Genomic DNA, 72,089 nt, shown 5'->3' on the forward strand with positions numbered 1-72,089 from the left:
GATACAGTTAAGTGAAGCACCAGTTTAATCAAAATCCAGTTTATTTTAAACATACTGTAGCTGTAATTTGTTACCACCGTAAATGGATACTGTACAGAGAGAGCTAGGACCAGCTGGGTGTAGAGAAGCGCGCGCCGCAGCGCTCCCAGTGTAAAGGAGCATGGGATATTTTAAATCATCACCCAGCTTGAATTTTATCACAATTTTTATGAAACTTATTTAATAGGTATTGCATTGTTCCTGGCCATCCCAATACTATTGCCAACTATTAGAAACCAAATTCTTAAAGTTTGGTAAACAATCATTTATTTTACCCCTTCTCCTTGGCCGCGAAAAACCGAAACCGCGATTAACGAGGTTTGACTGTATGATAATCTGATGGAAAGGCTCTCACCACTGTCATGTCTCTCAACATTCCTAGGTACTCCATCCATCCCTTGGGGATGAGATTCGACTTCTTCCGATTGATTAATCATGCCAATTGGAAGAAAAGGTTCTCGATCATCGAACAACTGCTTCCTCGTGGACAAAATTAGCCAATCGTCAAGATACCGTAGAAGACTAATCCACTTTGAGTGAGCCTAAGCCGAGACTACACTGAACACTCACACTCACACTTAGAAAGCAGTAGACAGTCTGAAACAACTCCCTCAAGGACAAATGGGAAATACTTTTTGTCTGACCGACCGAATGGTCTTTGAAAATACACATCCTTGCGGTCCACAGAAGGCATGAAGTCTTTCTTCCTGATGGCTCCCCATATAATACTCACTGTCTTAATCTTGAATAGAATTTGTTGAACAAATTTGTTCAGAAGAGAGAAAGATGACTGGTCTCCATCCTCTGGTCTACTTCTTCACCAGGAATAGCAAACTGTAGAAACTCGGAGACCCATCATGGACGACTTTTAGCACATTTTTCTCCATCAGCACCTTCACGTCTGTTACAAGCACCGGTGCTTTGGGCAATTTCGGAGGGTAAGTCAGGATAAAAGGAAGGCGGTATCTGTCCCGTATAATGCCAACTGCCCAATTTTCTGCACCATATTGCTGCAAAGATGCTCAATGGCTCAAAAGGCGACCCTGGCTTGTGGCCCCTGGAGGGGATTGCCAACCTCAGTATTCTTTACCCACCTTCCTGCCACGTCCATGTTGGAGGCAAAAAGGAGGGACACTGTCCGGGCCTTTCTTTGCGGTGTGTTGAAAGGGGTTGGAGCAACAGATCCAGACTAGGTGTCACCATTGGACTCTTCAGCACTGACCTGATGAGTTGTATTGATGAAGCCCTTGAAATTGTTAAATTAGAAGGACCAGGCACCTTGAAAGTAACTGTTTGTTGGATAAGGGAGCCATAACCTAACAGGAGCTCAGGTACCACAACACTTTCCCTGAGAGGGTCGAGTTTTGCCACAGCACTGCTCCTCCCTCGAAACCATGTAGAGGAATTACAGTATTTAAAGTCTCATGAGACTCGGCTCAATTGGTCATATTGTGCCTCGGTGACTTCTTTGGTGTGGCAAGTGGCCGGTGTCATGCCTGAATGTTCGGTATCAGGCAAAGAAGAAGGTGTAGGAACAGATGAGGTGATGGGGGAAGGCAAGTGCATGCACCTCGGTTCGCGCTAATCACACTTCACCAACATCAATAATTTCCAGGCTGGTGGCGATATCTTTGCAGCAGGTGAAGAAGGAGGCTCCTCCGCAGTAACAGGCAAGGACTCATCGGGGGACACCACATCACATCGTCATCTCTGTAGGTGGACAGAAGAAGAGAAGGTTGTACAATAATCGAAGACTTCTGGGTCCTAGCTGGGGCAAACACCTCTATAGAGGCTTTGTAGCCAATGGGACACTGTTAATATCTAGGAATTTATTAAGGTCCAGGTCCTCGTGAGTGTCTTTATCAGTCAGCACACCAATAGTATTTTGAGAGAGGGGATGGCAGGGATTACCTTCACTGGGAGAAGGTAATAATACTCCCTGAGTGCAAGGCACCCCTATCCCTTAAGAATTCCTCTAATGAAGTTGGAGACAGCAGGCTTTGAACCCATAGATTGGCAGAAAGAACTAAATTTGGCAACAGCTTGGGCATTGGAACTCATGTTCATGTCTTGTGGAGAAGATTTAGAGCATGGAGAACAATTGAAAAGAATATGAAGAGCATGAATAACGATTGAAGGTCTCCCCACATCTTGCAGATCTCTTCGGAGCGAAGTTCTTACACGTCTTTGAAGCGTCTCGGCTTATGGTGGCTGATGCAGTAACGTCCCTGACTGGTGAACGCCAGGCTTGTGTTCAAGTCCTGCTCAAACTCGTTAGTTCCTTTAGTCACTGCAACCTCACCATCTTTGTGAACTAAGGTTGGAAGGTTTGGGGGAGCCTATAGTTTTATCTGCCGAGTCCTCAGCAGCCATTGCCTGGCCCTTCTTGGTCCTAGCTTGGGTGGAGAGTGGGCTTGGGTGTTGATCATATGTATAAATGGTTAGTCTCTAGGGCATTGTCCTGCTTGATAGGGCAATGTCACTGTCCCTTGCCTCTGCCATTCATGAACGAACTTTGAACCTTGAATGTCCCGAGACAGGAAAGGGACGAATGCAGCAGACCCAAGCACTGGGGTTGGATTTTGGTACAGTGCTCTTCCTTCCACAATACCCTACAGAAGAATCGGTCAAAGTCTTGAGAGACTCGTTCCAATTGGTGGTCCTTTGCTTTGCTGACCTCCTCCTCCTTCTTCTAAAGGTGAAGAATGAGCAGGAACAGGCAAGATGACAGGGGAAGGCAAGGCATGTGCTTTAGTTACCTCTCATCACGCTTAACAATGTCGATTTCTAGGCTGTGGTAGACTAAGGAAGATCCTCCGCTGCAACACGTAAGAACACGCTGGGAAGCACCAATTCACATCACTCCTCTGAAGGGGGTAGAACCAAGAGAAGGGCACAGCAAGGGAAGACTTCTGGGATCTAGCAGCACCTCACCGCTCGGTTGAAATTTCCATACCAATAGGGCATTGTCAATACTGTACCTAGGAAAGGCCAAAACTTAGATCAAGGTCCTTGTAAGAGTCTTCATCAGTAGACACTGAGATGGAGCAATTTGAGAGAGAAGCAACCAGGTATTACCGTCGCTGGGGGAAGGCAATACGGTAATACTGTCTAACTCATGGCACTTGTCGAGTACTAGGCAGGATCTCCATTCACCCTACGAATTCCTCCAGTTGACCCAGGTATGGTGGAAATCGAAGGAGATAATGGGTTTCAAATTCAAACCTGGAAAGAAGGAACTAAGGAGTTTTTTTGGGATTGGAATCCCTGGGGAAACTGGAATCTGGGTCTTGAGAAATCACTGTGCAAGTTCAGTCTTCTTGGTCAGTGTCCGGACACGTGGTAGCCTCACACATGAAGACTAAACACTCGGTGACTGGTAACGCTGTGACATATCACTCCGTGATAGATTGTAAGGAGACAGTGCGTGAAGGCTTGGAACAAGAGTAAAGACAGAGCAAGGAGCCTTTCGCCAGAGCAAAACCACATGTCTGCCCTAGGCATTGCCATAAAATTGAAAAACACTCTGTAAAGAGAAACGGAAAAAGCCTAAAACAACTACCAACAAGGACGGGGAGAAGTATATTAGTGCAGCACTGCGGCTGTACTAAAGTGAGGGTTACACCACCTAGCAGGTGGGCCAGGCCTATCATCTCACTAGCAACAATGTTTACCTTGTTAAAAGCTTGATGGCCATGCCAACTTCACTAAAGTCATACTCATATGAAAGGACGATGATTTGTACTACATGTAGAAACAAATGTTGATTGCAAAATTACTCAAAACTAATAGTAAATTTCCAAACATTTGTGCAAAACATACTTGGTTTTATTATTTCAATGAACTCACCATAGACATTTAACACTGTTATATTGGGGGAGGGTCTTCAATGTAAATTACAGTGCCTAGATCCAAGATTTAACCGTGAAAAATAGGTGTTCAAAACCTTATTATTTTTTTCTTTTCTTCCATGCTTCATTGTAAATTATCCCCTCACTGCAGAGTCCAATCTCAATGCAATGAAGACATAGTTTGATCTGGCACAAATACAAACTTTTCTCCTTTACAATTATCAGCGAAGCTGGGAGTACATGGCAATTAAAATTTTATAACGAAGTATAAACAGGTGGATGGTAGTTACCTTGCTCACTGAGCACTCATTCTGATTTCACCAGCCAGTGAGAACAGTTGTCCTGCCACTGGCTGGAGTTTTGGGCTTTTATTTATTTTCTAGCATTTTTGTGATTGTTTGCTTGTCTACAGTCAAGTAAACTTAACTATAAGATGTTTCTTTTGGAATTTTCAACTCTGAAGGGGAATCATCTTCAGTGCCCTTAACTTTACTTACTTACTTTGATGGCTGCTTTTCCGGTCCCCATAAAGCAGGGGAACCCCGCTCTCTATAGGACCTCCACTGTTGTTTTACCATGTTCGTTCACAGTATTTATCTTTTCAAGTCACATATTGTTCATTTACTGTTAAATCATCACAGTCAAAAGACTCATGAAATAAGAAAGTCTTCAGTTTCCTCTTGAAAGCCTGAATGTCTTCAATCATTTGAATGTTTTATGGTAGCTCAAGACAGTCTTCCTGATTGTCATTCCCCCTCACAAGTTTGGGAAAAATCAATACCTTGTCAGCACTTAGCGAACTTCTGATATGCTTAATATTAGCGAGCATAGGGCATGGTCAATAAGAGATTGATCTTAATGAGATTTCATGGATTTGCCCGCGCTCTTCTTAGCTCGTTCTCCCCTGAGAGGGGAAGAGACACACTGTGTTAGCATACCTTCCACACACTTCCTCTAGGATGCGTGCGCATGGACTAACTAACCTGTCCACACTGAACAACCCATCTTTTTTTGACCTTGTAGTCCCTGCATGCTTTCTTGGTATATGCTCAACCTGAGAGAAGATGGGAATAGCAGAGTTACCACACGCTTCGCAGACACCTGACCATTGCAGTATGTAATTGAGAAGAGCGCTTCTTACGAGGATCCCTGTGTTAGTGAGCAACATGTCTCTCAACACAAGTGGAGGTGTGGCCATGTACACACACCTGACCATATAAATTCTCCTGATCATTCGTGTGGTTTGACTTGCCTGTCTCCACCTGACATTCCCTTCTCTACTGAGCCTGTTGTGGTATCACACTTGATAGCTAGGGTATCTCGCCGGCATGCACTCAGCCTGTCAGGGGTTTGGAACAGGTGGGTTACTGCATGTGATGGCTCTCCTGAGCACGCATGTAGATTAACTCATTTATTTACACTAGAAAACCCTTCATCTCCAAAGCTTATTTTGGGGCTTCCCCCCCCTTACCTCACTGGCAGAGCACCGTTTTCTAAGTGTTTGGAATAAGTGGGTTACCACACACGCTCCTCTCAAACACTTATAGGATCTAAGACTTGCTCCTACAGCACGCGGGTCCAAGGTTTCGAAAAGAAACCTTACACCTGTGACAACTAAACCGTGCACACACTACAACCCACACTCAAAACTGACCTACAGGTCTATCCATTAGACCTTGCTGATAACTTTTTACTTGTCTACAACTAGGGTTGTAGCTTAGCAAGTACTATATTTTCATATTAAAATAAATTTTTGAATATACTTACTAACGACTCTGACGGTCCGGCAGCCGATTCAAAACTCGCGGGCGATCGAGGGGTTGGGTTGCTGGGTGTACACTAGCGCCACCACTCGGCAGGATACCATCACTATTCCAAAGTTCTCCAGGTCTTCTCTGCCCGTAGGGTCTCTAGAGGGGCGGAAGGGAGGGCATTAAATTATATATATCCACCGGGTAAGTATATTAAAAAATTCATTTTAATATGAAAATATCATTTTTAAATATTTAACTTAGCCGGTTGATATATATATAGCTGATTCACACCCTTCGTGGAGAGTAAGAGACCAGCATTAAACATTGTAGGAATATAGCTCAAGAGTTTTGATATAAAACAAACTTAAGGATAGTACCTGATAAGGAAGCTGACTTTTATGATACTTTGCCTCATTAGTCTGCTATCCTTATGAAGCCCAGCGATCCACTCAGGGGGCTGAAAGACCTCTAGGAGCTGTCATATCTGGGGTGAACACCCCTATGACAGGACCTCCACCAATACCCTTGATCTGGGCGCTCTCAAGAAACAAGCTTGACCACCCGCTAAAATCAAATGATTGCGTAAGACTGTCCCAGTCTCCACATACAACCAAAAAGATAATAGTTTCAAGAGAAGAAAAAAGGTATTAGGATAAGGGGAATGTAGTGGTTGAACCTTCACCCACTACTGCACTCGCTGCTACGAATAGTCCCAAAATGTAGCAGTACTCGTAAAGAGTCTGGACATTCTTTTAAATAATGTGAAGCGAACACAGATTTACTCTTCCAGTAGGTTGCGTCCATAATACTTCGTAAGGAACGATTTTGCTTAAAAGCCATTGACGTTGCCACAGCTCTGACTTCATGAGTCTTTACTTTCAATAATCGAAGGTTAGTCTCACTGCAGTGAGTGTGAGCCTCTCTAATTAAGAGCCTGAAAAAATACGATACAGCATTCTTAGATATCGGTAAGGAGGGCTTCTTGACCGAACGCCATAAAGACTCAGATTCACCACGAAATTTTTGGTTCTGTCAATGTAAAATTTAAGTGTTCTCACAGGTCATAGGACTCTCTCTATCTTGTTACCAACCACATCTGACAGGTTGGGGATCTCAAAAGATTTAGGCCATGGATGGGAAGGACGCTCATTCTTGGCTAAGAAACCAAGCTGCAAAGAGCATACTGCCTTACCAGTACAGAAGCTGACGTTCTTACTGAAGGCATGAACCTCACTAACTCGTTTTGCAGCAGCAAGACTCACTAAGAAAAGTCTTCAGAGTAAGATCTTTAAAAGAAGTAAAGTGCAAAGGTTCAAAATTTCTCAGACATCAGAAATTTAAGGACACATCTAGGTTCCAAGCTGGCGTCATTACCCCAAGCTTCTTGGAAGTCTCGAAAGACTTGAGAAGGTCTTGAAGGACTTTATTGCTAGAGAGGTCTAGGTTCCTGTGTCTGAACACTGCAGCTAACATGCTCCTGTAACCTTTAAAGGTAGAGGCAGAAAAGTTACGTACATTCCTAAGGTGTAGCAGGAAGTCAGCGACTTGAGCTATAGAGGTATAGGACGAGGAAAAGGAGGTGGCCTTGCACCAATCTCGAAATACCTCTCATATAGACTGGTAGAACCTGATGGTAGAGGATCTCCTTGCTCTGGTAATTGCTCTAGCTGCCTCCTTCGAAAAACCCTCGAGCTCTAGAGAGTCTTTGATAGTCTGAAGGCAGTTAGATGAAGCGTGTGGAGGCTTTGATGGAACCTCTTCATTGAGAAGATCCAACCGCCTTGGCAGGCTTCTTGGAAAGTCCACCATTCACTGATGTACCTCGGTGAACCATTCTCTTGATGGTCAGAGGGGAGCAACCAACATCAACTTGGTCCCTACGTGAGAGGCGAACTTCTGTAGGACTTTGTAAATGATCTTGAACGGGGGAAACGTATACACCTCCAGGTGAGACCAGTCCAGTAAGAACGAATCGACGTGGACTGCCTCTGGATCTGGAACTGGAGAGCAGTAAGAAGGAAGCCCCTTCGTTATTGAGGTTGCGAACAGTTCTATGGACGAACGTTCCCATATCCGCCATAGTTTCTCGTACACCTCCTGATGAAGAGTCCATTCCGTGGGAATGACTTGGCTTCTTCTGCTTAGTCAGTTTTCCATCACGTTCCTTTCTCCCTGAATAAACCTTGTAAGTAAGGTGATGTTTCTTTCCTTCGTTCAAACTAGGAGAACCTTTGCAGTTAAGTAAAGGGACTGCGAGTGGGTCCCGCCTTGCTTAGCGATGCAGTCTAACGCTGTGGTGTTGTTTGCGTTCACCTGCACCACTTTGTTTCGAATCAGTCTTTGAAACTTTGCAGGGCCAAAAGAACTGCTAGAATCTCCTTCTGGTTGATATGAAGCTTTACGTGGTCTTTGGTCCAAAGGCCCGAGCACTCTAGAGTGTCTAGTGTGGCTCCCCACCCCGCGTCCGAAGCGTCTGAGAACAACACAGTCTGTGTTCTTGTGGGCAAGAGAGAGGCCTTCCTGAAGTCTGAGATTGACATCCCACCATTTCAGGCAAGTCATGATCGTTTCTGGAAGTGGAATGGACACTTCTTCTAAGCCCTTCTCCCTGTCCCAATGGTGGTTGAGGTGAAAATGGAGAGGGCGAAGATTGAGTCTTCCTAAGGAGACAAACTGCTCCAGAGACGAGTGTTCCCAGTGGACTCATCCACATCCTTACAGAGCAACTGCTCCTTTTTCGAAAAAGATGAAGCTTGCTCGAGTATTGATGGTGATGGAAAAGCGCGAAAAACTAGAATCCGTATCTCCATTCTCAAATAGAGAATAGTTTGAGATGGGGTCAGTTGAGACTTCTCCTTGTTACTAGGAGACCTAAGTCCTTCGCTAGGATCAAGGTCCATCTGAGGTCCTTCAGACAGCGAATGAAGGATGACGCCCTGAGTAGCCAGTCGTCTAAGTAAAAGGAGGCCCTGACACCTGTCGAGTGCAGGAAACTCGCCACGTTCCGCATGAGCTTCGTGAACACAAGTGAAGCAGTGCTGAGACCGAAGCACAGAGCTCGAAATTGGAACACTTCCTTCCCATACACGATCCTTAGATATAGTTGGAAGGTCAGATGGATAGGGATAAGGAAGTAAGCGTCCTGGAGATCGAGTGAGGCTATCCAATCGCTTTCCATTACTGCTGCAAGCACAGACTTGGAAGTTTCCAAAGTGAACTTTGTTTTCAGGATTAAAACATTGAGCGCGCTCACGTCCAGCACTGGTCTCCAACCTCCTGAGTTCTTTGGAACTAGCAGAGGAGGTTGTAAAAGCCTAGAGACTGAAGGTTTAGAAAACTTCACCACAATTCCCTTCTCTAACAAGAGACACCTGTATGTGCAAAGCTTGTCTTCTTGCTTCCTCTCGGTATCTGGGAGAGAGATCTATTGGCTTTTGGACAAGAGGAGGTTTCTTTACAAAAGGTATAATGTACCCTTCCTTCAACTAGAGGACAGACCATTGGTCTGCTCCTGTTCCTTCCTAAGCCTGCCAGCAGTTCTTCAATCCGGCTGGAGGGAAGGCAAAGATTGACTTGCTAAGACTTCTTATAGTCTTCAACCATTCTCTCAGCAAACGTAAAACTCTCTTAGAATACCGAGAGAGCACAAATTTAGAACAAGAGGGAGCTGTAGCAGCCAACCCTAAAGTGAATTCTGAAGGAGGCAAGCGTGGAGCAGCAGGAACAAAATGCGAAGGAAAAACTTCCTTAAAAACAAGTCATGATCTTCTTAAGATATAAAGATTGTTAGGCAGAACTAAGTTCCTCTACTTCAGACAAGATACCCAAAGGTACAGCTGGAAAGGAGAAATATCCTCTTCCTCCTCAGAATAAACTTCATCCGGAAGTCATGTCTCTACTTGGTTGAGATCCATTAAGAAGTCGCGATGGAAAAGCTTGACAACTAGCATCAACCTGTCGATGAAGAACAGGTGGAGGTTGAAGGACGACGTCACGTCGGGACTGCATCGACGTCACGTCGTGACTGCGGTGTCTTAAGTTCGACGTCACGTCGTGACTGCGGTGTCTGACGTTCAACGTCACGTCGTGACTGCAGTGACTGCAGCTCGACGTCACGGTTGGACTATAAGGACTGACGTTCGCCGTCACGTCGAGGTTTACGATCAGTATCTCACTTGACAGCAAGGTTAATACTAGGGCTTACGTCAGCGTGACTTAAACCCTCACGCTTAGATTATTGGTGAACTGAGTCACGCTTAGCGGAACCATGACGCTCCGTAAGAAAGGGTTCCTGTCGAACAGGAGCAGAACCGTAGGACTGCATTAAGGAGGACAGCTTAGACTGCATGTCCTGCAAAACACTAAAGTTAGGATCCCTTTTGGTCTTCTTCTTCCGGCACCGGGTAAACCTCTCCCACTGGGAGGTAGACCATTCCCTACACTCACCACATACTTTATTTCTTTCACACCGTTGGCCCCTACAACAAGGACACAAGGTGTGAGGGTCTGTGTCCACCGCTGACATATAAGTTCCGCAAGGGCGGTCAGGTAATCCGGAACACTTCCGCATAATGGAGGCCAACTTCCAAACACTCTGTCAAGAAGAAAAAGCAAAAAAAGATTAATGGCTGTCAACATAGGCGAGGGTAGGAACGGACACGTCTGGTCATTACCCGAGCCAAAAGCAAAGTGAGCTCTCACAGGTGTGTGTGAGGGGGGGAGGGGTAGCAAGCTACCCTTCCCTACTCCCCGCTAACTAGCAATGGGGTAGTAGGCACTCGTTAAAATTCTAATGGCTCGTCATTTCAGCTACGCCGAAAGTAATACCCATATTAAATAGCGTGGTTTGTATTTCAGTTACGGAACAAATAATAATAATAATAATAATAATAATAATAATGATAATAGGTTAGTTAGTGTTGGAACAAATACAGGTTTAACATAACTCAATAAGGTCAATTTCAATGGGCTTTTCCTCTGCCCTTCTTGCACATACAGAAAGGAGCAACTAACAACCATCAAAGAGAAGCAGATCAAAGAACCTTTGATACTGCCAGTTACAATTGGTGTAAATCCCAGATGTCACCCAAAATTAAAGGCCTTTTGAATCAATTACCTTTTAATGAATACCATAGAAGATATATTTTTCCCTCAATCAATAACCCTAGATGTCAGCCCCTGCACCAGAAAATGCCAATAGCCCTAGAGACTAACCTGATGGCAAATACCATATGTCTAGATCTGCACCATCCATTCCATTAACACATGCAGAAACATCCGTTGCCCTATCCTGCCCAATCCATCCCAAAGCTAGAGAGTTCTGGAGATGATGGTTTGATCAATCAAGAGGAGAGATTCTAGTCATCTTCTTCCCCCATTTCCATTGCCACAACTATACAATTCACACAACTTATGAACTTTGCACATCCTTCATTTGTATGCATAAAAAGGATAGAGGTAACATTAGCTCAAAATACCCTAACTAAATTAAGAAAATTTAAATCTTTACTCCAATAAAATTTTGAAATATTGTACCATATTACGTTAAACCTTAGATAATCTGAAAAGAAAATATCCTTGAAATATTAAGTTTAATGCACTTAGAATACCGATCTGTTTATATTCAGGACTAAGAGAAGCTCTACTTCCTATTCGTCATAATAATTAACCACATCATTTCAAATAAATAAGCATTAAGCAGATAACATGCTAAATTAATTAATTATTGTTAAAATTCTTATGCAACATGAGACTATGGGTCTTCTTCTAAAAGTTCTTCTTTTCTTTTCCACACAGTCACATGAGCATTTCCAACTTCAGCCAACCGAGCACATTTAGCCAAGTAATAAGACAAATTTGTCTCCTTTTGAAAATCCCAGAAAGCACTAAGAATTTCTTTCAATAATGAAAAACTTGACACCAAACCTTCTCCACCCAGACACTCTTCTGGTCCACTTGGCCAATGATATACATCTGCAATAATTAGCAACCCTCCCACTTTCACATACTGTCCTATATTTTCTAAGAAAGCTTTGGGATCATTCAAGTCAGTGAGGGCATTCGAGACCAAGACACATTCAAACTTCCCACACGTATATAGAAGGGCACATACGTCTTCATTCCAAAACTCTACCTTCTCCCTATCAGCAGAGTCAGGCACACGTAACCTGTACAGTTTAATATACTTTCCTCCTTCACTAGAGAATGGAGAGCCAAATTCTGCAAACTGTTTCATCTGTTGCCCTGCCATTATCATTGGCATACTTACATCAGTTCCAACGACCTCCTGGAAAGCACTTGACAGGTGGAAGGAAATTCCACCAGGCCCACAACCTACATCTAATATCCGGCCTTTCTTAATTTTATGTTCATCACAGGTATTAATAACAAATTTCACCAGTTCCTCATGATAGTTTTCTGCGGTTCTTGGGATGAGGCTTTTCAAGTGGGGAAGATCTTCTAACTTGGCAAAGTGATGAACCAAATACTGCTGAACAACTTCCATCCTGGAGTACTTTTCTACATATTTTCTCAACTTTTTTGAGGTTTCCTGCCATTTCAACAATGCCCAAGTAGCAATCCCTGTAGTAACTATAGCCACACTTATGGCTGTTAGGCTAACGGTAGTTTTATCCAACATTACAGTATCTGCAAATGGTAAATATGCATTGTTAATCATGTTATTCACATATGTTTTATATTACTATATTACTCTTATATGAATTAATGACTACAATATGAAACACTGCTAATTTAAGTTTACTAAACAGGTAATATATCTAAACCATATTATTTAATTTTTCTCTAGAAATTTTGAACAAACTGCTTGCTCAAGTTATAACAAAATAAAATTTTCCTTTTAGGGTCAGATGTTTTTACTTTGAACAGAAATACTGTACGTAACAGAATGGATTGAAGGGAAAGGTAGAGCAAAATCATTATTTTTTTTTTAATTACCTTGTATTTTTGCTAACTATACAAACGTGAGTTATTTACTAGGAGTATGGGTATGATTTCATCAAAGCTGAAAAACAACAAATTTAATACAACTTGTATTTTTCCTAGCTATACAAAGCCAAGCCATTTATAAGAGTTAATCCATCTCATTTTCTCCACAACCAGGCAATCAAAAGAAAATTGGTTTGATTGCATCACGTTTCATTGCTAGGCAACTGCTGCACATGATGAATAACACTTGTTCATAGCGCTTCCTCACAACACTCACCTGGTCAAAGACTTGTGGGGTGGTTGAGGCGGGATCTTTAATAAATGACTCAGGTTTATATACATACATCATACATATACCAAGGCACTTCCCCCAATTTTGGGGGGTAGCCGACATCAACAAATGAAACAAAAACAAAAAAGGGGACCTCTACTCTCTACGTTTATATAGCTAGGGAAAATACAAAATGTTTATTCCTACACGGATACAAACTTCTGAGTCATTTACATGGGAAATCTTCCTTAGGTGGGAGGAAGTCTCTAAAGTTAAGAGGTTTGACCTTCATCTCTCATAGATACAATTACTCTAAGTAAAAGCAAGAGATCAAAGTGAATTATTTGTGAAAGGCAAGGCCTTACGTTCAATTCTGGAGAATATTCTTCTTTACCTGAGGTGGAGTAATATGAACATCAAGTATTGCATGTTATTAAAAATTTCAATATATCATAAAGAAATCAACTTCAAGGCATTCTTAATTGCATTAGGGTGAATCCAGAAGGCTGCAAGTCCAATCAAAATCATCACTTGCCTTAAAGGCCATTACATACACTTATAATATAGAGAATAAATGATGCCCGAGATAAGAGCAGTTACGTGTCCTGTAAGAACTTATAGATATATTATTTGTTGTGCTGCAACAATAGGGCCTATAGAAAAGGTGTCTAAAGACCTGTGTGTGCAATCTTTAAGGGGGCTGGCTGGCTAGTGCTGTTTTTTAAGGACAAGACTTTGACATTCATACCACTTAATAAGGTAACTTAAGACATCTCTAAACAGCATAGGATTTTTGCCTCTGGCCTTTGGTTTTGCAACACCAGGGCAATTTATCCTGAAATTGAGTGTTTGTCAAATTCTATCTCCTCCCTTGATACTTTATATTAAGACTTGGGATTACTACACTATATAGACCTGATGTAGAACTCCAATAGAATAAGACATTTTTTTTTCGTCATTTTTTTTTGCTAGAATTTTTTCATTATGGTAAAATGTTATTTTCCTTAGTAAAATAAATTTTTGAATATACTTACCCGATGATCATATAGCTGCATCCCTGCTGCCCGACAGAAAAAACCTACGGGCGGAATACGCCAGCGATCGCTATACAGGTGGGGGTGTACATCAACAGCGCCATCTGTCAAGTAGGTACTCAAGTACTCGATGTCAACAAAGAACCAATTTTCTCCTCTGTCCACTGGGTCTCTATTGGGGAGGAAGGGTGGGTCCTTTAATTTATGATCATCGGGTAAGTATATTCAAAAATTTATTTTACTAAGGAAAATAACATTTTTCAATATTAAACTTACCCGATGATCATATAGCTGATTCACACCCAGGGGGGTGGGTAGAGACCAGCATTACATGTTGACATTATTATGAGCTAAGTATTCCGTCTTTCATTTTAGCAGTTATTCAAAATAACAAGCATAAAATAAATAAGTACCTGGTAAGGAAGACGACTTGAACAATTACTCTGCCTTTTTAAGTACGTCTTCCTTACTGAGCCTCGCGATCTTCATAGGATGCTGAGCGACTCCTAGGAGCTGAAGTATGAAGGGTTGCAACCCATACTAAAGGTCCTCATCAAAACCTCTAATCTAGGCACTTCTCAAGAAATGATTTTGACCACCCGCCAAATCAAGTAGGATGCGAAAGGCTTCTTAGCCTTCCGGACAACCCAAAAATATTTCAAGAGAAAGATTAAAAATGTTCTGGAATTAGGGAATTGTAGTGGTGGAGCCCCCACCACTACTGCACTCGTTGCTACGAATGGTCCCAGAGTGTAGCAGTTCTCGTAAAGAGACTGGACATTCTTAAGATAAAAGACGCGAACACTGATTTGCTTTTCCAATAGGTTGCGTCGAATATACTTTACAGAGATCTATTTTGTTTAAAGACCACGGAAGTTGTGACAGCTCTAACTTCGTGTGTCCTTACCTTCAGCCAAGCTTGGTCTTCCTCATTCAGAAGGGAATGAGCTTCTCGTATTAACAGTCTGATAAAATAGGATAAAGAATCCTCTGACATAGGCAAAGATGGATTCTTAACTGAACACCATAAAGCTTCAGACGGGCCTCGTAAAGGTTTTTAAAATAGAACTTAAGAGCTCTTACAGGACATAATACTCTTTCTAGTTCATTTCCAACCATACGATAAGTTTGGAATATCGAACGATATTGGTGAAGGCCGAGAAGGCAGCTCGTGTTTGGCTAGAAAACCAAGTTGTAGAACATGTAGCCGTTACGGATGAGAATCCGATGTTCTTGCTGAAGGCATGAATCTCACTGACTCTTTTAGCTGTGGTTAAGCATATCAGGAAAAGAGTCTTAAAGGTGAGATCTTTCAGGGAGGCTGATTGAAGTGGTTCGAACCTGTCTGACATAAGGAATCTTAGAACCACGTCTAAATTCCAACCAGGTGTAACCCAACGACGCTCCTTCGTGGTCTCAAAAGACTTAAGGAGGTCCTGTAGATCTTTATTGTTGGAAAGATCTAAGCCTCTGTGACGGAAGACTGATGCCAACATGCTTTTGTAACCCTTGATAGTGGGAGCTGAAAGAGATCGTTCTTTCCTCAGATATAAGAGGAAGTCAGCTATTTGAGTTACAGAGGTACTGGTCGAGGATACGGATACTGACTTGCACCAGTTTCGGAAGATTTCCCACTTCGATTGGTAGACTCTAAGGGTGGATGTTCTCCTTGCTCTAGCAATCGCTCTGGTTGCCTCCTTCGAAAAGCCTCTAGTTCTCGAGAGTCTTTCGATATTCTGAAGGCAGTCATACGAAGAGCGTGGATGCCTTGGAGTACCTTCTTTACGCGTGGCAGACGTAGCAGGTCCACCCTTAGGGGAAGTGTTCTGGGAACGTCTACTAGCCATCGAAGTACCTCGGTGAGTTATTCTCTCGCGGGCCAGAGGGAAGCAACTAGCGTCAACTTTGTCCCTTCGTGAGAGGCGAACTTCTGCAGTACCTTGTTGACAATCTAGAACGGAGGGAATGCATATAGATCTAGATGTGACCAATCTAGTAGAAAGGCATCTATATGAACTACTGCTGAGTCCGGGATAGGTGAGCAAAGTATTGGGAGCCTCTTGGTCATCGAGGTTGCGAAGAGATCTATGGTTGGCTGGCCCCAGGTGGCCCAAAGTCTCTTGCATACATCCTTGTGGAGGGTCCAATATGTTGGAATTATTTGTCCCTTCCTACTGAGACAATCTGCTATGACATTCAAGTTGCCTTGGATGAACCTCGTTACTAGTGAAAAGTCTAGACCTGTTGAACAGGAGAGGAGGTCACTTGCGAACTCGTACCATGTCAGAGAGTAGGTCCCTCCTTGCTTGGAGATGTACGTCTGAAGGAGAGACCTGAAGCTTTTCCAGGTCAGACGTACTGCCAGAAGCTTCTTGCAGTTGAAATGCATTGTCCTTTGACTCGAGTTCCATAATCCCGAGCATTCCCTACCGCCTAATGTCGCACCCCAGCCTACGTCCGATGCGTCCGAGAAGAGAACGTGGTTGGGAGTCTGAACAGTCAGGGGAAGACCCTTTCAAAGGTTGATAAAGTCCTTTCACCAAGTCAGACCAGACTTTATCTTTCCGGAAACCGGGATCGAGACCGCTTCTAGCGTCTTGTCCTTTTCCAGTGAAAAGCTAGCTGATACAGAAGAGGACGGAGGTGTAGTCTTCCAAGTGACACAAAATGAACCACGGATGACAGTGTCCTAACCAGACTCATCCACAGCCTGACAGGGCAGTGTTCCTTCTTCAGCATCTTCTGGATGGATAGCAGGGCTGGGGGTTGATCGTCTTGTTCAGCAATGTCCTCATCAGAGGGTTCCTCATCCGAAACTGATGAGGAAACGGCAACGGAGTGGGCAACGTCTGACTCGCTGAATCCGGTCGCACTGGTGGATGCGTGACGGAGCCAGACACAAGATCATGGTACTGCTGCACAGTCTGTGAACTGTCAACCATGGGGACGCGAGGAAGTACAGCGTCAACCCGCAACTGTCTAGACTGTCTGGGTTGTGCAGTCAACCCCCTACCCGGTTGCTGAGGTTGCCGCACTGCGTCACAACAAGTCACCTCTGCTGGTTGTTGAACGTCTTCCTAGTGACACACTGAACGTCCACAACCACCTCCGGGAGTCGCTTAACGTCAACGTGCGACTGGCAACCCACACTGGGTCGCACCAGTGGAGGAACCATCTCAACTGGCGGACGTGAGTAGGATACCTCAGCGTCAACAGGGCGTACAACCAACCGGTAGGAAGGTTGTTGGCTAGAAGGTTCTTCTCCGTAAAAAATCCTCTATCAAGGACACAAGCTTGGACTGCATGTCTTGCAACCAAGCCCATTAGGGTCTATGGGACCAGGTGTGGCAACAGACGGGGTTAGCGACTGAAGCGGAACCATTTACCATCCCTGGAAGCATTGTTATGCTTTAATTAAAGTCCATAGGAGGCTAAGCAGCTTAAGGCTCCTCTCCAAATGACAGAGTCCTCAAAGGAATATCAGAAGGAGGGGGAACAGCACTTTCTCATCTACAGGAACCATGTCCGAGAAAAGCTAGGTTATCTCAGTGAGGGTTTCACTGGTGCATAAGCAGCAGACCAGAAGGCAACGTTATGTAACTGCTTGACAGTCTGTGAACTGTCAAAAACTGAACTGTCAACCACAACAGGTGCGTGAGGACATACAGCACTGGTGCATTAGTAGCAGACCAGAAGGCAACGTCATGTAACTGCTTGACAGTCTGTGAGCTGGCAACAACCAAAGCTGTGTGGGGAAGCCTCAACTCCTGACTGACTAGTCTGCTGCGGGCGAGTGGCGGTAACCACAGTGGGTTGCGGAGGCTGACACACCGTGTCAAAACACGGCAGCTTGTGGTAGCTCACGCACGGCAACGGAGTGCTCCGTGTGTCTGTGGGAGTCAGCATGCGTCTGGCAGGGTCGACTGCGCATGGGTGGAGGAGCTCTCACAACAAGAGTGTGGGAGCAGGCAGCCATGCTGGGCGCACAACCGTGGCAGGCTGTAGGCCAACGGGTGCATCGTCAACCTTCTCCGCAGTCGGAGTGTGGGAGCAGGCAACAACCAAAGCGGAGTGGTGGTGCGTGGTGGGGACTGCTGTGGGTTGCGGAAACTAACGCATCGCGTCAAAACACGGCAGCTTGACTCCACCTTCCCACTGCTGATGCGGTAGCTCACGCATGTTAACGGAGGGAGCCGCACGTCGGCTAACGTTAACATACGTCTGGCAGGGTCGATTGCGCATCGGAGGTGGAGCTCTCCGCAGCCGGAGTGTGGGAGCAGGCAGCCTCAGCGTGAGCTGGGCGCACAACCGTGGCAGGTTGTAGGCTAACGAGAGCAGTGTAAACCTTCTCCGCACGAAACTCCTGCATAACCGCAGCTAACTGAGTCTGCATAGACTGCAGTAAAGACCACTTAGGGTCTACAAAAAAAACGGCAACAAACGGAGCTACTGTCCGTTGTGACTGAGGGTCTAAAACAGCTGGTGCGGCAACAGACGGAGTTACTGCCTGTTGCGGTACCACCTTGCCTCTCTGGGAGGTGTGCAGTCGTCGGATGACTGCAGCGAGTCCGAACTGACCCAGTGGCTACACCTAGGCCGTTGGACTTGCGCGGAAGGGACCGACTTGCACTTAAAAAGCTGCAAGATTTGGTCCATGGTTTCTACAAGAAACCTCTTCCGCAGACGAGGAATAAATGGGCTCTCTCGTCTTTGTGTGGGTGGGGCGATCACGTCGGCAACGTGTGTAGATACGCCCGAAACCACGGAGGGAAAAACGTCTGTTCGTCGATCAAGGACTGTGGAACCCATAAGTCGTTCGACATTACTTCTCCCCTGGGCTTGGGAGCTTGTAAGAGGTCCCGGACTAGGTGAACAACTGGCACGAACAGACGAACCCTCGGACGCAACACTGTAACACTTTGCGCATATCACTTTATCACTATTGATTTTGTTTGCACTTATTTCACTGAAATCGAAACTTTAACTGATTTCTACCTGAAACACGCAATCCTATCCTTCATTAAAAGGTAGTAATTGCGAAAACAGTTTTACAATGCAACAGAAAAACATAAATAAAGATAAAGAATTCAGTGGCTGGAAAAGAGACTAAACACTAGATCAAATAAACTACGTTTACAATCTCTCACCGCATAAAGCCTGGGAACAAGAATAAAACTCTAGAAACGTTTTACCTTCTTTCCCTACAGCGACTAGGGAGAAGAGTAAAAAACGAGAACAACGTTACCCGCTTGAACGAAACGTTTATTCTCCTCTCTCTCCCTCCGTCTCTATCTCTCTCTCTCTTCTCTCTTGACTTAGCGCCTGAGAGAAGAGCCCAATTATATATCGTTAAAACATGTTATTTGCTAAAGGAAAAAACTGAAAGGTTTCCCAAATAAAAAGTTCCTTTATTTAGAATTTAAACCATTTAAGCTAAGAAAGAATGAACGAAACGCTAGAATCGGTTTACTCTTACTGCAACGTGAAACCGTGAAACACTCTCTCTCTATCGTAACGATAGAGCGCATGTTGAACGTTCTGAACGTCAACAACTGCGGAGACTAAAAAAGGGATTTTGACGTAGGAAAAATCTATTTCTGGGCGAGGGACCTGCGCCGCCCAGTGAATAAGCTCCTATTAGCACTTATTCTTAGGTAATTTACTGCTAAATATACCAGAGAAAAAATGTAAAGGAGTGCTAGGTTAACTAGCTCGCTCACCTATTGGTGTCGGTATGGAATTGGGCGTATAATCCAGAGGTCCCGCACCATTTAGATTCATCCACGACAAAGACCCCAATAGAGGAGAGCCGTTCAACCTCACTCGGCACCACCAACTCTGCATCCGCTCAGAACCCAACTCCTTAGCACCCAAAGTTTGGGGACTCCAAGGGAGAGGAGCTGGGAGGGTTCACTGGGCGGCACAGGTCCCTCGCCCAGAAATAGATTTTTCCTACGTCAAAATCCCTTTTCTGGGCTTGAACCTGTGCCGGCCAGTGAATATATACAAGAGAAATGTCACCAAACTTGAAAAATAAAGGAAAAAACCTAAACATAAGGGAAACACAAGTTACTTTAATCAGAGATGAGTGCCAAAACAGCTATAAGGGTACCTTAAAAAGAACATAAATCCACTTGGTAGAACAATTGACAAAAAAGGTAAGGTATAATAATGCCGTGAGTGATGATATATACAGATACTCAGGAGTCAAAAAATTTACAAATATAGTAATAGTAATCAGGTGCGAAACCAACGAATACAAATAGGGTATAAATGAGGCAGGTAAGGGGGAGAGATAAAATGACAAGGAATTAACATGTGAGTTACCTGGGGGTAACTACGCTCCCTGCAGCTACTGTAGGAAATTTAAGGGCTTCCAAATGTTTAAGATAGTGTTTCTTGAACACTGACGGTAACTTCCACCCTGTATACCTAGAAAGATCCGTAAAATTCATGTGGTGAAAAAAGTTCACCGAAGTAGCAACTGCTCTAATATCATGTGCAAGAGGAAAAGAGTCAGGGCTAGCTTGTTTAATAAAATACAAAATTTGTTGCCTGATCCCTTTAATGGTAATGGTACCGCCTTGTTCTCTAACGAATAGAGGCCCGGAGGAGTTAGAGGAGGTCCGGGATAAATAAGACTTAAGAGTAGTAACAGGGCACAGAGACGGATCTTGCGTGAGGGGAACAATTTTCCAGGAGGACCATCTGTTCTGAGGGTCTTCGTTCTTAGCTAAAAAGAATTTGTTAGGTGAAAGAAGGACCTCTCCCGAAGGAAGGAACTCAATATGACCCGGGTCTCTTGACAAAGCTGCCAGTTCAGAAATTCTTGCCCCGGAAGCCAAACTCACAAGGAAAAGTGTTTTCCTGAGAAAGGGAATATAATCACAAGAACTGTTAATGGTATCAGAAGCCAATTTGAGCACATCATTAAGGAACCAGGTAACCGGGGTAGGACGAGTAACCGGTTTCAGTCTGGCACAGGCTTTCGGAATTGAAGCTAACAAAGAGTCGGTTAAGTCTATGTTAAAACCCACTAGGAAGATCTTTTTCAAAGCAGATTTAATAGTGGTGATAGTATTGGCTGCCAGACCTGATTCTAATAAAGTTCTAAAGAAAGTGACTGTAAGGTTCAAGTTCATACAGTGTACGTCTGAGTCTATCAGAAATTTAGCCAACTTTTTAACCGCAGAATCATATTGGCGGATGGTGGAATCCCGTTTATCTGATTCTAGGAACAGGGTGTTTTGAGGATCGATATTGGCACCATGCATGGCCGCAAACTTCATGAAGTCCATAAAGTTAGGGCGCTCTGAATGTTTGAGAAAGTGTACACAACGCGTGTTTGTACTATCTGAGACAGAACCGGATTGGGTATCGGGTGAGGATGTAGTCTCAACTCTCGCAGGAGAGGGTACCAATTGCTCTTGGGCCAGTTGGGTGCGACCAAGGCTACTCGTCCCTTGAAGGATCTCAGTTTGTCTAGGACTTTCAGTAAAAGATTCACCGGGGGAAAGAGATAAATCCTTTCCCAGATGTCCCAATTCTGTGACATGGCGTCTGTGGCGTAGGCCTGAGGGTCTAGATTGGGAGCCACATATACTCTCAATTTGTGGTTGGACTCCGTGGCGAAGAGGTCCACTTGGAGACCCGGAACCCGAGAGAGAATCCACCGGAATGACTTTAGATCGAGTGACCATTCCGATTCTAGAGGGGAGGTCCGGGACAAGGCGTCTGCAACTACGTTCCGGACTCCCGCCAGGTGGACAGCTGAAAGATGCCAACGGTTCGAGGCTGCTAGGGAGAATATGGCTACTAGAACATGGTTCAGAGGCCCTGATTTTGATCCGCCTCTGTTGAGGCAGCGGACCACCACTTCGCTGTCGAGAACCAGACAAAGGTGTTGTCTCTTGGATGGAGCGAGACGTTTCAGGGTTAGTAGAACTGCCATGGCCTCCAGCACATTGATGTGAAATTGGCGGAATAAGGGAGACCAAAGACCTTGAACTTTCCTGAGCTGAGAATAGCCTCCCCAACCTGATAGGGATGCGTCCGTGTGAATGATTAACTTCGGAGGCGGAAATCGAAGGGGAACTGACTTTTACAGATTGTTGGCCTTTGTCCAAGGTAGAAGTCTTTCCCGGAGAATGGGAGGAAGGCGGACTTTCCTGTCCCGGAGCTTCCGGTTCGCCCTCGAACGCCAGACACGATTGATATCTTTCAATTTCGCTTTCAGAAGTAGATCCATCACTGAAGCAAATTGAAGGGACCCTAGGATCCTCTCTTGGAGTCGTCTGGAACTCACTTTGTCTTTGAGAAAGCGTTTGGTGTTCATTGCAATCTCTAACCTCTTGGGTTTGGGAAGACACAGAGTGTGAGATATAAGATCCCATTGCAGGCCGAGCCATTGGAACTTTGATTTCGGAAGAAGACGGGACTTCTTGAAGTTGATCTGGAAGCCTAGAGATTGAAGGTATAGGATGACTTTGTGAGTGGCTTTTAGGCAATTTTGGGAGGTGTCTGACCAAATGAGCCAGTCGTCCAGGTAGGCTACTACTTGAATCCCTTGATTTCTGAGTTCCTGAACAGCAACTTCTGCTAACTTTGTGAAGATCCTTGGGGCGATGTTGAGCCCGAAAGGCATCACTTTGAAGGAGTAATTTTTGTTTCCTAGGCGGAAGCCTAGATACGGACGGAAGTGTCTCGCTATCGGAACGTGATAATAGGCGTCTGTAAGATCGATAGAGGTGGTGACGGCCCCACGGGGAAGTAAGGTCCGCACCTGCGAGACGGTAAGCATTCGAAACTTGTCGCATTGAATGGACAAGTTGAGAAGGGATAGGTCTAGAATCACTCTTCTCTTGTCCGAATCCTTCTTCGGGACACTGAACAGCCGACCCTGAAACTTCAGGTGTTTCGTTTCTTGTATGGCGTTCTTTTGTAACAGGTCCTGGACAAATTCGACTAGGTCCGGAGTGGAATGCTGATGAAATCTGTTCGGTGGAGGAGGTCCTTGAATCCAACTCCACCCCAGTCCCTTGGAGATGATACTGAAAGCCCAGGGACTGAACCTCCATTTGTTGCGGAAGGCATAAAGCCTCCCCCCTACCCGCTGCACCTCAGTATTGGCTTGAGGAGTTGCCTCCACGTCCGCCTCGGAAGTTCTTTCCCTTGCGAAAGAATCTACCTCTACCTCTGTTCTGGTATGAACCACGGTGGTAGCCTCTACCTCTGTTATAACCCTGGGAAGAGCCTTGAGCCTCATAAGATTGGTTAAAGGCTGGAGAGGTGGTGGAGGCACCGGGAAGCTGGCTCTTAGGGAGCAGAACGGTGACGTAGTCGTCCGAGGAAGGAGCCTGAGAGGTGGAAGGCTGTGCAGGAACAGCAGGAGATGGAGGGAGAGGCTGCCGGAAAACGGACGAGCTACTTTGCTGTTGCCGGAACTGAGTGGAGGTATACGGGCGGAGCTTCTTCCTACCCCGGGCTTGGTAACTTGCAGGATCATATTTCCGCTTAGGAGTCAAACCCCAACGGGCTTTAAGGCTCTGATTAACTCTAGTAGCCTCTGTCAAGACTTCCTCCACAAGATCCTCAGGGAAAAGATTTGGACCCCAACAAGAGGACCGGATAAGTTTATTCGGTTCGTGCCTAATAGTCGCCTCAGCCAGGACGTGTTTGCGGCACCTACGTTTAGCAAGAGCAAAGTCATATAAGTCAAAATATAACGACTGCAAAGTAGCCTTACTGAGAGACTTAAAGATACTCTCAGTATCATAAGTTAAGGCTATCGACTCCGTAGAAGTGGCCAAGTTCAAAGTTCGACCAACACGTAGGCGGGAATCATACTCCTGTTTAATAAGGGATTCCGGGAGACGGGGAAGCCGTTCACTAAAAATTACTGACGCACAGTCTGCTGTCAGCTTGCCAGAAGTAAAGGTGGTATGGACATTGTCCCAACACTCATTATCTGAAGGAAGAAGGAGGGAGATCGGATCTACCTCTCGGATGGGAGGCAAGGGCTTCTCCTCCAGAGCGTATTGAAAAGCCAGCTCTGCAATCTTAGTGACGCATGGAGTCACGGTATTCTTGTCCATTAGGAACATTGTGAAAGAACTTTTATGAGGCGTCAACATGGTATTGGTGCAACCTATATCATTTAGAAACCTAGCCCAAACAGATTGGGCTTGTTCCTTTGGGAAAATGACGGTCTCTTTGGGGACCTTATCCAGCCGAACCAGAGCTTCCTCGGTAAGCCTGGCATAACCATGAAATGGAAATGCGAGACCAGGAGGAAAGAATTCAAAATCCTCTAGTGGACGAGTACCAAGACCTTCCAACGTTAACATCCCGTCTGAGAACGGGGAATGAAGAGCCATGCGCCAAGGGTTATTCTTGGTAAACGGCGGAAGCTTAGAGGCATCCGGGATGAGAGAGCTTTGAACTCGCTCCGGAGCACCATGCTCTAATGCCCCAAGTCTCTGACCAATGTTAGAGAACATCGTGTCCATCTTGGCCTGCATTTCTGACACAATCTTAGATTGCATCTCCGACACAATGCGAAGCATGGCTGATTCGGAAAGGCCCGGGTTAGGAGCAGAAGTGGCGGATTGTACTCCCGGGTCGTGAGACTTAGAGGAGGAGCCGGAAGCCTTAGATGACGGGTTTGTATTCGATTTAGAACTATGGGAAGCCTTGTGGGGCTTACGAGCTTTTGGCAAAGTTCTAGATTTAGACTTATCTTTGGGGGGAACCGGGTGTGATCGGTGAGACGAATCGCGGTCCCCAGAAAAACCATGGAAAGAAGAGAGATCAGATGAAGAAGAAAGAGCGGGGCTGAGGATAGGAATCTCAGCGCCGGTAACACCTGCCTCACTTACCACCCTACCTGCATCCGGATCATCCAACAACATAGGTTCCACATCCAAGTTCAAGGAGGCAACATTGTCTTCCAGATCTCCGGGGGCATCCGACGGATCTTGATCCTGGTCGATGAATCCCGAAATAGTGGCATCAATGTCGGCAATGATGGGTGCCGCAACAGCTCTAGCCACAGCGGCTGAAGACTTGGCATTAGGGTAAATCATAGCACAGTAGTCTTCAGAGAGGACGTAAGGCTGCTTTGATTTCACGTTTCGGGCAAATCCCCCAACCCACACTTTCAGTGTGGCCCGAGCCGCAGTCTTCTGCTCCGGGGATGCCTGAAATAATAGTGGGAATTACAGAAAGGAAGATTCCCGGAGGTCCTTCAAGACCATAGAAATCTTACTAAATAGTGTACGTATACCAAATAAAGGTAAGAATAATTAGCAAAGACAACATAGCCAACGGGACTCACCGAATCAGATCCAAGGGTGGTGATGAGGTCAAAACAGACCATACAATTATCAGGGTGCCAGACTACGATGTCTTCCAGCTGAACTTCGCAGAGGGCGTGAGACCTACACATCGTATGGCCACAAGGCTGGTGAAGAACAGCCGCACAGGCCGTCGTCTGACAATGAACCATCTATAAAAAGAATAGTATATGAGAAACTGTAATTCTCTTAAGTAGGGGCGGGTCCGGAGGACCCGGGACTAAACATAAGTCTAACTTAAGACTAGAGCTTAACTGTAATACTCTTAAGTAGGGGCGGGTCTGGAGGACCCGGGCCTAAACATAAGTTTAACTTAAGACTAGAGTATAACTATCCATTCCGGTCGAGCCGGGATCATAAAGAAGGATGCAACAAAGAATTAACACACATGGTGTCTGACTACCCGGAGCGAGGTTAAGCCCCGGACCGGGATATAAAAGTACATCCATAAACTAATACATATAGGAACTCCGGGATAGTGATCTGTCATATATAATCATAGTAACTGTTATAAAATAAGGGGGGGCGGAACCGTAGATAAGAACCACCAACAGAACCCGGAGGGTTTCGAATAACATAATTAAAAGTGTGATAGGTGATTATAAAATAGGGTGCACCGGGATCCTACTCTGTTGACCGGTGGCCAACCAGTCTAGACAGAGACGAAACCACCGGGACACCCGGAGAGAGGACAAAGTCCATAAACACTGAACTACCCCCTCTGAAAGAAGGGAAGGCAACGGTCCCCTAGGGGAGGGGGGAGAGAAGCCTAGCCACCAACCTAGCGAGAGGGGGAGCTTGGGGGAGGATCACGTGATACGGAGCAGCAGGGCTACCAACTGACGATCCCCAAACACTACCAAAACAGATCATACGGAGTAATAAGCACAAATATTCATTATAAAAGTAATAGCATTGAAAAATATATAAATATACACATAAAAAATTAGGGCAAGGCATGCGAAATAATGAATAAATCCCGAAGGACAACAACCTGATGGATAATATAATAAAAATTGCCGCCCTGACGAAGGTCGGCAAGCCATCTACGATACGTAATCTGGTATCGGCCCTAAATATGAACCACAAGGGTTCTAAACGCTAAATAATGAATATCCACTATAAAACACACAAAATTTTAAACTAATAATAAAAATAATACACTTAGTAACACCGCGAGTGAAACTAAAAGCTCTCAAAACAGGAGTACCAACCGTAAGCGGGATCGAGCAAGACCGAGATGATCGAAGAGAATAAACTCTTATAACTTAAATATTAAACGATCTAGATTGCTCAAAACACAGCAAAACATAGCTTGGTACTTAACTTAGACGGTGTCTCCTGGGAAACCGATGTAGAAGCCATAATCCACGGAAAATAAGGCAAAAACACGAGAGCACAAACTAGCGGGTTACCACACAGGCGTGCTAAAAAGGAGTTGGGTTCTGAGCGGATGCAGAGTTGGTGGTGCCGAGTGAGGTTGAACGGCTCTCCTCTATTGGGGTCTTTGTCGTGGATGAATCTAAATGGTGCGGGACCTCTGGATTATACGCCCAATTCCATACCGACACCAATAGGTGAGCGAGCTAGTTAACCTAGCACTCCTTTACATTTTTTCTCTGGTATATTTAGCAGTAAATTACCTAAGAATAAGTGCTAATAGGAGCTTATTCACTGGCCGGCACAGGTTCAAGCCCAGAAAAACTAAACGTTAGTTCATCTTTGAAAACAGTACGAGACTATCAAAGAAATTCTTTCATAAAACATTAAAATTAAAAAGTATTAAATTCTTAAAAGGTTAAATACGATATGACGGGCTCAATGTTAATTAACTTCGGTTCCAAGAAAGGACCGCCTACTATTAGGAAAGGTCGCATATAAACAAACATAAAAATTAATTTTTATAAGTTTATAATAAATGGAAAGTTAATCGAAGAGGCCTATAAAGGCGGAGAGATATAAAATAAATAGATCTATAACTTGTTAAGCAAAATTACCAAAAACCTAAACACACTTCCCTCTAAGGGAAGGGTCGGCCATTTAAAAGTGAAAGAGAGTCCATACTCTCTTCGTCACCAACACTTCCGTCTAAGGGAAGGGTCGGCCATTTAAAAGTGAAAGAGAGTCCATACTCTCTTCGTCACCATAATAAAATCTATCCAAAACGAGTTCAAGTTTTGAAATGAAGATAAAACCCTTGCATAGCGAAAGCTCAAAACTGGAATAGTGTACTTCACCAAATCGTTGTGAAAACAAATCCAGTTAGGGACGGCGTATTTAGTAGGTCTTGCCAGTGGCACGACAGAGGGAAAATTGATTCTTTGTTGACATCGAGTACTTGAGTACCTACTTGACAGATGGCGCTGTTGATGTACACCCCCACCTGTATAGCGATCGCTGGCGTATTCCGCCCGTAGGTTTTTTCTGTCGGGCAGCAGGGATGCAGCTATATGATCATCGGGTAAGTTTAATATTGAAAAAAAATAAACCCTATAAATCAGGGGAAAAAAATCTTGTGGGGAAAAAATAAAAAATGGTTAAATTTGATCATTTTATAATGTATTTCCAAGTTATACTGTATACCAAATGCTATATCTTTAAAACTAGGGGAGAAGATAGAATTTGAAGGTCAATAAGTATAGTTTTGAGATATGGGCATTCAAAGGTTTACTTTGTATTTTTCCAAAGACAAAATAAATAAATCATGATTACAGTATTATGAATTTTATGTTCCTTTTTGGATATTACTAAACCAAAACAATGTTATTTATCATAATTTGATCATAAATGAAGATCCTTTGCTCAATATCTTGCTTCTTTAGGCAAGACGATCCTTCATCATCTGTCTCCACTAACTCCGCAAATATTGCCGATATTACCCACGTCTGAACTTTTATTAGAGCAAATTTTCTTCTTCCTTATGTTAGCGAGATGTTGAAATTGTCTTTTCCACTTTGGTATGATGAAATTCTTGCCGAAACCAAGAAAAACAGACGTAAAAGTGAGTGAATGTCAGAAGTCAAACTCAAACATGTACTCGCTCTGAGGTTTGTGCTAGCACTTAAGGGTATATAGTAATCATAAAACTTCCTGTCTTGTGACTCATGGAATCTATACAGATGCCATTGCTCACAATTTGTTTTATATTAAAATGTAATAATCATCAAAATTTACATTAACAGAAGAAATATATAGTATTTTCTTGTAAGGATCAATGTTCTTGGTTTATTGAGTTACTTTTACTAATTACCCTCTGTAACTATGAAAGTAACAAGAATTTTGACAAAATATTATGTATACACATTTTCCATTGCCATACAAAGCTCACTGAATTTCTTCAGGATTTTGTATTTTTCATCCTATTCCCCCATATATTGACATACTGGCCGGGCCCCTTAAAATAATTGTTTGAAAAGGTGCTTTGTCTCTTCCGAACACCAGCTATGAGGACTTGTGCTACAAACTGGTTTTTGCAGAACGCTACGGTTATGGCAAGCAAATGTATATCATGTGCTCGAGGGAGGCCCTTGGAGATGCTTCCCCTGAGGATTTATAGGCTATCACGATTGTTTTTCTCTACCAGAAAGAAATATATTAGTGTTTCTGGATACTTTCTTTATGGAGTGGCCAGTGCTCATGAATGAAATGGAGATATTAGGCATAGGACACAGTACAGTAATACGTCCTTCTCAGATACTGTATTTACATACTGCTTTTATAGGACATATTAACATGCCATTCAGGTTATCAGTTACCTCTTTGGGAGACAAGATTGTGAAAGAGTCAAACCTGAGATCATTTTCAATTGGATTCTGGGTTTTGGCAACAAATTTGGGAACAGAAGACAAAGCTAGTTCTCTCCACCCTCTGGAATGTGACAATCATGTAATTCGCTTACTTTCTTGGCTGAAGCTAAGGCACGGAGGAAGACTGTCTTTCAGGTAGAGTCCCTATCTAAGGCATAAATACATAGGTTTGTGAGGAGATTGTTTTAAGGCCCGTAGAACTTTTGTCATATCCATGGAAGGGGGTTTTAATTGCTGACTAGGGCAAGACTGCTTGAAACTCCCAGTCAAAGCTGAGAGTTCCCAAGAGGAGAGATCAAATGCTTTCAGTTTGAATACCTGGCTTAGAGCCGAGCGGTAGCCTTTTGCCACAGTGACTGAAAAGGAATTCTTGTTCCTTAGAAACACCCAAAAGTCTGCAATCAAGGGAATAGTGGCTTTGAGTGGAGCAATATCCCCCCTACAACAACAATCACTGAAGATTTTTTACTTTGCCTGGTAAACTGCTGCAGAAGACTTTCAGAGATATCCAGAAAACTGCTTTGCAATTGGGATCAAAAAGCCTTTCTTTTGAAGGAGACCCTGGATAGTCTCAAACCGTGAAAGAACAGGCAATGTACTGCGCCATGGAATTTTCTTATGTGAGGTTGATGTAGCAGGCTTGAATATCATTCTGCTGCTGGCCAATTTGGAGCTACTAGCGTTGCTCTGACTCCCTTGGATGTTCAGAATCTGTTCAATGTCTGACGAATCACACAGAACAGTGAAAAGGTGTAAAGGTCTAATCCGTTCCATGGGAGTTGGAATGCATCTTCCATTACTGCAGCTTGGTCTGGGAGTGGAGAGAAATACATCAAAAGTTTGTGATTCAGGTGGGTGGCGAACATGTCCAGAGATGGGGAACCCCACAAAGTCACATTTCTCTTTGCCACTAGGGGAAGCAAAGACCATTCCGAACCAACTGTCATCTTTCAACGGCTCAAATGGTCTGCAATGAGGCTCCTCTTCTCAGGGACGAACCTCGCCGAGAGAGATTGTCTGGAATCGTTGGAATAAAAGTGTTTTGTATCTAAGAAAGCTTAGTGGATTGTATCTTATGAAACATAGTCATTTTTTTTTATATATATCCCTCTGTGCCCCATAAAAAAAATGCTTTGATTTGTTATTATCTTTTTCCAGGTATTAACAGCAGCCCCCTACACTCAGTAGGGAGTGTAAGGGAGAGAGGATTAGGGTATTCTCTAGAGAATTTAGAATAAGTACTGAACCTGTATATAGGAAAGAAGCTGAGACCATTCTGCTGAATACATAGAACAATGAAGGTTGATCATTGCCTGTTCCTAGTGTGTAGTGGTCTGTACGCTACTGTTATAACTGAAGGTCTGCAATGACTCATGGATGCCTTCAACGTCAGACTGATAATGGCCAACTTGGAAAAGAGATTGGGATGACTGGGAATCCTGCCAATTGGAAATTGGTGACTAAGTTTTCCATATTCATGATATGAGTGAGATGAAGAAAAAAAATTAGCTTATGGTATGTTAGTGTCCTGCAATCAAGGAAAAAACTGTAATGAGGTGTTGTATTAAGTAAAGTGAAATACTTTTCATGCTGTCCCTTCAATGTGATGTCAACACTTCTGAATTCTTTACCGAAACTTCCCCAATGTTAATAATCAATGGCCTTAATATTGACCAGTCATGCTCTGCCGTCAATCTGCTTTAAAGTACGGCGGCCGCTAAAACTGAAGAATGGCATGCCAAAATACAGCTGTGGGCCAGTGTCTGTCTTCCCTCATTACTTACAATCACAACATCACATAATTCATTCTTACACCGAAGTTTCTGTAAGCTTTCAGAAGTGTTGACATCGCATTGAAGGGAGACTGGAAGTCCCATAAGTTCCTTGAAGGGGGTGGCCTTCGAGAGTGCCTCTATAGAGTGGTCGAGAGGCAGCGTTGGAAGAGATTCCCCGAGTATCTCGTAGTACCTCCTCTGAAACACATACGGAGGAGGTAGGAGCTTGGAGGACGAGTTGGAGCGGAGAGAAAAGATAGACCCAGTTGCCTGGGACACTGCCCTCTGTTTGGCACTCTTCAACCCCTTTGACCAGGGCAAAGCTGCACTGGTCCTATGAGGTTTCTGAGTGCCATAGAACTGATCAAGGACCGTTTCTTTCCCATCTAGAAGGGCTGCCGATGGATCTGGAAGTCCACAGATGGAACGGATGCAGGCTAGGACCTGCCATAAGGCGTGTTCCGACTCCTTCCTCTCATCCTCTGTAAGCTTAGAGCTAGCGGCTGCTGGCAGAGCGTCGTCCTCGAGATCGCTCAGCCCTTCCACGTCCGAGCTCTCATCTAAAGGAGCCCAGCGTGGGTCGAAGTCGTCAACTGTATAGACTGGGGATAGGGAGACTACTGGGGAGGTGCTCGCTTCCGGCTGCATGGGAGGCAGTGAGGAAGGAAGCCTGGCCGAGGATTCGGGGATGGTGAACAAATCCTTCGGTTCCCTCCTACGAGGCCAGAGGTCCTCTGTCCCCAAGGGCCTAGAGGACTCCGTCGGCTTACGGGTGGAATATAAGTCCATTGCCGTACGGGGTGAATCCCGTCCGGTCGCAGGTCGTGCCTCCTTAGACGCTGTCTCGACCGGTAAAGAAGGGAAGGAATCTCCATAGTACGTAACCCTATCCTCATTGTGGGGCGAAGGACAAATCTTTTTCCTTTCCCCCTTAAGTCTGGCCTGTGGCGTCTTGAACTGCAGGGGACTACCCTGATGTTCATGCCTAATCTCCTCCAGAGGTCTTTTGCAAGGGGATGATCGTCTCCCCTTGCCTGAGGGGCCCGCCTATACGAGAACTTCCGACCTTCTCCTAGGATCGGAGGCAGGAGAGGACCCTGGGAAGAGAGGAGGCGACAAGGGAATCCTAGGTGTATCACCTAAGGACTGGGAGCGGGGAACGACTCCCTTCATGGCTTGGCGCATTACATTGAATAAGGTGCTAAGCCACGGGGAGTCACAGGCTCCTGAGGAACTAGGGGTAAAGTCCTTAGGAAAGGACTGCTCCCTGGGTTTAGGAACCTGGGCAGGTTTCCTAACCCTCTTATCTGATGGAGGCTATCCTACAGGCAAGATAGGCACAGGCCTACCGTTAGGAATAGGGTCTGGGCTCGGTCGCCGTGTCTCTGTTGAGGCCCAAGGGTCTCGAGAGACTGATTGTGAGCGCCAAGATGGTCGTGCGCTCTTGCGCCGAACTGTTGGTAGGCGGATGGGAGCATGTGCGCGCGCCTTTCCCGATTGCGCGCACCTTTTTCGCGCTCCTGGAGCGCATGAGATTGTTCGCCCATATGGCGCGCAGTGAGTTGTTTGTGCATATGGTGCACCACAGTATGAACCCGCGCACCATGATCGCCATTTTGTTTGCGTGCGCAAAGTCAGTCGTGCACACCAATTCGGTCGTGCGCGCCAATTTGGCCGTGCGCGCGAGAGCTCTAAGGTTGTTGAGAGAACTCACTGCTACGCTCACCCGAAGGTTCACGATAGCTTGTGTTGTGTGAGCATGAATGATCAACACAACGAGAGTTTAAAAACTCTCTGTCATAAAAAGAATGACTCTGGTCACGAGAACCCGAAAGTTCAGCGTGAACTGTGTTGCGCGAACCCGAAGGATCAACGCAACGGAGTTTCTCTGTCACGAAACACCGAAGTGTTAGCGCGACTAGAGTTACGAGAGCCCAAGGGTTCAATGTAACTAAGGTTATGAGACTCTGAAGGGTCAGCGTAACAAGGAATCAAGGTTCCTCTGTCACGAGATCCCGAAGGATCAGCGTGACTGACGGTACGAGAACCCGGAGGTTCAACGTTACCGTCGTCAGGAGAACTCGAGGGTTCAGTGTAACAGAAACCCAAAGGTTTCAAGTCGCGAGAGCCCGAAGGTTCATCGCGACAGAAACCCAAAGGATTCCTGCTGTCATGAGAACCCACAGGACCAACATGACGAGAGCCTGAAAGCTTACGATCACGCCAGCCCCAAGGATGATCGCCACGAGACCTCAAAGGGTCAACGTGAGAACCAGCAGGTTCAAATAGACGTCTCCTCACAGCCCGAGGAGGAGAACGCCCGGGTTAGAGAGGGGTTACCCACCCTTCCACTCTACGAACCTCTGGAGAGGAACGTACAAAAGACTCCGCCCGAAGAAGAGACTGATTAAGATCAACAAATAAATCCTCCTTAGGGGAGGAAAGTTCGCCCGAAGGAGAACTACGCTTATAACTCCACCCCTGGAGGAGAACCTAAAGCGTAAGGAGATCGCCGATGCACAGAGGCAACCTTCTCTCGCGAACGAGAGATGTTCCCCCGAAGGGGAAGCTCGCCTTGGAGAGAACCCTACCACCGCCCCTGGTGGGTTAGCTAACTCCTCGGCGTCGGAACCAGACCCAAGGTCTGGAAAAGAACAGGCGCCCCCTGGGGGAAGAGGAGGAGCCGACTCACTAGGGGAGCCGCCATCCTCGTCTATCCCACAGGGTTGACCTGGAGTCACAAGCCCTGCGCTACTGCTCGACCGTACCCCGGAAGGGCCTGGTCGAGGATTGGCTTCGGGCAGAGATTTGGGCGTAGAGGAAGTAGAAGCCCGTGATTTCTTCGATTTCGAGGAAGACCCCGAAAGCGAAGATTCGAGTTTAGACTTCTTCTTCTTCTTACGCGCAAACCTCTCCCATGCGAGGCAGGCCACTCCCTACACTCGGAACAGGTGTTGTCCCGCGAACACTGAGTTCCCCGGCAAGCCGGGCATAAAGGATGTGGGTCTGTCTCCAAGGATAACATGAAGGTGCTGCAGCGGTGGCCCTCAATACCTGGACATGTCCGCATAGCGGGACAATAACCATACACACCGACACACAAAAGAAAAAGAAAAAGTAATAAAGTCAAGGCAGTTTGTTTAACGGGAGTCTACACTCTACCGAGCCAAAAGTAAAAGTGGTTACTCAACCGACAGCTGTAAGTGAGCGGGGTAGCTAGTCTACCCCAACCCCCTCCCGCTAACTAGCGGATGGGGTAATTATCCCTCACTAAAATTGTCTTGGCTGGTTTTCAGCGTTGCCGAAAGTACTGTAATACCCTAATAAATAGCGAAGGTTTGTATCTGTGTCGGAACAAAGAAATGAATATGCAAGTCATACTACGTAGTAACTACGTAGTTTACGTCATATGATTGTGACATCATAGTGTTGGCAGAGTGTTTACCTACTGCCATCATGTTTTTAAGAGTAGGTTCGTTATTTTTACAGTAGGCGGAAAAAACTCCTAAACCTACCCCTTTCAAGTTATGAACATATCGATCATAACCCAACCACTACTCTTAGTCGAAATAAAACCAAACTAGCGTAAGCCAACAGAAAATTGTACATCACCAAAATGACTGCAATTATACAGGTTACAGCGAGTGAAAAATCCAACGATGTTGCCAACGTGAGAGGCAGGGAAGATCTGAGGAATCATGGAATGGTTCCAGGTACCTCGCTAGGGGCGCGCAGGTGGTACACCTGGCTACCCAATCTGCGATTGCCGCGAGTGTTGAAATTTCTGCCGGACGTCAGGGACGTATAGCTATATATATATATAACTACCGGCTATGTCAGATGTTTAAAAACTCTTCATTTGAGGTCTACTGCATACTGTATAGGCTAGTGATCCCAGGTCTTAATATTAATTATCAGAGGAGGAGATAGAATTTGAAAATCACTAATTTTCAGGATAAATCGCCGTGGCATCGCAAAACCGAAGGTCAGAGGCAAAAATCCTATGTAGTTTGCAGATGCCCTAAGTCACCTTATTAAGTGTTATGAATGTCAAAGTCCTGTCCTTAAAAAACAGCATTAGCCAGCCGGCCCACTTAACAAGGTACACCTAGTAATAATGCTTATCTCTCCTGACTTTAAGACTTTTACTTCAAATTGTCCAATCAGAATCCAAATATAATTCAATCACTGCTTTGATTAGGTTTTTATCACATTCGTTACAGAATGCAGTTCATCGGTCGATTTAAAAAAAAAAAAATTCTTAGTTGAGCCATGGCTACCGAATGGGAAAAATTTTAACATACCCAGACGAGGGTTACAAGGGCCTCTGGTCTGTAAGAATATGGCTTCTAGGTTAGGTAAGGTGGGGAAGTTTAGGTTCGTTGGTATTCTTGTGATTATTTCCCTTTTAAAATCAGAACACGTTAACAATAGAGAAGTTTGTGTTTGATAGAAAATGAGGCTCGGAAGAAAACAGAATTCGAAATAATGTTACTCGAGACATAACTGCAGCAGTAAGTCCATAGGTGTTGTTTCACCCTCTTATTTTTGTATGGAAAAAAAACCTTCTACTATTAGTTTTCTTGTTGTTTTGTTGGATTTTATTGAAATTATCTTTTAAAATTTGTTTTCATTTCATCCCACCTCAAACCACAATTCCCACCCGAGATTTACCCATTACTGTAAATCGATATTTTTGTAGAAAGTAATAATATCAGAACACTAAAACACAAGAAAACAAAAAAATTCATTATTGGCCACATGGGAGTCTACCAAAATTCCACCACTCAAAATTATTTTACCTGGCCAATAATTCATAAATTGAATTTTGCGTCGAAAAATTATGATCATAATATTTGCCAGGTGGTAGGTTGGCCAGGGCACCATCCATCCGTTGAGATACTACCGCTAAAGAGTTATTGGGTCCAGACAGTAATACATAGGATCCCTCTCTCTGGTTACGGCACAATTTTTCCTTTGCCTACATACAGTATATACCAAATAGTCTAGCCTATTCTTACCACATTCTCCTCTGTCCTTATATGCCTGACAACACAGATTACCAAACAATTCCTCTCTCTCAATGGGTTAACTGCTACACTATAATAGTACAGCTATGGTAAGCAGCTTTTCTAGTAGGACACTCCAAAATCAAACTATTGTTCTGTAGTCTTGGGTAGTGCCATAGCCTCTGTACCATGGTCTTCCGCTGTCTTGGGATAGTTCTCTTGCTTGAGGGTACACTTGGGCACAATATTCTATCTTATTTATGTTACTCATGTTATTTTGAAGCTATTATAGTTCATATATGAAACACTTATTTTTATTGTTCCTATTCTTAAACATCTCTTGTAGTTTATTTCCTTATTGCCTTTCCTCACTAGGCTATTTTCCCCGTTGGAGCCCTTGGACTTATACCACCCTGCTTTTCCAACTACGGTTGTAGCTTAGCAAATAATAATAATTTCAAAGTATAACGGAGCTCTTTCCCTCTTCTGCCGCGTATTTCTACAATGTGAATGAAGGGAGGGGCCCATGTGCAGACATAGCTCTATACTATCAAGGACATGGCAATCAAAGTCTGGTTAGGTTAGGTGGGGCCTTTGGCTAGGGCATTTCCCATAGATTTCATTTATACTAAAGCAAAACATCACATGTACGCTATACTGAATTCGTAGCAAAATATAAATTCCAAAACATGTATTAGAAAACTATCTCACCCAAGACAACAAATAGTAGTTATTCCATAAACTATTTCGAGTAATTGAACCGTTTGAGTTGCGACACGTAAAACTATGGAGCCTTTGTATATCAGCGGCCAGTTCCTCACATGTTCATTAAAAATGGACATCAAAAACCTAAACATTCCTCCCTAACCTAACCTACAAGCCGTGTCCTTACCTACTTATTTAACGGGGGGGGGGAGGCTAACGCCCCGCTGCGACCCCCCTTACACTGCCGTATCTAAGTTATCCATGATACATACAGGTGGCCGCTATCATACGTACACCCCAAAACTATTGTAAGCATGTGGGCTGCCTCACATACTTTGTCTTTTTAGCAAGCTTCAAAATTTTAATACCAAACTTTAATCATGCGCATACAACAACTCAAAAATATACCCCGTATGTAAAAGTTTCGCATAAGTCAACAACACTTGCCTGGAAATTAATCACAAAGTATCTCCTCAGTCAAATAGGTAAAAATGTAGACTAATTATTTGGCTGCTGACTGCTCACCTATCGGCACCACAAGCTTTCACTGTAGTCTGACAAGTCAACACTAACTGTCACTCAGGATAAACGATGTGAAATTCTGGCTGCTCTGTGCAGAGTAACTTTATGAAGCTATCAAATTGTGACTTCTTAGTTGTCAGTGGATTCGCCTTTCCATCGGCACCTCCTTGGTTTTCTTCTTTATTCTAATTCTTTTATTTTCTTCTCTCTTTTTTCCACATTTGATAAATATATTCTTTTTTTTTTCTCTATTCCTTCTGTACAGTGACACGAACTTCAAAACGTCCGTGTAGTACTGTACAGTAGTAGTGGAAGAAATATAGGGTCTTTATAACGGCTACAAAACACCAATTATTCCCCTTAGATAGGGGCTGTTAAAAATAAAAATATTCCCGTAAGAGATTTGTTTTATAATGTTCTGTGCTATGAAATGCAAACAAGACAATGAATAATTTCCTGGACTACGTTGCAATGTTCTATGTATATACTTACGGCTGTACTGGATCGCTAAATGTTTTCGGTCGGCCGGGGAGCTTAAGACAATGTGTGAATAGAAACATAATATATTCGGAATTTACTTTGTTGCTGATTATTTACAGTTCTGAAAATACTGGCTGCATGTGTATATATATATATATATATATATATATATATATATATATATATATATATATATATATATATATATATATATATAACCACTAAACTCACATGACTTCTCGTAATTAGTCCTTCAAGGATTAGTTATAAAGTGTAACTGTTATATGTTGAGAATATTCAAAGAGCAGTTTAAACTTGAAAACAAGAGCAATAGCAAGACACATGCAAAGTAGGTTGAAGCTGGGTCAAATGACGACAACTTTGGCTTAAATTCGGGCCGAGAGTCCCCGAGTGGAATTGGATATATGAATTTTAAGTCGAGATGAAACCTGTAAGACACACTGGGTTAAAGTATACACTAGCCTGTCTAGGTTCTAGACAATTACTTTCCGCATTGTTCAATTGCTCATGGGAAATATTACCCTTGGTAATACCGATCAATGTTGACCTTTTATTGGATTGGTTTTTATGAATTTTGACATTCCAGCTCCCAGCGTTGAGGCCTGTGAGTCCATTCTGCGTCCAAGTGCAATGGGAGGGGTGGGCTTGCAGTTACTATTCATTATCCTCACACGAATATTGACCCAAAGGGTCTTGGGTTACATTTCGCCAGTCGTCTCTATCTTGAGCTTTTGGATTAATACTACCCCACTCATCATTATCTACTTCACGCTTCATAGATCTTAGCCATGTAGGCCCGGGTCTTCTAACTCTTCTAGTGCCTTGTGGAACTCAGTTGAAAGTTTGCTGAACTAATCTCTCTTGGGGAGTGCAAAAAGCATACCCAAACCATCTCCATCTACCCCTCACTATGATCGCATCTATATATGGCACTTGGGTAATTTATTTTATAGTTTCATGTCTAATCATGTCCTGCCATGTAACTCCCAATATTCTTCTGATGACTTTGTTCTAAAACCTGCTGGATGTTGTTTCATTGTCATACTAGTTACCTATAGAACCCAGCCACTGGGGGGGGGGGGCAAGTCAAGTGCCGGTTCCAAGACCGGGTAAATGGGGAGGGTTGGCGGCAGTTGTGAAGAATTTTCTTCACTCTTCTTCTTTTAATTGTATTTTTAGCTCTCTTCTACTAATACTATAGCTACCCCTTAAACATTCTCTCCTACATCTAGTTTTCTTTAACGAAACATAGGGAGGACTAATCTAAACTTGTTGACAGTGGCTCACGCCATGCTCGTGACGTCACAGCGTAGATACGTACAACAGATGGCCTTAGTTGTAACCCCGGTGTATGTTGGTTCTTTCCTTAAACTACATGGGTCGAGATTAAATTCCGAAACTGCACATTTTATATAAATTCCAATACTGCTGAATTAATGCATCTTATATTTCTCAATACCAATTAAGGTTTGTTAATTTTAAGATGTATGCCCATCGTACCAGTCCATTGCTAATTAATCATTTAAAATATTATTTTTAGCAAGCCAGAATAGGTAGGATTGTTGTATATATATACTCCATCAGAGCAGCAAGATTTATCTGAGTATTTAGTACAAAATCCTGCCTCCTCTGCACTCCTTGCAACAATATATTGCCCTGTCCTTAAGTCCCGATATGGCAACCCCAATGGATTACCGTGTGCATCAAGCTCCTCACCTGTCTGGAAAGGTGAAGCCAGGTGATCTCTTCAACCGTAGAGTCGACCCCATTCATCAAGAAGCTGCCCTGGCCTACTGATCTGCTGGGTCAGTGATTCCGTGCACTTCTGGCTCACCCCCCCCCCCCCTCTCTCCCAAAACTCGACTCACAAAGGATTGCTGCCGGTCGGAGAGATTGAGAAGAAGAGGACCCTGGGATACCATAGTTGTAGCCAACGAGGATTCTTGGGGTGAGCCAGGCAATAGTGCAACGTGCCAATTAGTGCAACCAGGTCAACAGCTGTCACGGGCATAGGACTAAACTTCAAAGGAGTGCAGGTACTACATCAATGGCCATTTAGTTATCCCCCATTTTTATTAGCTTAGACTAATTTTAACTTTATAGGGAACCTGGCTAATTACACTATTCGGACTGTGTGCGGTGGGATTGTGTGTAAATATTTTTCCATTATTATTTCTTGCTTGGAGACTAGCATAGTCTCTGGGTCATGTGGGCCACGTGCCAGACCCCATTTTGATTATTGCAGACCGCGTGTCTAAACCATCATCTTTATAATTTTGAATTGCTTTTAATTTGCATTCTCTTTATTATTCCATTTTTGTCTTTGTTAAGATGCCCGTTTCTTTTATGTAAATTTGTGAATAAATCAATATTAGGTTAATTAAACCTCCTTAGTATTTTTGCTCCCTCATTTATTTTAATGTGTGAAATGAATAGTTGATCACGGGACAAAATACCTAATATTTAAAGAGAAAACCTAAGTAAGTCTATAGGTGGTAACAGCGAGGAACTTTGCATTAATATATTTGCTTCGAAGGTAAAGATCCTTATCTTTAAACTTTTAAACTACTTTACATCACTGCTCCCATTTTGGATTTTGTCTTAATTACATTAACGTAAAATACCTGTCCAGCATTTCATTGGGGTAGCTGGGACGGAGCCGAAACAGAGCCTGAGAATGAGATGACTATAGACCTGACAAAGCTAGAGTAGGCCATAAATTATTGATCTTTCTACGTGTGGAGTTCTTCGGCCTCTGGACAGTAAAATTTCCCCCTTTTGTATTTAAAGAGTGATGGTTTGTGAATTGTGGCAGTAAAGTATTAGCAGGGTGTCTGTGCCCCGAGAGTAAGTGCTCATATCCTCCCCTGTTGAACTTTATGTAACTGTTATAAGGAGACTTTCCCGGACTAAGTTCCCACTCAGAACATAAACATATAAAAAATTCTCCACAGCAGTAAAGGCATCCGGCCATGAAAAATTAGCCAAAACAACTGTGGTCATTGAGTATAATCAGAATTAAATTAATGCTAGGGCGAGGTCCCAGCGCATCGCCTAAGGGGAGTGTTAGGAATTTCGAACTGATCATTCGAAATTCCCGCCATTTAACTCTACCAACGTTACGTTAAATTTGAGGGAAGGCTGGAAGAACTCGCGGGCGTTGAGACGAATGACTATGGTTTAATACGAGACTGTTTTAGAGCCTAAAGAGTAACCACCTGGTAGGGAAGGAGCGGATGTTAAAGAAATTGAGTATTTGTAATTTATGATTCACGAATATAATGTCATTTTATTGTAACATGATGAAAATATCCTATGTAAAGGTTTAGAATCAAAGAGCGCGGGAAATCAAAGTTTTCGTCAGAGCTGCGGAGTTCAGCTCGGCCTCTTTTGTCCAAGGTCCTCAGCTCAAGTAAGTCCTCTTAATTATTGTCTCTCTCCCCCCTATTGTAACCAGGTCGGTTTCCCTATAGTTTTTGCAAGTGTTATGTGAGAATTGTATCTATGTATATTTAGTTGATCCTTGTGATTGGGGATCAGTGCTATTCATTAAATTACGTGAGAAAGCCTTGGTATGCCGTTTACCAAGGCAAATTGTTCAAAGTATAATTATTCTTACTTAATTTGAGTCCGAAGTGGACTTAGTTTTTTTTGGGAACGCATGAGATTATTTCGAGATATATATTTCATTTAGTATGCAGAGTTAATGTTTTGTAATGTTATTCCATTTCTTAAATAACTATTTTTGTAATAAAATTGTTAAAGTGTAGCTGTATTTTGTTGATTCCTGGAAGGTTTTGGGAGTTTTACCTCTTCAAGGTCCTGCTATCGGGCCAAGAACGTTATTATCTGTCGAAGTGAGAATCGCGAGAGGGAGATTAACCGGTGATGAAATGTGGGACAGAGGTAGATGGAGAAAGCTGACCAGAAACATCGACCCCACATAGAAATGGGAAAAGATGTAGACAAAGAAGAAGAAGACCAGTCACCTATAGGCTACTATGAAGTAAATGTTAAGGAGTTTGACAGCAGGCCAGAAGAAAGGAAGTGGGAACAGAGAAAAGTAGAATTTTTTGGGCTCAAGCCATGTCGTCCTGATGGAAGGTTCCTATTGGTAGCTTTCTAAGGGATAAATGGCTACAGTGATATTCCCAGAGAATTGACCTTTAGGTCTCCAGAATTCTAACTCCTGGTGCAAATATCCTTAAAATTTCTCTTAAGGATATCGCATAATATCAGGGAACGTATATCTTGATACGACACATGGCCATCTTCACCCCGAATAGCGTTTTCATTTCGAGGGGGAAGAGTGGTGAAACTGAAGGGGAGCCATTATCAAGGTTACCCTTCCTCCCGTACTATTTCAGTAGCTATTTCGCACGGTGGTTTCCACTATCATCTAATGTTCTTGATTGTTCTTGAGAAGATTTAATATGCATTTTCCAGCTTCTTCTGCCTCTGGAAAGTTGAGTATTTAATCTTTACAGTGTATAATTTTTAGCTCCTGCCTCACAGTGAAATTAGTTTAATTCAATGTGTTTATGGAGCTTGGCCAGTCACCGGAGGCGCCTTGTGGGCGCTGTCGTTCGTCATGCATGTGTTATTTAGTCAGCAGAGCGACATTCCCGGTTTTAATAGCATTAATAAATTATGAAAGCTATTTAGGCACAATTATACTAGCAAAGATATGTTTATGCATACAAATTTCCTCTTCCTTATGTCGATTGTATACGTTAGAGTTTCGGTGATTTAGGTAACCGAGATCTCGCCCGCGCTAGGTTACCTACCTTAGGCGCTTTAGTATAGTTTCAAACACTATCCCTGTTTACCCTCTTGTATCGTTTTATCAATTCAACAGGAGATAGTATATCTCCTAGAATTATTTATATAACTCGATACTCGTCTCCTGTGGAGATTTAAGGGTAATCCCTCCTTCCCTCTGAGTGCCGCCATAAGCGACAACCCTATCTTGGTCTCACCATAAAGTAGTTCACTCCGGCTTGACTAGGCTAGTGTTTTCTGTCTCCCACCCTTGCCGGCGAGTATCCCGGCTTGGGTTTTCGACAGAACCTCAGAGTATTCAGTCTTTATGACGGCGGCCAGGCTGCAGGGCGAGTAGTCACTCCCCCTGCCGGCTTAGAGCTGTCGGCATAGAAGGCTAAGCCTCCCTAGGCCGCACTTGAAGTGGTAGTATAATGCCGCCACCTTCTCCCCTGCAGTCTAGAAGACTAGTCCTGTTTCGGCAGACCCTAGGCTGAAGAATAGATATTCTTCTGCCGCCTAGGATGGCGCCGATACTGAAACAAAGTTTCACCCTTGTGTGGAAGTGGCGGCAATCCTGCCGCCTTCTCCTAACACTTGATACAGGATCCCTTCCCTGCCCCCTCGGTCCTTTAGCGATGGCCTAGCCATTGCAATCCTGTGGCCGTCGTCCTGCAATCTCCCCGCCTGCCGGGTAGATCATAGTGCTGGCCGGGCTCCCACATAGGCGGTTTTATAGTCATTCTGTCTTTCCCCTATGGACGCAAGGCTCCGGGAAAGGTGGTGCCGGCTATAACGGCTGCCGGTGGGAGACCCCTCTGCTGTTGAGAGTTCTTCAGTCCTCCCTTGGACTGCCATCCACATCCCTGAAACCGGCAGCGATAGAAGCCTGAATGATGCATTCTCCCCTTCCATTTGAACCCTCATTCTGGAGGAAGGCAGTAAGGTTATATACTTACACCCTTATTTATTGTAAACATACATTTTAATAAGGCAGCCCTTCACTCCAATATTTCTCTCTCTCTGTCGGCTAGTGCCGCCAGGTATGCTGCCGACTGGACCGGTGCCGCCAGGTACTACCCAACCGGCCAGACCGTGCCGCCAGGTGCTAGTCTAGCCGGCAACATGCCAGCTGAACTACAGTATATGATTATACAGTAGCCAGTATATTTGCAGTATAGTATACACTGCAGACAGAAAACTATAGTATACAGTATATTATATAGTAGTTATTTTCCAACATACCTTGTGTATCCTTGCACAGTCTATTGTTGAGACCAATTCTATATTGAAAGAAAGAATTCCTTCAATACACTGATAAGTAATCAGTTGATAACTTACCCCACAATATTAAATTTAAGAAGGGTCAGTGTTAGTATACACTTATTCTATCCCTAGAGGTTGGAATCCTTCTCTTTTGAGTTTGCCTTGATAAGGAAACTCTAAAACTTTAATGTTGGGGGAGGTCACAGCAATTAGCTGGACAGGAGACACAAGTACTGTATGTGTCTTTCCTATTTCCCTTCTAGCTTACTATCCTAAGCTATAATGGTTAAAATATTAATATTTTGCATAACCTGTTTATCGTGTGATAAACAACCGCATACTCATTTAAATTTCCTTTCTTTACAGGAGGAACCCCAAATGAAGTGTGATGTGATCTTCTGTAACCACAGGAGTAGGAACTTCTGTGGTCACAAAGCGTGCAGGTCTCATGCCCCCTGCACCATCACTACCGAAACCCTGCGGTACTAGAACCCCGAAGACTGCAACATCTGCCGGACCTTGGTGAACGAAGGTTTCGACGACCCCAAATCAACGGAGTTGAGGGATGCAGCACGAGAAAAGCTGCGCAAATGGGTACGAGGGTCCCAGAAGAACTCTCCTGGAGCGTACCTGCCTAACGACAGGATGCGTAGCTTGCTGTTCCTGAAAGCAGGTAGTGAAGCTGTTGTGCCCCAAGCACGACCCGGACCTCCCTGCGTCCAGATTGCCATCGAGACGGATGTCAGTGAGGCGTTGCAAGGCATGGACATCCACCAGGAGGAACGGATGTCTGAAGTGTCCACGGACACTGAAAAGGATCTATTGAAGGATGATCCCAAGGAGGAGTCTACTCTACCTCCTGAAGAAGAAGATGATCTCGAGTCGGAGTCTCCTCCGTCTGTGCCGGCACCGGAGCCGATACCCTCAACATCTTCCGCTTCTACCCCTCCATTGGACAACACGAGCCAGGCAGTTCTGGCTCATCTTACGGCCTTAATGGAGAATATTCGCAAGCAAGGCGAAACAAGGGAAGCGAGGCTCAAGAAAGAGCTCCATGAAGCTCGACTCACCGCCTCCCAAGGGTCATTCAAGCGACCCAGAGTCCAAGACCTCCCACCCTGCTCCGAGACCAATCCCTGGAGGTACGCGGAGTTTATGCCGATTACCAACAGCAAACTCTACATCTCTGAGAAGATGGGAGCAGTCCCCTTAGACGACATCCAGTTCTGACCAAGCTTTAATGCTTACCCTGACTGCTTCATTCGACTGAAGCAGGAGCCAGCGTCAAAAGAGGAGACGGAACCGAAGGAGGTCATAGTTTTCAACCAAGACAAGGCACGGGCTCTCTTGTCGAGCAACCTGAAGAAGGTGGGTTACACAAACTCGAAAGTGTCCGCCTTGAGTAAGAAGCACCCTACCTTTCTTGCTCCTGCTTCAATAGCTTTTAAAGCTGTTGCCAAGGCAGTGGAGGCAGGCAAACCATGCCCTGCACTAGAAGAGTGTAGGCCTCTGTCGTTAGCCCTGTCCACGGAAGATAAGGAATGGAAAGACGTCCACCTAACCTTCTCAGTAGGGAAGTTGGATGCAGATATCGCGGGACGACAGTTCAGCGAAAATCTCCCGAAACTGTCAGACTTTCTCTTGCGCAGGGAGCAAGAGACGAAGGAGAAACTTGCAGCATCCCTATCCCTACAGAACTGCATAGAGATGTGTGCAGGCCTAGAAAGCACCCCAGATATGCTCATGGTCCTGGCCAAAATGCACATGGCCACCTTAGTAAAGGACCTGCACGCCTTTATGAAGGCTAGGAGAGCCTGTAGAGAGTTCGTGTTTGCTGCAGCAACAGTAAAACACGAACCCAGGAAGCTGATATCTTCCAATATCTGGGGTAAAGACCTCTTCCCAAATGAAGTGGTCAAGGAGGTAGTTGATAGAGCCGCCACGGAGAATAGGGACCTTCTCCAGAAGTGGGGCATTTCATCAAAACGGAAGTCTTCTTCGGATGCGGGTCCCCAACCTAAAAGGAAGACCAAAGAAGCCTAGACTACCCTCTCAGCCTACCCAGCAACATCCTACAGTCACCATGACCACGGTGCCCTAAGTGGTTGATCAACCACAGACGACATTCCAAGTGGTGTCTCAGCAGCTGGTTTCCCAGTCACCAGCATTCAACCTTGGGTTTGAGAGGCAAACCACTACCTTTCGTCCCAAAGGTAGAGGCTCCCGACGGGGCTCCTCAAGACACCCCTCACGAGGTAGGGGAGGACGCGGTCAGGGAGGTAAACCCTCCGGACAATCGAAGCAATGAGATGCTTCAGGTAGGAGGGAGGCTCCAACACTTTCAGGATCGTTGGACCTTTGATCCTTGGGCCCACATCCTAATCAAGAATGGACTAGGATGGAGATGGAGCAAGCTTCCACCATCATTTCCTAAATTCTTCCAACACTCCACCCCCTCATTGGAAGAATATACCTTAGAACTCTTGAGCAAACAGGTTATAAGGAGAGCAAAGTCCATCAAATTCCAGGGAAGGCTGTTTTCTGTTCCCAAGAAGGACTCAGACAAATTCTGGACTTGTCGCCACTCAACAAGTTCATCGAGAACAGCAAGTTCAGGATGTTAACCCTTCAGCACATAAGGACCCTGTTACCAAAAGGGGCGTACACAGTCTCAATAGACCTGGCAGATGCTTACTGGGATGTCCCAGTCAGCTGCCCCCTCTCCTCCTACCTAGGATTCAAGCTACAGAAGAAAAAGTATGTCTTCAGAGCCATGCCCTTCGGACTAAACATAGCCCCAAGGATCTTCACGAAACTTGCAGACGCAGTCGTTCAACAACTACGCCTAGAAGTCGTTCAGGTAGCAGCGTACCTGGACGACTGGCTGGTGTGGGCAGCATCCAGGACGTCTTGTCTGCAAGCATCCAAGAAGGTGATCCAGTTCCTGGAACATCTGGGATTCAAGATCAACTTCAAGAAGTCTCGACTCTCTCCAGCTCAGGAGTTTCAATGGCTGGGAATCCATTGGAACTCTAAGTCACACCACCTCTCCATTCCCCCAGGGAAGAGGAGAGAGATTGCGGGGTCTGTCAAGACTACTGAAATCCGACAGGATCTCAAGACGCCAACAGGAAAGAGTACTGGCCTCTCTCCAGTTTGCAGCAGTAACAGACCCAGTGCTAAGAGCACAGCTGAAAGATGCGTCAGGAGTCTGGAGAAGATATGCATCAAACGCTCGAAGAGATCTACAAAGACCAATACCGACCTTACTGCGATCACTTCTCAAGCTGTGGTCGAAGGTCAAGAGCCTAATGATGGCCATGCCCTTGCAACCACCACCATCAGTAACCATCCACACGGATGCCTCGACGGAAGGATGGGGAGGTTACTCCCACCAAAGGAAAGCCCAAGGGACTTGGTCATCCCTGTTCAAGACCTTTCACATCAATATTCTGGAGGCCATAGCAGTCCTCTTGTCATTGAAAAAACTCTCCCCTCGCAGATCAGCCCACATCAGGCTGATCTTGGACAGCGAAAAGATAGAGAGATGTCTGAATCGACAAGGCTCGAGATCGCCCCACATCAACCATGTAATGTTAGCCATCTTTCGTTTATCGAAAAAGAAGAGATGGTATTTATCAGCAGTTCACCTACAAGGGTTCCGCAATGTAATGGCGGACGCTCTATCCAGGCTAAAGCCGACAGAATCAGAATGGTCCCTAGACGCAGACTCATTCTCCTTCATCTTGGAACAAGTCCCGGAACTGCAGATCGACCTCTTCGCGACGAGCGACAAGAAACTACCTCGGTATGTAGCCCCATACGAGGACTCTCTAGCGGAGGCGACGAACGCCATGTCCCTCGACTGGAACGAATGGACCAGAATTTACCTGTTCCCTCCAACCAATCTCCTACTGAAGGTCCTCAACAAGCTGAGATCCTTCAAGGGAACAGCAGCTCTAGTAGCCCGCAAGTGGCCCAAGAGCAACTGGTTCCCTCTGGTAATGGAATTGAAGCTGAGGCTGGTCCCTCTACCGAACGCTGCTCTATCTCAACTGGTTCAGAAGTAGATTGTCTTTGCTTCATCACAGAGAACCCAAAACCTTCATCTCATGATTTTCTCACCTTAGCAGTTAAGAAAAGATTTGTTATCTCAAAAGGCAGTATAGACTTCCTAGAAGAATACAAGTCAAAGTTAACTAGAAGACAATATGAATAGTCTTGGAAAAAGTGGGTTGCTTTTGTCAAAGCAAAAAACCTGAAGGAAGTCTCAATAGACTTCTGCCTGTCCTTCTTCATCCACCTTCATGAACAAGGCCTAGCTGCCAACACGATAACTACGTGCAAGTCAGCATTGACTAGACCTCTTCTATACGCCTTCCAATTGGACCTGACAAACCAAATCTTTAACAAGATCCTGAAAGCATGCACTAGACTTAGACCTACAGCACCTCCGAAGTCCATTTCATGGTCCTTGGACAAGGTCTTACACTATTCCTCAACCTTGAACAATGAAAATTGGCTCTCTTAAGGATCTTACCCAGAAAGTTATTTTCCTGTTTGCTATAGCCTCAGGGGCTAGAGTTAGTGAAATAGTAGCCCTATCAAGAGATGAGGGCCATATTCAGTTCACAGAAGCAGAATGGAATCTCTCCTGATCCTACCTTTCTCGCCAAGAATGAGCTACCCACTAAGAGATGGGGTCCCTGGAGAATCTGCCCTCTGAAGGAAGATATCTCTCTGTGTCCAGTAAAATGTCTAAAGGTCTATCTTCAAAGAACTTCAGACTTCAGGGGAGGACAGCTCTTCAAAAGAGAAACCTCGGGATCGAACTTATCCCTGAAACAACTGAGGGCGAACCTCACCTACTTCATTCGCAGAGCGGATCCTGACAGTACACCCGCAGGTCGTGATCCAAGGAAAATTGCTTCTTCACTGAACTTCTTTCAGTATATGGACTTCGAGCGTCTTCGCTTATATACTGGATGAAAGTCATCCGGAGTGTTCTACAAACATTATGCGAAGCAAGTGCACAAATTGAAGTTTTATGTGGTGGGGGCAGGTAGTGTAGAAAAACCTGTCGTCTAGTGCTGCGATGAACAGCGAATTGATGGGGACTATCAATTCGGGTGAAAAGGTGTTGACACCTCCAGTGCAATATCTTTTATAAGAGTCCTAGGACTGTTCAAATTTCAGGTGAAGAATTATACAGATAACACTTGTGCCGTGTACATCGTACACAGTGTTGATAGTATCCAACATTTACTGAAATTATATTGATAAATTTTCCAAATTTTTCCAGTTTTATAGTGGCATTAACCTTTTCTTCCCTTTCAGGTAGAAAAACTTAATCTGTAACTGTTGCATGTATAATTCTATTCTATTTACACTTGTTATCCAATTTACTCATTTAGCCTAAATAAAGGACTAAAAGTGTAATTGCATCTTATTTCGCCCTGCTAATAGCACAATAAAGATAGCCAGAGTTCTTTACTTAATTTCCTAAGTAAACCTTATATTACTGGAATAAATGAAACAAATAGTTCTGATTGATACTTATATTTGTTCCTACAATATACAAACCTTGAGACTTTTTTACTGTCTAGCACGACACTTCCCTGCAGGGGGCAGGAAGCCCTAACATTCTTCCATGATTAGAGGTAATGACGTATAACGGTATCGTCATATTTCTCAATGGTCTGTATGACCATATAAAAATTGTCCCAAGGTTAAGGCACTTATACAAATCCACATATACAGTACTTTCTAGTAATTCTCTGGTAAGCTTCCATCAGGCAAACGTTAACCAATGGTCAAGGGCTGGGTATCGTGGCTACTGTGCAATTGGAGAGTGCTCGCGAGTAGTCCCCTGTCGAAAAGCCGCTGTTGGGGGTAGTCGATTGCCTGCCGATCGCTTTAGTGGATCGGTGTGATGGCGAACGGCGAGTAGATCAATGAGTTGGTGATTGGCTTGGAGCGCTCAGAGAAATAGCAGAATGAATTAAGAATCGCTAGTTTGTGATTGGCGAACCATTGATGATCAGCGCTCGGAGCTCAGAAAGGAAGCTTGGAAAGCCGACGATCGAGAACCGTAGGGTTAGAGAAAGGTTCGACGATCGGAGTGTTTCACTAATGATCAGTGTGTTGAGCTAATGATCGGTGAATGGCAATCTAGTGATCGGTGCATTAGCGAATGGCAAGCTAGCAACAGCTGACTATCAAGAACTGACGATTGGCGAGCTAGAGATCAGCACGCTGATGATTAGCTATAAAGAGAACTGGGGGTCAGCAATCAGTGAGACCGAGGTCGATGATCGAAGGACGACGAGCTAGTAATCAGCAATTGGCGAGCTAGTGATCAGCAAGCTGATGACTAGTTATTGACTAGCAATCTACGATCGGCATGCTAGCAATCGGAGATCGATGTATCTAGAGATCGGTGGTCCATGAACTAGCGATCTGGCTGGGAAAGCTAGTAATCAGCGATCGGTGAGCTAGCAATTGGTTAGATTGGAGGTCAATGATCAGGGAAAGATGAGCTAACAACCGGCCATGGGGAGCTAGGTATCATCAAACAGTGATTTAGCGATCAGCCGGTTGATGATTACTCCTTAGTGGAAGACGAGCTAGCAATCGGCGGTCGGAAAGCTAGTGATCAGCAATCAGAGAGCTAGCGATCGGTGAGCTGGCCATAAGAGATTGGCGAGCTAAAGATAGGCAGGTTGCAACGTCCAGATCGTGTTTGCTGATGATGGCAGTCAGAAAAACCTCCTGAAGAGAAAGGGACCAAAGGTTCTCTGTGAGGAGTCTCGACCGATGGACGATGCAGTGGGTCCGCCTTTGAAGATGGAATCTTCAGGATCTTGAACCCTTCTGTGAAACCTCTTCCCTCTTTTCCCGGCAGGCGCGCTGTAATGCGTTTGCGGAGAGGGGAATGGGGCGATGGTAACCTGTCAAAAAGTTTACCCTTCTGTTCCTTTTGAACCTTGCGCAAGTGCGCATTAGAGTGCTGGTGCGTTGGCGAACGCTTGTGAGCTGGAGTGAGCTGGCGTGCAGCAAAGCTCTGCGCTTCTGACGCAACCTTCAAGTTCATGTGGATGGAGCCTGAAAGACCTAAGAACTCTGGTTACATCCCATGAAAGTAGTTAAGAGTAATCCTGGTGCCAAAACTGCTCAAAATACCTCATGAGCAACAAGTATCACCATGATGAGGAAAGATCTATACCCTTCAGTCAGAAGGCATTGCTCAAGGCTGAGCAATAGCCTTTCACCGCTAAGACTGAGAAAAACTTATCTCGGCTAAAGTAGACAAGAATATCTGCAATTAACTGCATTGTTACCCCTTGTATTGCACTAATTGCCAAAAATGGCCAACTTTACTTGATAGATTGTTGCAGAGGGCTTTTGGGAATATCCAGACGTCTTCGCAGTGTCTCATTAAAGACTCGGAGGACATGCTGGATATCCTCCATCAGTGGAACCCCTCTCCAGGTGGGGTTGGCAAAGCAGATTGGGGCATAGGGGCAGTTCTCTCGAAGCATCGGCAGGTCTGGGTACCATTCTGCTTATGGACATTTGGGAGTTACCAGGGTCAGCCTGAGATTTGGGTATAATCAGTAACCTAATGATTACCCTTCAAATTAGGGAAAATGGCAGAAAAGCCTAAGCATCGATGCCGTTCCAATGATGTTGAAATGTATCCTTTAGCAACGCTGTTAGGCCTGGCACGAGCCTTGAGAGAGGGGTCTATTGACAGAATCCCACGTCAGAAGCCTCTTCACTACTTGACGGTGAGGCGACCACTCCACCCCTAGTACTTGACCTAGCAGCAGAGTTTGTTGGAGATTACATTCCTCTTGCCTGGAATAAATCTTACCTAGAGCTCGACTATGTTATCCAGCACCTTGTGGTGTTCCTGGTTTATCAATTCTCAAAAATACTGTTGACATAGGGGGCTACGGTGGTGTTGCTCATCGGCACCATTGAGTGACCGATCAGCTGCTGTTTAAATTACTAGTAGCAAAATGACAGCATACCTTTCAAAGTTGTGCAGGCATCTCTCCTCCTCTGGGCAACATCAAGACAATACTGTTCTTAAGGTGTGCATCCGAATCTTTCTTCAATGCATCATAAAAAGAAGCATCTCTGGAGGAGGGCACTACGGGAGCTTCAAGTATATTCTCGTCCCTTAACCAACATTAAGATCCTCCTTTTTCAGTCAACTAAACTATGAGGGGTGATCATTAAAGATTTCTCCTGACCCACTTCCAAAAGTTTGTGGGTTGAGCCTCAAACCATGACTCCACCTTAGAAATCGATGTCTCATCATCTGGAAAATGTTTCCTTCAAAAAGGACATGGTTGGAAAGAGGTTTAAGTCAGATGGCACCAGGTCAGGAGAAGAAGGGGGTGCGTAGTAATTTCATAGCCACGAGAGTGTACTATTATCTGGGCGATATGAGTATTGTGGACTACAGCATTGTCTTGCAGGAGTCCGACTCCTCTGGTCAGCATGCCGCGCCTTTTGAGTTTGATGGATTCTCGCAATTTACGCAGTAGTGAAGTAGAGTAAGTCCCAGTCATTGTGGTACCCCTGGCCGTGAAAGCCATCATCACTTCTCCGTGCTGGTCCCAAAGATCGCAAGCATGACCTTTACTGCAGCAGGTTGCACTCTTGCCTTCTTTGAGGGTGGCGAGTCAAAGTGCTTCCACTGCATAGACTGGACTTGGTCTCATTATCATATTGGACCCATGTTTCATCCTGTGTCTAAGTCTGTCATTAGAGGCTTCCTGGTTTTGTATGTCCAAAGGAGCCTCTGAACAATCCACTCGTTCATGCTTCTGAAAAGGAGTAAGGAGCCTGGAAATCCACCATGAATACACATACACATGCAAATGATCCTGAATGATTTTTTCCACAGACCCTACACTTATCTTCGCATTTTGAGCCGACTGACGAATACTTATACACCAATCTTCCAAAATGGCAGCCTCTACTTGATGGATGGTCTCTTCATCAAAGGCAGAATGAGGCGATCCATGAATGGGCGCTATTTTGATATATCTTTGGCCACACTTGAACTGGTACTTGACTAGCTACATGGTCACACCTTACTTCAATCTAACACCTGTCAAAAAGAAGAAAATTTGAGTTCAGTGCTGCAAATTATCATGTGACCTATACACTTATGTACTAATAAACAGGTGAAATTTCAGTCTTATAAAAAATCCTAAGTGGGTCAGGGGGAATCTTTAATGAATGTCCCTCGTAGATGTTCAATCGAGTTGGTGGCACCATTGGAAGGACAGCTGATGGAGTCTTGCGAGGCATGCACTTCTCCAAGGACAGGCGTTGTCAGAGTAACTTTTTCCATTGTTTTCCGGGAATAAGTTGTTTAGTGAGGAGGGGTTGCACTACTTTCCCAGAGTCTGATGATGCCACTCTCCTAATTTGAGAAATTTCCCTTCCTTGTAATTTATGACAGCATACCCACTGTTTGGGGTTGAGACTATTTGATTTATCACAATCCCTAGCTCGACATGCGCACTGTGGAAGCTGTCCACAAGAATTAGTTAGTATCAACCAGTTATCTAGGTACCTCAGGAGACTAATGCAGTATGAATACAATCAAGCTGACAAGTACGAAGACTTGTGAATACCTGGGAGTCATTAAATAAGTTCAAAGCACAGAACTGAACTCAAAGACTTGATACGCCATAGAGTAGCGATGGAACTTCCTGCTGGACCATTATCTGAAAATACGTGCCTTTTAGATCCAACGACAGTATAAAACCGTACCTCCTTACTGCTGATCATATGGTTATACTGTCTGCATCTGAAACCAAAACTGCAGTACTAACTTCTCCAATAAGAACAGGCTGCTGTACTAACCTGGAGATCTATAGGGTTCCTTTTCAAACATCGCCCTTACCTAAGAAGAGAGGTATGCTGTCAAATTTTGATATCTATCATCATCATCAGTATCAGAGTGAGAGTAGAGCCAATGAACAGAATAATGTACCCATTCCTCCTAACTGCCTCTTCTACTCTGACATGGCTCGACTGTAATAGTCGAAAGATAGGGTGGTGTCTAAGCTCCTGCAAGGACTCCAAGATAGTGGGGGAGCCAGCTTGGGACTTAACATTCCCCAAGGAGAAATTTCAATTATCTTAGAGCAGATGCCTTAGGGGACTGGCAAGATGTGCTAAGGCCTCGAGGGGTCTTTTCAGTGGAAAACCAAGTTATTTTCTCACCTTTCCACCATTACCAAATTCTTAGGTTGGGAGCAGAGTCTGGCTCCATTTTACTGGAGCATTACAGTGTTAGAGCCTCTCTATGCCTTAATCTTTTCCTTAGCCATGAGAGCCTCTGTATTCAAGTACCCAGTTGACAGATGGGCGTGCCAATAAGGTAATAGATTTGGCTCCAGACAAGGCTAGGTCTGAACTACATTATTATTATTTTGGATCATTTGGTTCTCAGTAGTGTTTAGCAGGATAATGTGCTAGACCATTGGTCCAACCAGGATGATACTTGTAGGCTGGGAATGAGTTTCGCCTTTACAGAAGCGTGTATGCGCACAGCCCTTTGTACTATTACAGATGGCCATGTGTGCACTGAACAGCACAACTGACCAAGGGAGTTTCCTCCATTGAAGGAGCTTGAATATTCGAACGAATGCATGATGGATGGAGTGCGAGTTGAAAAGTGATATGGCTATCCTAGGAGTGTCAATTATAGGAGCAAGAAGGGGAGCAAGCACTATGTGGGACGTTGGACCACACATCCAAATGAGTGCAATGGGCACAAGTATAAAGTTAAGCGTGCACGTCTAGATGACCACACGTTTAATGTCAAGCGCAATAAGTACATGTCGACATGCAAGTGCCATGCACGCGAATAGCCAAGTGATCACTTTCCTTATCTACATCAATGACCTGTATGTGATCGTTCATATGGGAGTGCAAAGTCTGGTTTACTCTGAGAATAAACTAACGGGCGAGATGTGCATGGAGCGGACATGCACAAACTGATGAGTGATGGGCGTGCGTTTACTGGAGGGCTCGATTCACGCAGTTGTAGTATGGGAATCAATAAGCACGTTAGGTAAGCACAAACAGGAGAGTGCTTTGTTACCTTATTCAAGAGAATGCACAGAGATGAGCACGATTTGAGCGTGTGAACAGGTGAGCATGCTAGATGCTCGCAAATATCAAAGTATGAATAAAGTTTACACACTGGCGAGTGCAATTTTCAGATGTATTTTATGAGGTGATGACCCCCTCTTTTCCTTGCTATCAATGTCACCTCTGGATGGCGCATCAAAGCTTTCACCTCTGCATGGTTTACAGTGATTGGCAAATCCAAAAACAGATTTAATATAATAAATTTTACTTTAGTGGGAAAAAGTGCCAGGTCGCTCCTCACTGAGGTTGTCAAAAATCTCCATCGATTGCACTCCAGGTACTACTGTACATACAAGGAGGGGGTCCACATTGGGTATACCTTCTGCAGGCGAGTTCTTGTCAATTACATGCAAATCACCTGAAGGTGAAGAGCTGGGAATAAGTCTCTACTGGGAAGCAAGCGTACCTATCGTTCATTTCTCATTACCTGTGAAAAATGTGTTCGTTCATGTTTCTTCATTACCAGCCCAGAGAAGTGTAAGAAGTTAGTACCCTGATAAAGAAGAGTCAGATATTAATACCCTGATAAAGGGTCAAATATTAGTACTATTAAGCAAAAGCACCAACAAGATTTCCTCTATTTTGAGGACAATCACGACGAACAATCCCGTTTCAGCTTCTTCCTGGACTCGAACCTGTGCCGACTGTGAAATTCTAGATTCTTTGCAAAGGGAAGACCGAGAACAGCATGGGCACTGCAAGACACGCACTAAAAATGGGGAGCCAACTGAATCTTGATCATGAAGGTGCCATCCTTCTGTTCAGCAATCCTAGGGTAGGACTGCTTGTCCACGCATGGTCTCCATTACACACACTTTCACTCTTCAGAGAAAAACTGGGTAAACAGCCAAGAATGTTGATATGTCTCTACACCTCTTCAACCAAAGTCAGTGATCTCACTGTGCTGACAAGTAAGTAAGGCCTCCGGGCTACCAGCATTAACAACAGACTATTTTAACAGCAGAGTTCCAGCCAAGGTGAAATGTTACTCTATTAACAGACAAGGATTTGCATTTGTGTAGGAAAAAAACATTTAAGAATTAAAGGGAAGTCTCTTAACCCTGGATGATGATGATGATGATAATGATAATAAAAAAAAGCCATACTTTTTTTGTCCGTATTGGTTGTGCATGCTATCGACCTGCGAGACCTCAATTCATTGCGCGCAGCAGTCGGGTGATGACATTTCATCCCAGCTATTTTCCTTTTGGTATTTCTGAGGTAACCCCGGGTTGAGGTCGACCCATCAATACCTATGGTAAGTTGTGTAATATCAAAGTTTTTATATAATTATAGAATGTGCAGTAGTGTTTAGGCGTGTATAAAAACAGGATTGTTGTAAAGCGTTCGTAAAGCATCTTCTACCCTGTATGTTTTTATAAAATAGTTTATAATTTTTCCTTTTTTTTTATGTACCTTTATGATAACTTTTTTATGACCAATATTTTATTTTTTTTTAATTTGAAAAATAAACTATAAACTTCATTCTAGCTACCATAATATTTTTATGTAAATCTTCGAACAATTATATAAATAAATAACTTGCTGATACATATTTTTCCCTATTTCAGGATGCAGATTTTGCCTTACAGGGTTGTGTGGTTGCAGCCATTTTGTGAGCATATCCAACAGGTAAGCTGGCATAGCTCCAGCTGGACTGAGCGCCCTGCTCCCTCATCACCATAAAAAAGTCAAATAACCACTCCCCGAAGGGATCAAAAGCAGTCACAGCTAAATCAAACTGTGAAAGAGGTGGTTACTCAACTCAGACGACTAAAGGGAGGCCCTCATGCGAGAAAACTCCAAAAAGTAGATAAACACTCGACAAAGAAACTAACTCATAGGTAAGCTGCAAAAATTAGAATGGGTTTATCAAGGACGAGTAGTACTATGAAGGGAGAGGATATTTAACGGCTCTTCACCTATCCTCCTCCTCAGATTCCTAGACTGTGTTAAGTTTGTTTGCGGTGCAGATATCTATGGTTATCTTGGGATACGTCCCCGATTATACACGATATCTTAGGATAGTCGTTCCGGGGGATAGAACCCCATGATACCCTACGGTAATTCTCTTGTAATATCACTCTCAGAAATATACAGTAGGAAGCTGCCTAAACGAACTTCCATCAGGACGTCATGGCTCGAGCCCAAAAACAGATTTTTCCTACGTCAAAATTCATTGTATTCATTTTTATAAAATGTCTATTCAGAGTTAGAAATGTTGGCTTGACCATATACATCTTTATTTCAGTATGAAGTCTCATTCTGGCAATTTAAATAGTTACCAAGATGTTCATGATCCATTACAGTGGTTTCCAATTACATATATTAGGTAAATACTATTTTTCACCATTATCTCCAGCAATTTGTCCCTTTAACCAACCATTCAAGGATCTGCCATTACAATGATTGGCCCTGAAACCCATTTATATCATACCACACATTTACTTATTCAAAAAATTTTGCTTCAGCTTTCTTATGCACATAAAGTCGGTATATTTTCCTCAGATGTACTGATAATTAAGTCTGAATAGAGTGAAAATCTGTCATTTGACACTTTATCAAGTGTTTAAAGTATTTGTAATCAAACTTCAGTAAACAAAAATTATACAAACAATGAAAAACTCACTTGACCAAAATCAAGATTTGTTGATACAACAATCTAGATATATTGTTACAAACACCATAAAATAGAAGGATAAGAAAATAATCAAACAAAACTTACAATGTGTAAACTTCTTAATATCCTTTATTACACGGCAAATCAAGATATCATAAACAGCAAAGCACCAGAAATTTTGTTCATTGCCAATGCCAAGAGAAGTCTGCATATATTCTGAAAAATTTATATAACTTAAATGTGGAAAATTCCACCAAAACCATCTGCATCAGCACTAAAAAAATATCATAAAATTTTTTATTAAAAACCAATGAAAGTGCTTTTGCATTAAATGACAAATTTAAAAATATAAGTAAAGCTTCTATTGTTTAAAATATAAAATAAGTAATGCCAAGATGATGACCAGCTAGTTAAATATATGGTACTGTACTTGTTGGTTAGGTTTTCTTTGCTGCAACAGATTGGTTTTCTGCAAAATGGACTTCAGCTCATCTAATCTACAGTTCATTAGAGGAGATTGCAGGAATGCCAAATTTATGTCCCCATTTCAATGCAACAGAAATTTTTGGTGCTTAGGCCTTATACCTAACAGGCAGAAGCACATGTCATGGAACAATCGAAGAAACTAGACTTAATACAGCGGTATTGAAAAGAAATAAACCTTTACTACATGAGCAATAAGAAATATTCTATTAATAGATTTGGGTATACAATATTCTGTCTAGTTCATCAAAGTACAAAAGTACCATCAAATTTTATGCTCTACTGGTACAATAATTTTCACTGCGTCTAGAATTTACACTATTAATATTTTCTTTGCTCTAGCAAAAAAATTTCACCCCTTATTCACAATACATAATACAAACTATACAAAAAGTCCTTTCCTCACCCAGCCCCACTCCTCCTCTGACCCTAAATCATTCTTCCTTAAAAACAATAAGACAAATGATGACTCAAAACCAATAACAGACAGAATTTAAAAAAAAAACAATCCTATCCTACGGGAGGAAGAGGGGGGTTGGGTGTACCCATCGACAATCACTTTTTCACTTTAGCGGCTAACACAGTGGATTTCCTTTAACGGCTTTTACTAACCAGTTACGCGTGGCTTAAGACTAAATAATTGGCCTCTTCGCTTCTTTACATAATTCACTTTTATATATAAATTCTAAGTCTTGCCGCACAATGAAAATGGTGATATTTTCACTTAAGACTATGTGTTTGTCTATAATGGTTAACACACGAGTCGTAAAACATCCGTTAACCTCTGACCCCAAATACCTCTGGCTTATAAAGCCACTGCACCCAGAATACATGGCCAATGTCAAGAGCACAGCAACTTCAACCTTACGGGGGAAAAAGTAAAAAAATGAAAAAAAAAACCAACCTGTCTTTTGTACGGGCTGGAGGCAACTGGTCCTCCAACATGCAGAACTGCACATAAAAACATTAGGAAAGGCGATTTCTTAAAAAGAATCCCAATGCAAAAACCTTCATTGATCTAAAAATTACTCGTACAAAGAAACGGTGAACGTATTTAGGATTCCTGAAGTGATAAAAATCAAAATTCTAATGCCATAAAAAGTACTGTCTAAACAGTTGCTGACTCCAGGGGATGAGAGGGATGTCCCGACTAAGCTTTACGGTGGAATGGCTTGTGGCATCACACACAATACGCTTTTATTCTTCAACTTTCTTCTCCTCGGCTTCGGTTTTCTGAAAAGACAAGCTAGTTACAGGATTTTTTTCTTCACAAAAATACTTAGTATAAATGCAATTACACTTATTCTTCCAAGACAATTTTCTCTAAAATAAAACTAGTTAGTGAAGCCTGTATTAGTAGCCGATGAGGAAAATATTAGTAAAGTTACAACTCCATCAGCCATGCTAAAAGAAAAAATACCGAAATTACAAATATATTTCTATATACAAATAGTACTATATTTCATCAGTAGGCTTGGTAACTAATTAGATGAACTTGTATAAAAAATACTAGAAATATATGCCATGAAAAACTTACATCATAGGAACTTTGTAGAACAAGATATCTGTAATAAAATCATTACTTAAAATAGTCTGTTAGAAGTTAAGTCAGTCCCAATAGTTCATGATGCTAGCTGCCAAAGCCTCAAAAGATTAACAGAGGATAGTTAATCTATTCCCCTAATATCCAATGTTACCAAAGAAAGTATGATTTCTAAACCAGAATAGACAAATGCTGGAAAAATTAACTTTCTGGAATAACCTTGTTAGTAAAAGAAATTTTTTTTAGTAAATAGAACACCACTGTACATAAAAATAAAAATTTTCTAGTCAAGGTTGATAATCATGCTAAAGTATTATACGGGAAAAAAATGAACAAAGGGAAGTCAATAAATGCAAGGGCACACACTACCTCTCTTAAAAGCCCTTACATACCTTCCCCTTCCTCTGTTTTCCAGACTTAGGTTTAGCTACAGGACCTGCAGCTGCTTCAAGAACCTACCAGAGACAAAGTCGAGAAGAGAACAGTCAGAAGTATAGTACAGTATATAGTCAAGAACCCACTCCAATCAATCAATCCCTCGCACAATATAGATTACTAGTACACAAAGGCATGCGTTACTACTGATGAAGCAAGATCATTGTAGGTAAAAAAGCAACAATACAATAAAAAGCACAAGAATAAGAATATGTAAGAGGAAGCAGCTTTTTTTTTTTTTTTTTTTATTTTGAGTATGAAGGAAGATTTCAAGAAAATTAAATGCACCATCTACCACACAGTATATACAGCAAATTTCTCTTGTTAATCAATATGTACAGAAAATGTGAGTAGTATGTACACTAGGGCCTATTTATTGCTAATGCAAATTTTAATTGCAATAAGGCTTATTTTAATTAAAATGGAATAAAAAAGAATTTATATAAATAGCAGGGGATTTCAAATAGGTATACCAAATTAAAATTTACATTAAAAGTAATGTTTATGTAAAAAGACCACATATTAACATCTAAAGGGGGGGGGGGAGGCAGAACAGATGAAACTAGCTCCTCCCTAACTTCTTTCCCTGCATGATCCCAATACAGTAGAAGTTTTAAATTATGTAATTCTGGATGTGGTGCAGCAGATTTGGTTGTTTCTCACCTGTTGTGTGGTATCCTGATCTGCACTCTGTTCTGATGTCAACTCACTGGACGGAGTATTTTCGGATTGTGTTGGTGTGGTTACTTCTTCAACATGAGCAGGCTCCTGAACAAGGCTTTCCTCCACAGAAGCAGGTTCCTGAGCAGGAGTGCTTTCCTGTATTACAGGGGTGCTCACTTCAGTAGTAGGAGTGCTAACTTCTATTACTGGAGTACTTTCTTCAGCTGCAGGGATATCCTTTACAGCTGAACTCTCCTGACTGACAGCAGCAGTCTCCTGCTCAGAAACTAATTCTGCTACTACTGGGGCAGCCTCTGGTTCAGGTGCCTTCTCTACTGCAGGGGAGGATTCCTCCTGGACTGGGGCAGGTTCCTCAGGTGCTCCCTGCTCTGGCTGAGACTCAACAACAGGAGCCTCTGTAGTGGCAACGGTTTCCTCCACCTGATGAATGCACCCATGAGCAGAAGGCACACATGCACCACCTACACAACAACACAGCTGCACCAACTTTCTCTCTTTGTTAAAAGCATATGTATTGTATTAAGCCCAATGCTGGCTGCTGCTGCTGCAGTGTTGTTATGCGAGCTGGATCATATTTAAAGTAAAGACATTGCTAAGGAGATAAAAAAGCAAGGAAGTGTACATTGGGGATACAGTACTTGTGATTACACAGCACATAGTAAAGACCTCACAATACAATACTCAATCAGAAAAAGTACAGTGATACAGAATGCATACTACAAAGAAGCCACATTTATCCTAAAGACAGGCATGACAGTCTCCAGAAGAAGTTGAAAAAAAAAATGTGATGCCCATGTCAAGAAACAGGACCACAAAATAAGGGAACAAATTTAAATAAAAAAAAAAGTTAAAACATTGAAAAAGTGTTACTTGAATTTTTCAAATTCTTACCTCTGCCTTCTTCTCTTCCTTGACGGGTTCAGCAGCGGGGACTTCAGCTTTTGTCTCAGCAGGGGCAGCTTCCACCTGGGAAAAGTTCAACCTTCAATAAAATCTCAAGCTATGATATGGAGAAATCTACAAAGAGCTACAAGACAAGAAACTATACATAGAGGAACTTTACACGGCAAGCAGAAAGTTTTTTTTTTTTTTTTTAAGGAATCTATACACAAAGTATTTTGAAGTAGGATTTTTATACTTACGCTGAAAATGTATTAAGACAACTGTGGGATTTGTTACACTTATCAATTTCATACCTTAATTCCACAGATGTGCACCACCGCATTCCAAACCAACTGTTTAATGCAATTCTATTATTCAACTAGAGTAAACTAACAACTACAGTAATTTAAAGAAATTCTAATTTCCATTAAAGCCTAAGTCATCCAAATACAAATATTTCATGACTAAAGCTACTAAATGGGAATCAATGAGGCAAGCCCAGCTAAAGAGCTTAAAAATCCCAGGTACCAACACTAAATGCCAAAACCAGATAAAACTAATATTGGATCAAGATAAGATTTAAATCTTCACAGGCTTTAAAGTTGTCCTACAAAAATTCTATCTAAATTCACCTTCTCCTCTTCTTTCTTCTCTTCAGCTGGTGCAGCAACTTCTTCAACAGCAACTTTGGGTTCCTGTAAAAATTAACTTTTTGGGCAAAGGTTCTCTTGTTCAAGTACACCCCCAATCCAAATTGGCCAGAAAGTGGGAGAAAGGAGAGCTAGAAAATGCTTAAGCTAAGCAAATCAATGCAAGCTTTCATAATGTGTACCTATTTTGCCTTTAGTATTAAGTTTTGTCAAAATAGTCAGCAAAAGACTGCTCAGAAACAAGAATTACATTTTAATGGATATCAACATTTCATAATATCTAATCCTAGAGGAAATTTATAATAGTTTAAAAGTTTCAAACATCAATCAATGGAGTTCTAAATTATAGCTTTATTTTGGAGAGTCAAGTTATAAAAATTTAATGTAATGATAAAGGATTAAATTATCTTCAAGTATGAATATACAGGAGTTTTAGTGAATTACAAATAATAGCGTAAGCACAAAAAGCAACTTTACCTCTGTCTGTTCAGTGGCAGGTGCAGCAGCAGGGGCCTCTTCCTTTTGTTCCTAAGGTTAAACAGGGCATTAGCCAAAATAGCCTTTTAAGAAGGAAAACTCCAACTCTTTTGCCGAGCATTGAGCAATAACCATCCATTAGTATAAACGGGAAAAACTTTTGTACATTTAACACCTCTTCACAAGACAGCAGTGCAAGGAAACCATATTACAAATTAACGTGCCACAGATACAAAGATGCTACAAATACCATAGATTTGAACCTTTATATCATTAAACTGTATAAATTTAAATTCTACAAAGGTTGGCATCATATTTAACAGCTAAAATTTATACTGGAAAGGCTTCCTTACACTAACAAAAATGGTAATTATTCTTTTACATTTAAGTTTTAATAATAAATACCTTACATATTAATTCATGATGCGGTTTAAAGAAAAAAAAAAGAAAATAATAAGGCTTCCCGAGTCAGGTTGGGAGGCCTTTATTCTATGTTATATTAAAGAACCCAACGTGCATATCCCTTAAGCTAAAAAAAAAAGTGGAGGGGGAATACCACTGATGGCAATATAAATAGGATTCAGGCAACAACTTTTTATTAGAAGGTAAATTCGCATGACATATGGCAACCTACTCACGGTGCATTAGAACATTTTAAACTGCAATAAGACTAATACTAGAAAATTCCCATGTTAACTGTGTAGTCTTAAAATATTGTTCCAAATACCAAAAGAAAAGAACAGGTATATAGAGTTCTGTCACCTGTGTGCTTCCTCTGGCTTGTGTCTCTCGAGTCTGGTTGGTCTACTCGCACACTTCTACAGCAGTTAGCAGGACATAAAACTTAATCATGATAAAGGGGAGGGGATGAGAGGTCTAAATACTGGGACAGTTTTTGAAGAAGCACCCAGGAGGTAGACAGTTACTCCCAGACGAAAGCTTAAAAAAGAACAGAACAAAACCCAAAAGGAAGAAACTATAAATACTGCAGAAATACAAAATAAGGAACAAAATTTGAAAAAATTAAATAAAATAAGTGAGCAAGAGATGTGTTCCATGGTGATGAAGACCTGTTTGGATGTAAATTTCTCTTCCAGGATCAGAGAGTAGGTTATAGTGTATGTGACATGTACCTGATTAGTAGGGGGTTGGCAGCGGTCACTGGTCCCATCGGCTGACTCCACCCTTTTTAAGTCTCCACTCACGCAACCCACCTCGCTCACCTTTACAAGCTCTGACATGGCACTCTCCGTGCTTTCCGTCACACATGAAGTCTCAGTCGCATTAATCTTTTCAGTGTTAGTGGAAACTTTGGATTCTACTACTGTTAGCAATTCCTCTACTTGGTCTGAAGACCCTTCAGTGGTTTTGCTTACAATTTCTTTCTCAACACTGTCAGAAACTGTAATGAACTTATCACTAGCTTGAGACTTTACTACTGTTACAGATTTCTCAATTGAAAAGGAAGACTCTTGAGCCAATTTACAATCCACTTCTTTAATTTCAATGTTATTAACGTGGGAATTTAATGTCTGGGTCTCCTCAATCAAAGACGACCCTGATGAAGCCTTAGATTCTTCTTCAATTCCCTTGTCAGTGTTAATGTCGGAAACTTTGGACTTTACTACGGTTAGTGATTCCTCAACTAAAGGGGTAGTCTTCACTCCTTGGGATTCTTTAATTAAGGTATGATGCTCTTCAGTGACTATGTTAGAAACAAAACTCTCCTGGTTAGAATGTGATACCTGAACAACCTCCTCAGTTCGTGCAAATTGGCTTACTTCAACAGCAGCAGATTCTAAAATGGGCGCGGATTCATGGACGGGTGTGGGTTCAACAGCAGCAGGTGCTTCAACAGGCATTGGCTCACTTACATCAACTGGAGTAGCAGATTCAATAGCTGGAGCAGACTCTGGTTCTGCAACTGGGACGGGGGCAGATTCAACAACTGGGGCAGACTCTGGTTCAACTACTGGGGAGGGTTCGTCCTCAACAACTGGGGCAGGCACAGATTCAACAACTGGAGCAGGCTCCAATTCAACAAGTTGTTCTACTACTGGGGCAGGCTCTGATTCAAGTACTTTTTCAGTTACGGGGGCTGACTCCAGCTCGACAATTGGTTCTGGTTTAACTGGGGCGGGCTCCGATTCAATGACTGGGGCAGGTTCCGATTCAACAACTGGGACTAGCTCTGCTTCAACAACTGGGGCAGGTTCAGATTTAATAACTGGGGCTGGTTCCGATTCAACAACTGGGGCTGACTCCGATTCAACAACTGTAGCTGGCTCCGATTCAACAACTGGGGCGGGTTCTGATTCAACAACTGGGGTGGGTTCAGATTCAACAACTGGGGCGGGTTCTGATTCAACAACTGGGGCGGGCTCAGATTCAACAACTGGGGCGGGCTCAGATTCAACAACTGGGGCGGGCTCAGATTCAACAACTGGGGCGGGCTCAGATTCAACAACTGGGGCACTATCAATAACCACAAGAGGCTCTGCTTCAGCTACTGGAATTGCTTCTACAGGTACAACCTCTTCTACCACAGGCGCAATGTCTTGGGCTTGAGGTTCCTCCGAGGGTGCTGGAGCTGTAGCCTGTTCAATGAAAGCATCATTTGTATTGTAAGTATCAGCAGTATTCTCAGACACTGTAGGCGGGAGGGTTTCCAGAGGATCCTTAGAAGGCTCACTGTGAGGGGAAGCTTCTGATGCTACATCAACATCAGTGTGAGAGGGAGCAGGAGAGGCCTCAGACTCCGAGACCTGTTCGGGCTGAGCGAGGGGGGCAGTTTGGTCGGCCTGAGCCTCAAGGGGGGTGGGGGGTGGGGTGGCCGGGGGAGGGGGGACGCTGATGGGTGGAGCTGCCTCGGATGACGCCTCCGGCAAGCTCTAAAATAGGGGCAAGTGGTCAAAGGTAAACATACCACTCATCCAATATTAAAAACAGATGGACATGTTAAGTCCTCTCCATGTTAAAGCCACCCCCAATTAATAAAAAAAAAAAAAAGCAATTGAAATGTGGTCAGTGAAATGCCTTTCCATTAAAGTAATTAAAAAAGGAGAGAGATCCAACCATTCAAGAGCTTTCATACAAAATGTAATACATCTCCAATAAATTTGAAATTCATTAAAGTATAAAGAAGTGAAATAAAAATATTCTTAGTCTCTTGAAGTACTGTACTGAATTATTATGCAATACTATATCAATAAGCATTAAGTAAGCACTTTGTACTTTACATGCTATATCAAAAATACTAGTTTCCTTACTAATATTAATTTTCAATCTTTAATAATTTTTAAGATTTAAAATCAAAACCAGATTCAACAAGCTACACCTTTTGTAATAAAATTCAACAATTTTTAAAACTTGTTAGTAATATAAATTCCACATCATGCTGCACAGAACACCAAGTTTGGTAGTTAATTTGAATTTATTTGATTTAGGAAGATAAAAACATTGACAAAAATCAAGTACACACTGTAACAAGACTGCTGCATTTGTAAGTCAAACGCATATTACAACATGCAATGGCAGACAAATTCACAGGGCGATGCTCGTTTTGCAAGAATAGTTTTTTCTCTTATTTTGACTTAGGAACCGGGGTTACTTCACTCTTCTTTCATCCACAACAGTGCCAATAATGCCACGTGATTAATAAATGTGTACCATGCAAGAGGGGTTTTAAATGAACAGTGCAAGCTCTGGTGAAAGTTGCGAGGGCTATGGGAAAGTGTGTCCCTAACAAAGACAGGCCCACCAACATACATCACCAATAGCTTCTGATTTTGCTATCCCCTTTCATCTTCCTATGTCTAATTGGAGACATTTATAGAAGCAAATCACTTCTTTAATTTGAATTGCATTACAGCATACAAATCCCTTGATAGTACAGGAAAAAGAAGTCACATCCATTAATGCAATGCTATCCAAGCACATACCACCAATAGGTTGAAATTTTGTGTTATCCACATCCTGCACATATTCGGGCAGACGAAAGTTCGGAGAATGGGTCGAAGGAGAAATAAAAAACCAAAAACATTCATGCACACAGTAGGAGGTAAAATTTTCATAAAGGGAGGAAAGTGGGGTTTAATGAAAAAAAAAAGGCCATAACTAATAATCACTACAGAATCTCTCAAAGCAAACAAACATTTTTGGCATCATGGACAGCATTACATAAATGTCCAAATTCTATAACACTCCAAATAGGGTTCCAGGAACACATTCACTCCACAGCATATTAGCTCAACGAATTAATGTAGGCAGCATCAAACCGTAAGAAATTGTTAGGAGAATTTTATTACCAAGAAAAACATCCATCTATACAGGGTTAGTCAGAACATAAGAGGAGACTTATGATAACTCAGCAAAGATACAATATACAAGGAAAACATACATAGGGCTCATACTGTTTGTAAGTGTGCGTATACACCAACCAGTTGCTGACGATCACTTGCATTATATTAAAAGGCGCAGCACTGCGTGTACATTAAGTTAGTAGTTACAGCAAGGATTATATAAATGTATAGCTATCACAGGGTTCTGGCACAGCAGGGAACAGGAGAAGGTAGGGAGTTCGGTAGGTTACAATGTTGCAGTTAAGACAAACAGCCATTGTATATTTAAATCAACACCACAAGTCTGAATTCTGTCCAATAATACACACGCTAGGTTAACAGGTTTTAGTACAATAGCAGCAGCATTACACACACTATATATGTATACATATATATTTTTATATATATACAATATATATATTATATATATAATATATATATATATACATATATATATATATTAATTCATATAATTTATATATGTATTTATAGTATATATATATTTTATATAGAAATATATATGTATTCATATATATTTATATATATATATATATATATATATATATATATATATATATATATATATATATATATATATATATGTAGTGTATGTATATACACAAAATAGTAGTCAAGAAGTCACGAGAGTCCCGCTTGCGAGAAAAGGCTGTAAGGATATGCTGGAAAAGGATATTTTCAAGGAATAACGGGATGAGTTCCATCTAGGATGGATAAGAAATCAAGAGGGTGGGAGGAAGAACAGAATTTACCTCCTTAACAGGCGCTGCCTCTTCCTTAGGGGCTTCCACTACAGGGGCAGCTTCCTTCTTCTCCTCCTGGGCTGGAGCGGCGGCAGCAGCTTCTTCGGGCTTTTCTGCTGGAGCAGCAGGGGCGGCATCAGCTGGGGCAGCCTCCTCTTTCTTGGCCTCTTCTTCCTTTGGTTCCTCAGCCTTGGCCTAAGTGTGTAGAAACGAAGAAAACAGTTGGTCATCTCCGGTGACACTACGCCTCTATAAGCGCAATATCAAGACTAACATTACAACGCAGATTTATCTGGTCATAATAAAATTTAAATTCAAAACCTCCTGTCATTCCACTGACTGAAGGAATGTCTTAGACAAGTCTAAATCTAAAGACTTTCATTGCCAAAAAAAAAAGGTCTGTTGTAACATCATTCGAAATTAAAGCGGACTTCGAATAAATAATACTGTACGACTTAGTTGTATTCTATAATAAAACTATTCTACGGGGGATAAAAGAAAAACATTAGTAATGGCTAAAAAAAAACCACACCGTGTACTGTACAATGATAGCACAGATATTCACAAATATTTTTCAACCGTATATCTATTTCTTCCACGGAACTGCCAATTGACTGATCAACTACTGTACACCAACAGCCGATTCTTCCCTTACACAATTATATCCCCTTCATGAACGGCGGTCTGTCCGAATTCTAGTTCACACTAATAGAACGTCGTAAAAAGATACGTAAAATTCCTTATGTATATAAATACTATAAATACCCTGGTCTTGCGGCCATAAGATTACCGGCAACAATAGTCAATATACAGTAATCTAATTTTGAAAATCGTAAAAGTACAAAGAACGTAACATATACAAACAGAAAAAAAAGGTAGATACAAAAAATTTAAATTACAATTTTCCTGAGAGAGAGAGAGAGAGAGAGAGAGAGAGAGAGAGAGAGAGAGAGAGAGAGAGAGAGAGAGAGAGAGAGAGAGAGAGAGATATTCGCTACGCAATTTCAGCGTCTTGAATGACAATTCCTAGTTTAGTCTATTCAAGAATTATGGCTTTCCAGTTAAGAAAAATAATTAAATTAACAACATATCGGTTAGAAATTTGAACCTTTTTACCAAGACTACTACAAGTACAAAATTACTCTCCAATCCCAAGATGGCGGATGCACGAGACATACCGAAGCATCATCCACAGAGGCGGACGGAAGAGATTCCTTATTTAAAGCTTCTCCACTTTCTGGTTCCTCTTTGGGCTTCACTTCAGCTACAGAACCTTCCTCTTTGGAGGGTTCAGCTGCAGCAGGAACAGTTTCGTCCTTAACTTCGGCCGCAGCAGGAGCAGTTTCCTCCTTAACTTCGGCCGCAGCAGGAGCAGTTTCCTCCTTAACTTCGGCCGCAGCAGGAGCAGTTTCCTCCTTAACTTCGGCCGCAGCAGGAGCAGTTTCCTCCTTAACTTCGGCCGCAGCAGGAACAACAGTTTCGTCCTTAGCTTCGGCCGCAGCAGGAACAACAGTTTCGTCCTTAGCTTCGGCCGCAGCAGGAACAACAGTTTCGTCCTTAGCTTCGGCCGCAGCAGGAACAACAGTTTCGTCCTTAGCTTCGGCCGCAGCAGGAACAACAGTTTCGTCCTTAGCTTCGGCCGCAGCAGGAACAACAGTTTCGTCCTTAGCTTCGGCCGCAGCAGGAACAACAGTTTCGTCCTTAGCTTCGGCCGCAGCAGGAACAACAGTTTCGTCCTTAGCTTCGGCCGCAGCAGGAACAACAGTTTCGTCCTTAGCTTCGGCCGCAGCAGGAACAACAGTTTCGTCCTTAGCTTCGGCCGCAGCAGGAACAACAGTTTCGTCCTTAGCTTCGGCTGCAGCAGGAACAGCATCTGTACACTTCATATTGAGTCTCTCTCCTTCAGCCCTTTTGAATGGTTCCAGGACAGTTTCAGCACTTACGGGTGCTGGGGCATGTTCGCTTACACCGTTTGTTGTTGGTGCTGCAGCATCATGGTTTTCAACAGTCAAGGAATCCATAACTGCACTAAAATCAGACTCCAAATTATTATTATCTAGATCAATTGTGATCAAAAGTGTCTCTCGTATAGCACCCAGGAAGCTGTACTCGCCGGGAACGATCTCCAACTGCAATCCTCCGTTCGGGGGACCCAAATTTTAAGACTAGCCATGCCTCCTCTCCCCCCAAAACGTCACAACAGCCTCTCACAACCACCCCTCCCCCCGTGACTTTTGCTGTATACTCAATATGCTTGGTTCCAACAAAAGTATGCCCCGCCTTACCAAAGAAAGCCACGCCTACCAATCTACCAAGGGCACATATAAGTTATATATAGTTAAGGTACAGAAATCCCTATTACTGATATAGCAATGCTGAGAGATTCCAACAAATAATTCCTGGCAACGTTAATAGTCATTCATCTACAAATTTACGGTCTTGAGAATTATGGGGTTCTGGTTTAGAAATCCTCAACTCTACACGGACGTAAATTTACAAGTATAGGTCTTAAAAGTTTTGCTACCTCCATAATAGTAAATGACCGAACTGATAGAAAGAATAATTATCAGTAATACTAGAAAGAATAATTATCAGTAATACTAGAATGAATAATTATCAGTAATACTAGAAAGAATAATTATCAGTAATACTAGAAAGAATAATTATCAGTAATACTTTAAATCTGCACTTCTAAAAACTTTCAAGGGGAGAAAAAGTACATAGATTGGTACCCCACAAAGCTGAAATGAGAAACAACGGGTAGGACGACTAAGAACAAACCTGGTATCCATATCCTTAATCACGCAAAAGAATAAATATAAATGTAATAAGTAAATTATGCACTTCTAAAAACTTTCAATGGTGGAAGAAATTAGTACATTGGTACCACGCTAAATTAAAATATGAGAAAAACAAACCTAGTATCCATATCCTGAATCGCCAGAGGGCTCACACTTTTTCCATGAGGGCATTCCGTGAAATACGAATATTACTCAGATTGATTATAATAAAAACTAAGAGGCGTACCAGTAAGAGAGAGAGAGAGAGAGAGAGAGAGAGAGAGAGAGAGAGAGAGAGAGAGAGCTCTATGGATGGCTAACAAAGGTTAGGCCTCTCGAAAGCACACACATCTGGTCGAGGGTAAAAGGAAATGGTTGTGTAAAAGCACATCTGGATAAGCAAGGGGAGGGGAGAAGGGGAGGGGACAGGGGGGGGGGGCAAGGGGTGGTCAGGAGATCTGTCAAATCTCTCTCCCCAACACACCCATTTTCTCCCTCAGAACTAAAAGACAGATCGTGTGGAAGAAATGTTAATGGAAGATACAAACGCAAGATTACACGAAACATAGAGGATAGACTTTTCAAGAAGTTTAGATTAGATGCAGCAAGAGGTTATAAATTGTGGGATAGTCTCTCAAAAGAAAGATTAATAGATTTAAACCAGTCAGTGGTAGATCAAAGATTTTATATGAAGTAATGGAAGGTAACAAATTAAGTTAAGAAATTTTTGTAGACAGTTATGAGCAGAAGATTTGGAATTCAATGACAAGTGTAGGAAGATGCTAAATATGTTCAGACACCGGGTACACGTTTAATTTTTAAGTTCAGTACTAAAACTACTTTAACATATACAAAACATAAAATGTTCCTCTGTCACCCGTCGGCGGGCAACTTCAAGCATTACATTTTAAGTGTATATAAATGGGAGGTGGCATCGTATTTCTAATGAATACGAGAAAAAAAAAATCTTCACCTTAGGCGTATTGTTTAAAAACTTTGATATATTCACTAAAAATAAGTTATATCAGCATAATGCCTACCTGCAAAAAAAAATCAAAAGGAGTGGTATAAGTTCGCATGCCAGAAGACATTAAAGTCTAGATTACATTGAAATAAATCAGCATCTTTGCTCCCATTCACAGTTATCAAGTAATACTAACCTTGTGGGCTGACTATCTTTACTGATGTAGTCATGTGAGGCTTTAAGAGCATGTATACAGCCTGTATGGCGAGACGCCCTACTTGACGAAGAGGGGTGTATGGAGGTTTAGAGAAAAAAAAAAAAAGGCGGGGCAGTAGGCTTAGATAACATTCGGGTAGGGAACAAATGGAGAGGGGGGAAGGGGAGGTAGGATACTAATGCCCCGTCCCTTGGATTGAGAAGAGATTAGGGTATGGGATGGACTTACCCTAAAACCGAACGGCTCCGACTTGACTCACGTTCACAAATTCCAGCGGTTTTTAGGATTCTATTTTTTTAAATGATTACACATGCAATGAAATTTAATTTCAAACCAGCTAGAAGCTTTAACCAATGCCCTTGCAGTATTTATATTGATTAAATTGTACTAAACTTTCGCTACTTTCGTTTACAAGAAAATTTCAATTTCATTGAAGGGATTCCCTTGTCTGAAAATTTTTTTAATAGATG

The 72,089-nt window shown here is 43.0% G+C and overlaps 2 protein-coding genes across 6 annotated transcripts in view; both read right to left on the reverse strand.

Moving 5' to 3' along the window:
* Positions 1 to 10,745: 10,745 nt before the first annotated feature.
* Positions 10,746 to 37,348, reverse strand: LOC137625946 (uncharacterized). Of its 3 annotated transcripts, none has more exons than XM_068356998.1 (2): positions 37,120 to 37,348; positions 10,746 to 12,292 (listed from the first exon to the last, which is right to left on the reverse strand). In XM_068356998.1, exon 2 carries the CDS (start codon positions 12,282 to 12,284, stop codon positions 11,397 to 11,399), a length of 888 nt encoding a protein of 295 aa, XP_068213099.1. In that variant the 5' UTR covers positions 12,285 to 12,292; positions 37,120 to 37,348; the 3' UTR covers positions 10,746 to 11,396. The 3 variants fall into 3 exon arrangements, with proteins under 3 accessions (XP_068213099.1, XP_068213097.1, XP_068213096.1); XM_068356996.1 differs by having other exon boundaries at positions 37,072 to 37,347; XM_068356995.1 differs by having other exon boundaries at positions 36,994 to 37,346.
* Positions 37,349 to 57,504: 20,156 nt separating this feature from the next.
* LOC137625947 (fibrous sheath CABYR-binding protein-like) overlaps positions 57,505 to 72,089 on the reverse strand; it is a 20,794-nt gene continuing 6,209 nt past the window's right edge. Inside the window, exons 1-8 of one of the 3 annotated variants that reach the window (XM_068357000.1) lie at positions 68,837 to 69,723; positions 67,668 to 67,853; positions 63,691 to 65,154; positions 62,558 to 62,608; positions 62,063 to 62,125; positions 61,440 to 61,514; positions 60,528 to 60,968; positions 57,505 to 59,119 (exon numbers count right to left, since the gene is read on the reverse strand). In XM_068357000.1, the coding sequence (XP_068213101.1) occupies positions 59,084 to 59,119; positions 60,528 to 60,968; positions 61,440 to 61,514; positions 62,063 to 62,125; positions 62,558 to 62,608; positions 63,691 to 65,154; positions 67,668 to 67,853; positions 68,837 to 69,679 (3,159 nt within the window). In that variant the 5' untranslated portion in view covers positions 69,680 to 69,723 and the 3' untranslated portion in view covers positions 57,505 to 59,083. Of the gene's footprint in view, positions 59,120 to 60,527; positions 60,969 to 61,439; positions 61,515 to 62,062; positions 62,126 to 62,557; positions 62,609 to 63,690; positions 65,155 to 67,667; positions 67,854 to 68,836; positions 69,724 to 72,089 lie in introns of those variants that run through there. The other 2 variants (XM_068356999.1, XM_068357001.1) reach the window with 2 other exon arrangements.

This window comes from Palaemon carinicauda, chromosome 33 (genome assembly GCF_036898095.1).
Source record: "Palaemon carinicauda isolate YSFRI2023 chromosome 33, ASM3689809v2, whole genome shotgun sequence".
NCBI classification, from domain to species: Eukaryota; Metazoa; Arthropoda; class Malacostraca; order Decapoda; family Palaemonidae; genus Palaemon; species Palaemon carinicauda.

Excerpts from the sequence above, each read along its gene's own strand:
- LOC137625946 (XM_068356998.1), bottom strand. The coding sequence starts at position 12,284 with ATGTTGGATAAAACTACCGTTAGCCTAACAGCCATAAGTGTGGCTATA.